Genomic DNA, 66,649 nt, shown 5'->3' with positions numbered 1-66,649 from the left:
CACAGAGCACAGTAAACCTATTATATTGCCATTATGAAACAATTTTATTTTTTAAGATAAAATTTGAGCATCAGGTCGCCGGGGGCCCCCGCTCATTTGAGACCAGGATCTCAGTAAAGCAATATTGATGGGACCGACTTCTCAATGCAAGACCCTTCAATGTAAGTAACTCTTGGATTTGCCACGAGAATGGAGTTGAGACTCCAAATTTAACCAGAAGGCTACCGGAGGCCATGGCATCTAGAATCCTGAATCCTACAGCGGTAGAAGCTTCCCGAAGCATTTATTTTTCCTTATTTTTTTAGATAAAGTGCTGGTTAATTTGTTTTTTTTTCACTTTATATTTAATGTTAATTATTTTTGTTTATTTTTTTGGGGCTGTAGAACAAGTATTTGAAATTGCATTATTTCTTATGGGAAAATTTGCTTTGATTTATGAGTGTTTTGGAATACGAGCCCACCAGCTCATGGGTGCAGCTCGCGCAGGTCTGATCCAGGATCTCAATAGTGTGACATGTTGTGTTTTATACTAAGATGTTGGGTGTAACCCAGTATTAGGTGTACAGTAAACTTCAGATTACGAGTAACGTGGTTTTTGTGTCTTCCGCAAGACGATAAAAATTTTTTAATAAATTTAAACATTGAGAACGAGCATTGTCTTGGTTTACGAGCACCAAGTATCATGTATTAAGCATGCGCTTCTTGATTTGACACAGAGCATCACGTGATCACAACTTAGCCAACGTTTTTTCTCTCTTTTTTGCACTGTAGGTAATCATCCACCCTGCTGGTTCTTAGTGCTCGTCTCTTACTGGTATAATCAACATCCGTATTGAGATACTGCCTCCGACCCAACATCTCGGTATAAAACCACCTGAGCTCACTTTAGCATCTGCCACAGACCACAATAAACCTATTATATTTCCATTGTAAATCATTATTGTTTTTTGAGCTGGGGGAGCCATGTCTGTCTCCCTGGGCCATTACAACACTTGTGGCTACTCGAACGAACTAAATTTCGCATTTTGGTAAAAATCCGAGCGCCCCTCCCCCGATGGCAAGCTATCATTTGAGACCATCATCCCAGTACAGCAATGTTGATGGGACCGACTTCTAAATGCAAGACCCTTCAATGTAAGTAACTCTTGGATTTGCCACGAGAATGGAGTTGAGACTCCAAATTTAACCAGAAGGCTCCCGGAGGCCATGGCATCTAGAATCCTGAATCCTACACCGGTAGCACCTTCCCGAAGCCGGTTTTTTTCTGGGGCCACGTAGGGGCCCCAAACCACCTGAGCTCACTTCGACATCTGCCACAGACCACGGTAAACCTATTATATTGCCATTGTTAATAATTTTTGTTTTTGAAGCTAAGGGAGCCACGTCTGTCTCCCTGGGCCATTACAACATTTGTGGCTAAGCATGGACTACTCTAACGAACTAAATTTTGCATTTTTGTAAAAATCGGAGCGCCCCTCCCCCGATGGCAAGCTATCATTTGAGACCATCATCTCAGTACAGCTATGTTGATGAGACCGACTTCTCCTTTTGAGACCCTTCAGTGTAAATAACTCTTGGATTTGCCACGAGAATGGAGTTGAGACTCCAAATTTAACCAGAAGGCTCCCAGAGGCCATGGCATCTAGAATCCTGAATCCTACACCAATAGCACCTTCCGTAAGCCAGTTCTTTTCTGGGGCCACGTAGGGGCCCGAAAACACCTGAGGTCACTTCGGCATCTGCCACAGAGCACAGTAAACCTATTATATTGCCATTATGAAACAATTTTATTTTTTAAGATAAAATTTGAGCATCAGGTCGCCGGGGGCCCCCGCTCATTTGAGACCAGGATCTCAGTACAGCAATATTGATGGGACCGACTTCTCAATGCAAGACCCTTCAATGTAAGTAACTCTTGGATTTGCCACGAGAATGGAGTTGAGACTCCAAATTTAACCAGAAGGCTACCGGAGGCCATGGCATCTAGAATCCTGAATCCTACAGCGGTAGAAGCTTCCCGAAGCATTTATTTTTCCTTATTTTTTTAGATAAAGTGCTGGTTAATTTGTTTTTTTTTCACTTTATATTTAATGTTAATTATTTTTGTTTATTTTTTTGGGGCTGTAGAACAAGTAATTTGAAATTGCATTATTTCTTATGGGAAAATTTGCTTTGATTTATGAGTGTTTTGGAATACGAGCCCACCAGCTCATGGGTGCAGCTCGCGCAGGTCTGATCCAGGATCTCAATAGTGTGACATGTTGTGTTTTATACTAAGATGTTGGGTGTGACCCAGTATTAGGTGTACAGTAAACTTCAGATTACGAGTAACGTGGTTTTTGTGTCTTCCGCAAGACGAGCAAAATTTTTTAATAAATTTAAACATTGATAACGAGCATTGTCTTGGTTTACGAGCACCAAGTATCATGGATTACGCATGCGCTTCTTGATTTGACACAGAGCATCACGTGATCACAACTTAGCCAACGTTTTTTCTCTCTTTTTTGGCGCTGTAGGTAATCATCCACCCTGCTGGTTCTTAGTGCTCGTCTCTTACTGGTATAATCAACATCCGTATTGAGATACTGCCTCCGACCCAACATCTCGGTATAAAACCACCTGAGCCTACTTTAGCATCTGCCACAGACCACAATAAACCTATTATATTTCCATTGTAAATCATTATTGTTTTTTGAGCTGGGGGAGCCATGTCTGTCTCTCTGGGCCATTACAACACTTGTGGCTACTCGAACGAACTAAATTTCGCATTTTGGTAAAAATCCGAGCGCCCCTCCCCCGATGGCAAGCTATCATTTGAGACCATCATCTCAGTACAGCAATGTTGATGGGACCGACTTCTCAATGCAAGACCCTTCAATGTAAGTAACTCTTGGATTTGCCACGAGAATGGAGTTGAGACTCCAAATTTAACCAGAAGGCTCCCGGAGGCCATGGCATCTAGAATCCTGAATCCTACACCGGTAGCACCTTCCCGAAGCCGGTTCTTTTCTGGGGCCGCGTAGGGGCCCGAAACCACCTGAGCTTACTTCGACATCTGCCACAGACCACGGTAAACAAATTAGATTGCCATTGTTAATAATTTTTGTTTTTGAAGCTAAGGGAGCCACGTCTGTCTCCCTGGGCCATTACAACATTTGTGGCTAAGCATGGACTACTCTAACGAACTAAATTTTGCATTTTGGTAAAAATCCGAGCGCCCCTCCCCCGATGGCAAGCTATCATTTGAGACCATCATCTCAGTACAGCTATGTTGATGAGACCGACTTCTCCTTTTGAGACCCTTCAGTGTAAATAACTCTTGGATTTGCCACGAGAATGGAGTTGAGACTCCAAATTTAACCAGAAGGCTCCCAGAGGCCATGGCATCTAGAATCCTGAATCCTACACCAATAGCACCTTCCGTAAGCCAGTTCTTTTCTGGGGCCACGTAGGGGCCCGAAAACACCTGAGGTCACTTCGGCATCTGCCACAGAGCACAGTAAACCTATTATATTGCCATTATGAAACTATTTTATTTTTTAAGATAAAATTTGAGCATCAGGTCGCCGGGGGCCCCCGCTCATTTGAGACCAGGATCTCAGTACAGCAATATTGATGGGACCGACTTCTCAATGCAAGACCCTTCAATGTAAGTAACTCTTGGATTTGCCACGAGAATGTAGTTGAGACTCCAAATTTAACCAGAAGGCTACCGGAGGCCATGGCATCTAGAATCCTGAATCCTACAGCGGTAGAAGCTTCCCGAAGCATTTATTTTTCCTTATTTTTTTAGATAAAGTGCTGGTTAATTTTTTTTTTTTCACTTTATATTTAATGTTAATTATTTTTGTTTATTTTTTGGGGGCTGTAGAACAAGTAATTTGAAATTGCATTATTTCTTACGGGAAAATTTGCTTTGATTTATGAGTGTTTTGGAATACGAGCCCACCAGCTCATGGGTGCAGCTCGCGCAGGTCTGATCCAGGATCTCAATAGTGTGACATGTTGTGTTTTATACTAAGATGTTGGGTGTGACCCCGTATTAAATGTACAGTGAACTTTAAATTACGAGTAACGTGGTTTTTGTGTCTTCCGCAAGACGAGCTATAATTTTAAATCAATTTAGACTTGGATACCGAGCATTGTCTTTGTTTACGAGCACCAAGTCTCATGTATCACGCATGCGCTTCTTGATTTGACACAGAGCATCACATTATCACAACTTAGGCAAACGTTTTTTCTCTCTCTTGCGCTGTAGGTAATCATCCACCCTGCTGGTTCTTAGTGCTCGTCTCTTACAGGTATAATCAACATCCGTATTGAGATACTGCGTCCGACCCAACATCTCGGTATATAACCACCTGAGCTCACTTTGGCATCTGCCACAGACCACAATAAACCTATTATATTGCCATTGTAAATCATTATTGTTTTTTGAGCTGGGGGAGCCATGTCTGTCTCCCTGGGCCATTACAACAATTGGGGCTACTCGGACGAACAAAGTTTCGCATTTTGTTAAAAATCCAAACGCCCCTCCCACAATGGCAAGCTATCATTTGAGACCATCATCTCAGTACAGCAATGTTGATGGGACCGACTTCTAAATGCAAGACCCTTCAATGTAAGTAACTCTTGGATTTGCCACGAGAATGGAGTTGAGACTCCAAATTTAACCAGAAGGCTCCCGGAGGCCATGGCATCTAGAATCCTGAATCCTACAGCGGTAGAAGCTTCCCGAAGCATTTATTTTTCCTTATTTTTTTAGGTAAAGTGCTGGTTAATTTGTTTTATTTTTACTTTATATTTAATGTTAATTTTTTTTGTGTATTTTTTTGGGCAGTAGAACAAGTAATTTGAAATTCCATTATTTCTTATGGGAAAATTTGCTTTGATTTATGAGTGTTTTGGAATACGAGCCCACCAGCTCATGAGTGCAGCTCGCGCAGGTCTGATCCAGGATCTCAATAGTGTGACATGTTGTGTTTTATACTAAGGTGTTGGGTGTGACCCAGTATTAAGTGTACAGTAAACTTCAGATTACGAGTAACGTGGTTTTTGTGTCTTCCGCAAGACGAGCAAAAATTTTAAATAAATAAAATTCACTGCTTTTAGGCCATGAATCTGGTTTAGAGCTCGAATGTGCATTGGACGTTCAGGCCTATTTCGGAGGAACAGAATGTCTGACTAACCTGTGTTATGCCAAGATGTAAAGGTGGCATTCTAAGCATTTATTTTATATTCTAAATAAATCATATATCTTTTAAGGAATTTGATTGGGATGCTTATGAACATGTGCATTTTTATGCTGCTTTTAGGCCAATAAATCTGGTTCAGACCTCAAATGTGCATTAGACATTCAGGCCTGTATCGGAGGAACAGAATGTCTGACTAACTTGTGTTATACCAAGCTGTAAAGAGGCATTCTAAGCTTTTATTTGTGATCAGATTGATCTGTATATCTTTTAAATTTATTAAAGTTGTTTAAAGAGTTGCCTCTTGCGTCTTGTCTCTGCCTCGTGTCTGCACGCCTGTTTTTCTCTGATGCAACAGAAGAACCTGGTCTTTCACAGAGGCATTGTGGGTGTTGGACATTAAACCTATTTTAAACAGGACATTGGCTTACTTAGAATATAAAATCCCTAAAATATAATTGAAATTTAATAAAATTTTCCACACTTTTTTTCTGAGAAATATGCGGTTTATTCAGACATTAGAAAAAAACAAACAAAAAAACAACTTGATATAAACTCACAGAAATTACTGTAGTGAACAGCAAACACTGTTTGAAATACATTTAACTGTTAAGGTAGATCCTTATTTTGTGTCCATCCTGTTAACCAAAAACTGAGGAGTAACTACTTAAACGTAGCTTCTACATCATTATTCAAGGGCATCTCCAAGAGCAGCGACTAAATATCTTGAGTGGCCACATCACTGCCAATCTTAATCACATTCCGGCCTTGCCCGGATCAGACTTCTGTACGGGAAGTGAGAACATACACCAGACAGTATTTTATAGACACTATAACTTCCGGTATTTAACTCCGCACACAAACTAGAAATCAAACTTTTTTTTCAAGGAAACAGACGCACATCACCTAAGATTTAAATTCAAGAACATCCAGGTATCACACCCTTGAGGCTGAAAAATAGTTTGTTTTTGAAAAACGTTTTTACCTAGAGTTAAATGAAGCAGACTAAAGTTGGGTGTTGGCTTGTCTCATGAGTGAACACTGTCAAGCAAAAACAAGGCCCAGGACAACATGGGCCACAACTGCTACGTAGCCGAGGATTAGGATACTTGTCTTGCTTACACAACAGGAAAGGATTTAAATATGATATGAACCTGTTTTGTTACAATGACATAAAAATAGTGGACATTTGTTTTAGTGACTTTAATGTTTTGCACATATCCAACATAGCTATCCAACACTACCTTTACAAGCGCTTAAGAAATATGCTTTTCATGCCAAAGATTTATTAAAATGCACCCAAAAAAAAAGTCCAATGATACTTTTTAAAATAAAAAATGATTTTTTGGATGACCAACAAAATTGGTTTCCTTACATAAAACATGATAGAAAAAAACCCATCTGAATATATCTGTAATAACTTGTTCTAATGAATACATCTGTTAAAAAAAAAAAAAGTGTTGTAATTTAAGCTTAGTGTTTGTACAGTATAGTGAAACTTAAAATGTAGTGTGACCACTTATGTGACTGTTGTGAATCAGCAAATTCATATTTCTTGAATTGAAAAACAAGCACCAAGAAAGGATTTGTTACTTTGCAGAAAACACTTGTTTAAAAATAACCAATCACATTCCATATAAACTTAATTTTGCTTGTGTAAAGCTGTATTAAAACAATTGTTAAAAGCCCTATACAAATCAAATATGACTCCAAGTTTCAGCAGATGCTGAAGGATGATTTATGAAACAGTGCAGGGTTAACCTTTGACCCTGCTGTACAGGCCTGTATTCACTGGCTTTTATAGTTAAGGGACTTAAGTCTAGAACTTGGTTCTTTTAACTATCATATACTGAGAAGTTGGTCTCAATGAACTGCTGAAACTTGGAGTCATATTTAGGGCCTTTGCTGTTGTGCAAGACAGACAAAACCAAGGATCTTAGTCCTCAGCTACACAGCAAACGTCATTGCGATTTAAAGCAAGTCTGTCAGCTTGACCTCAATACCTTATTGGGTTACCTCACATTAACAGCACCTTGTATTAGACCCATTATGATGCCAATACATCAACAAACTGTTCAAAGGAGATTATTGCATATTTTGGACACCTGCGGCATAGCTTTACAATGTGAAATAATCAGGAATGACCATGGAGGTAGGAAATGATCTCATCAGTAAAAACAAAAACTCAGTTGTGTCAATATAAACTTTTATTCCAACTAAAGACCTTATAAAACAAAGCCATTGAGCCTGCCAAATCACCATTTATGCCAGCTCCACCTTCTCCTCCATGCTGTTCTGTTAAAAACCTCCTCCTACACGTCTGCTCCTTCATCCCGGTTCCTTTTCTTCAAAACCGCCTCTTGAATGTCTGCTTCTTCTGCCCATCCTTCAACTTTACTCCTCCTCCCACTTCACCCAGGGCTCCTTCAGTTTGAGAAGATATTATAGAAATCATGTGTAACCAAAGTACTTACAATTGACAAACCTGAGGTCTTTGGCTGTTAAAAAAAGATTTACTTAACATTTACTGTAATTTGCAATTACCAGATGTTTGTGAGGTGGCTTCAAAGAGACTTGGCTGACAGAATATCATCCTCTTCACCTTACTGGTTCCATGAATTTTGCGAGTGACCTTCCAGGACACTTCCTGTTCCTACGAAGGTATCCTGCATCGAGAGGTTAAAAAAAAAAAAAAAAAAGCCAAAGAGCTAGGGTGCTCTTACACCAGTAGGGCCTCGAACTGTGATCCTTTGATCCTGTGGTGAAAGATGAAAGAATTGTTTAAGCATTCTAGAGTTTACACATTGATTCAAAGTATCTGGATTTGTGACATTCACATTGTTCATCACCAACAATGGCAAAATCCAAATTCTAAACAATATACATGTTTGTTTTAATTACCCCCTTCCCCCCCATACACACCTTGGGAGTTTAGAGTCACCAGAATCACTGGAACAATTGATGTATGCAGTTGGAGATGTGGAGCTGGTCTAGTCTTATCCTGTTAAAATAAAGATACAATATTCTGAAGACATTTTTATAGTTGGACCACCACATGACTACAGACCCAGTTTGTACATGCAAGTCCCTATAATATAAAAATCTGCATCCTTTATATTTACCTGCTTGGATATTTATAAATAGATACACCACTTTCATAAGATATTTGTTCCAATTACATAAATGAGCAGATTTTGAAGGAGGCACACATTTGGTTTGGCTTGAAAAGCAGGTTTGAAGCTCTCTAATGCCAGTTCCTTTGTAACATATCTATCCTCTCTACATGGAGTGATGGTAGGTTTCTAAAAATATACAGATGTAATGTCAATCACTTGAGCACAATTTAACATTTGCCTACAGAGTAAGCATAAATAAATACATACAGCATTCCTGAGCCCATGTTGACTACATAAGACCAAAGGAGCACAGAATCTTTAATGGTGATATTAGATTAAGAGCTACCTTCCCAATACACAAACACCTAGAGACCAACTTCAAACATACCTCAAGTTTGTGGATTTTTTGCAGGTGCTTGTCTAGTCTAATGTATTTAGCCTTGCAGAATTGGACTGGACAGGTGGTGGATGTAGGAGCATCAGGCCAGAGGCATCAGAAGCAGGCTACTGCTGTCTCAAAGTAAAGCTGTAGAAATAAACAGATTATTTTAAAACAAAATGGGCATTTAAGCAAATGTAAAACTGCATCCAATGCAGGTTCAAATTAAGCCTAGAAAAGAGAAAACAGGATACTTACTGTCAGTGAGAAAGTTTGGGTAAAAGAGCAGATTCAGTAACCTTTTCTGTGGACCTTGGGTGCTGGGCTACATCAGCATACACTTGACCACAAATGGGACACCTACAGGTATATCCACCTAGTCGATCGATGCACCTTCGAGAAAGCCGTAGCCTGCCACTCTGCTCCTGATGCCTATGGCCCGATACTCCCACATCCACCACCTGTAAACATTATATTCACAAAAGAGAAACATTTTTAGAAATGCTGCATCACAACCATATTTTGGGGAATAGAGACTCATTAATGAGCTGTTAAAGGGTGCCAGTCTGCTAAAGATTTACAAAGATAACTGCATGAAAAACAGTGATGGTTTTAACCAAGTCCTACATATAAGCTTAAACAAAAAATCACAATAACACACTACCTGCACCCTACAGATATTAAGGCATGCCATTACTCTTTGTTTCTTACCTGCACACTGACAACTTCTCCCTCCACTCAAGAAATTCTTCCCTCAAAAGACCTGCTATTTAAGTGCTTAAACTAATCAACAAGTCTGATCTGATTGGCTGCAGCTCCATTAATTGTTTTCTGCACCTGATTGTGTTCAGTTCATCAAAGGAACACAATCTTATCCTTGGAAATTCACTGGATTGGGAGCTACTGAGATGTTTTAATGATTTTAATGTTTTAAAGTCTAAAGCTATTTCTTTAAAATTAATTCAATAAATTCATTATATAAAGTTAAAATGATCCCTGGTTTTGTCTTTTCTACACAACAGCAAAGGCCCTAAATATGACTCCAAGTTTCAGCAGTTCGTTGAGACCAACTTCTCAATATATGATGGTTCAAAGACCCAACTTCTAGACTTAAGTCCCTTAACTATAAAAGCCAGTGAAAAAAAGTTAACAATGAATGATTAAGGTTTTTATTAAAATGCATCCAAAAAAAGTCCAACAATAATGTTGTGAATCAGCAAATGAATTCATATTTCTTAAATTGAAATACAACAAGCACCAAGAAAGGATCTGTTACTTTGCAGAAAACATTTGTTTAAAAATAACCAATTACATTCCATACAAACTTAAATAATTCTTTTGATTGTGTAAAGCTGCTTTGGGACAATGACAATTGTTAAAAGCTCTATGCAAATAAAATTGAATTGAATTAAATATGACTCCAAGTTTCAACAGTTCATTGAGACCAACTTCTCAGTATATGATGGTTAAAAGACCCAACTTCTAGACTTAAGTCCCTTAACTATAAAAGCCAGTGAATAAAAAGTTAACAATGCATGATGAAGGTCACTGTACACGTATGACTAAAGGTGTTCAGTAGGGATTATGCACTACACTGTGAGAACATGGTACACTCTTATTGAAGGCCTATACAGTAGAGTCAGAGGTTAACCCTGCACCGTTTCATGAATCCTCCATTAGCATCTGCACGTAAGGGGGGTCTTTTAACATGCTTAATATCATTGTAAAGCAGAACTTTTCAGATTTTTTCCTACGTTTTAAGGCTCTTTTCAGCTGTAATTTCCTTTACATTAAGTTGACTAGTGTTTAGATCTTTGCCGTTGTATGATAAAAGGTGTGCACATGCCACAGAATCAGAGGATTGCCATTAACGTCTCCTTTGCTGCAAGAGCGCGCTAGTTTACCCCAGTTACAAGTATATTAGCAACAAGAATACATCTAGCACTTAATTGTATTTTCAGATGCAGCAGGTCTACATAAGCCCAGGTACAGCAAGTATCCTGGAAAATTAATCTTCAAAAATTGTGATGGAACCAATAAGGTTAAGAGGCATACAAGTGAGTTACAACAGTCAGCGGTATGCAACTATTTACATATAAACTTCTGTAAGGCTTAACATTAACAGACTAGACAAGCACACCAGCAATGATCTCCCATCTTGATGAGGTTCAAGACAGCAGTTGAAGAGGGCATTGGGAGGGAGATGGATGAAACTTTAAGGTGATCACTGAAAAACATGCATCCTCCTTCAAACTCTTGCAGGTCTGGTCAAATAAAAAACACAAGACTGAAAATACATGCAACCTTCACTGTATTTAAAAAACGTGTATATATATATATATATATATATATATATATATATAAGTACTAAGTACCTCTCATCCCTCCCCGCTGAGCGAGCTCGGCCGATCAGCTCTGTCTGGATCTCTGGCTGCGAGAGGTTACAGCATCACCAGGGAACCGAACTAGGGAGCACTTTACCACTGCACTACTCAGAGTCCAGCTAAAAGCATTTTAAATGCAGCAACTTTAATATATGCAATCATAGTAACTGCACTCATTTTAGATGTTTGACGATCAATGGCTAATGGGAGATTTTTTTTAAGGTGCTCTGAATGTTATTTATGATGTATATATTCTCTTTAGTATTATAATATTATATATATATATATATATATATATATAACACTCCTACATCCACCACCTGACCATGGAAACATTAATCACAGAACAAACATTTTTAGAAATGCTGCATCACATGACCATATTTTATTTTTGTCCAGTACATTTAATCTTAATTCCAAGATTACAGTATGTAAAGCATGTTTCTGATATACATGGGAAATAATCTATTACCAGCTATTAAAGTAGAAAGACCGTGTGTAACGAAGAGTGTCGGGGGAAAAATCAAACGCGTCACTCCGGAGTTAATGTGTTAACGACGCATGCGCGCGTGCACAGCGATGGCGGAAATAAAAACTAGTACTGGGACGAAGCGCGCCGTGTGTGTAGAAATCCCGGAAGTGTTTACGGCATCCGACGTCATGGATGACGTTTGAAGCCTCGCTGCGATTGGCGGAAGTGGGTCGTGTCTTGCCGTAATGTGAGTGGATTTATTTTTATTATTTTTTTTAAGGTGCTCTGAATGTTATTTATGATGTATATATTCTCTTTAGTATTATAGGTCTCATGCTTTGTTGTTTTTTGTGTTCACTGTCTTGTTTCGTAAAAATATATATATATAAAACCGGAAGTACTTTCGCCTCCGAGTGGCGCAGTGGCAAAGCGCTCGCCCTATCATCCGGGGATCGCCGGTTCGAACCCCGGGTGATGCTGTTGTCCTCACACAGCCGGAGGCACAGAGAGAGCTAAATTGGCCGAGCTCTCTCAGGGGGGGTGATGACATTAATCATTCAGGGCGTCTGTGAGCCACGGCGTTCGGAGGAACCACGTGACAGCCCTTAGCCTGAGTGGTAGTATGTGAGAGCCCCCCCAGTAATTCGAAAGCAAATTGGACACGCTTAAATTAAAAAAAAATTGTAAATATGTATATATGTAAATATGTATATATATTTATTTTCATTTGTGTTCTAATCGTATATTTATACATTCTATATTTATGTATAAATATACGATTCATTTAGAATATATATAGAATATATGATTTAGAATATAGAATATATGATTCGTATATTTATATATATTATATTTATATATAAATATACGAATCATTTGTCTTTTAAAGATTGGCACGCTAATGAATCTGTTTCATTTGCATTGGATGTTCAGGCCTATTACGAAGGAACAGAATATCTAAATCCTTGTGTTTCACCAAGATGTTAATGTGAGGTTATTGAGGTCGAGCCGGTTGACGACTCATTTCGAATCGCAATGACGTTTGCTCTGTAGCCAAGGACTAAGATCCTTGGTTTTGTCTTTCTTACACAACAGCAAAGGCCCTAAATATGACTCCAAGTTTCAGCAGTTCGTTGAGACCAACTTCTCAGTATATGATGGTTAAAAGACCCAACTTCTAGACTTAAGTCCCTTAACTATAAAAGCCAGTGAATAAAAAGTTAACAGTGCATGATGAAGGTTACAGTACACATATGACTAAAGGTGTTCAGTAGGTTTTATGCACTACACTGTGAGAACATGGTACACCCTTATTACAGGCCTGTACAGCAGGGTCAAAGGTTAACCTTCCACTCTCTCATAAATCATACTTTAGCATTTTAACATACTGTATATTATTGTTAAACAGACCTTTCAGAAAGAGCAGAATCTAATCATAATCCTACTACAATGAGCTTTTGTACAACGGTACATTTTACACACAGAGTCAAAGGTCAAAGGTCAATCCTGCACTGGTAATCAAGCCTATTTTGTAGGAACAGAATGTCTGATTAACTTGTGTTATACCAAGCTGTTAAGGTGGCATTCTAAGCTTATATTTCTGATTAGAATGATTTATATATATTTTAAAGAATTTGATTGGGACGCTTATGAACACGTGCATTTCTATACTGCTTTTAGGCCGATGAATCTGTTTCAGAGGTCAAATGTGCATTAGACGTTGAGGCCTGTATCGGAGGAACAGAATGTCTGACTAACTTGTGTTATACCAAGATGTTAAGGGGGCATTCTAAGCTTTTATTTTTGATTAGAATGATCTGTATATCTTTTAAAGTATTTGATTGGGACGCTTATAAATACGTGCGTTTAATGCTGCTTTTTAGGCCCTATAAATCTGGTTCAGAGCTCAAATGTGCACTGGACGTTCAGGCCTATATCGGAGGAACAGAATGTCTGACTAACTTGTGTTATGCCTTGATCTAAAGGTGGCATTCTAAGCGTTCATGTTAGTTCTATATGATTTATGTATCTTATAAAGTATTTGATCAGGATGCTTATGAATACGTGCGTTTCTATGCTGCTTTTAGGCCGATAAATCTGGTTTAGAGCTCAAATGTGCATTAGACGTTTAGGCCTATATCGGAGGAACAGAATGTCTGACTAACTTGTGTTATACAAAGATGTTAAGGGGGCATTCTAAGCTTTTATTTTTGATTAGAATGATCTGTATATCTTTTAAAGTATTTGATTAGGACGCTTATAAATTTGTGCGTTTAATGCTGCTTTTTAGGCCGATAAATCTGGTTCAGAGCTCAAATGTGCATTAGACGTTCAGGCCTATATCGGAGGAACAGAATGTCTGACTAACTTGTGTTATACCAAGATGTTAAGGGGGCATTCTAAGCTTTTATTTTTGATTAGAATGATCTGTATATCTTTTAAAGTATTTGATTGGGACGCTTATAAATACGTGTGTTTAATGCTGCTTTTTAGGCCGATAAATCCGGTTCAGAGCTCAAATGTGCATTAGACGTTCAGGCCTGTATCGGAGGAACAGAATATCTAAATCCCTTGTGTTTTACCAAGATGTTAATGTGAGGTTATTGAGGTCGAACCGGCTGACGACTCATTTCGAATCGCAATGAGGTTTGCTCTGTAGCCAAGGACTAAGATCCTTGGTTTTGTCTTTCTTACACAACAGCAAAGGCCCTAAATATGACTCCAAGTTTCAGCAGTTTGTTGAGACCAACTTCTCAGTATATGATGGTTAAAAGACCCAACTTCTAGATTTAAGTCCCTTAACTATAAAAGCCAGTGAATAAAAAGTTAACAGTGCATGATAAAGGTTACAGTACACATATGACTAAAGGTGTTCAGTAGGTTTTATGCACTACACTGTGAGAACATGGTACACCCTTATTACAGGCCTGTACAGCAGGGTCAAAGGTTAACCTTGCACTGTCTCATGAATCATACTTCAGCATTTTAACATACTGTGTATCATTGTTAAACAGACCTTTCACAAAGAGCAGAATCAAATAATTCTACTACAATGAGCTCTTGTACAATGGTACATTTTACACACAGACTCAAAGGTCAAAGGTCAATCCTGCACTGGTAATCAGGCCTACTTCAGAAGAAGAGAATGTCTGACTAACTTGTGTTATACCAAGATGTAAAGGTGGCATTCTAAGCTTTTATGTGTGTTCTAAATGATTCATGTATCTTTTAAAGAATTTGATTAGGACGCTTATGAATACGTGCGTTTTTATCCTGCTTTTAGGCCGATAAATCTGGTTCAAAGCTCAAATGTGCATTAGACATTCAGGCCTGTATCGGAGGAACAGAATGTCTGACTAACTTGTTTTATGCCATGATGTAAAGATGGCATTCTAAGCTTTCAGTTCAGCTTTAAATGATTAATGTATCTTTTAAAGAATTTGATTAGGATGCTTATGAATACGTGCGTTTTTATGCTGCTTTTAGGCCGATAAATCTGTTTCAGAGCTCAAAAGTGCACTGGACGTTCACGGCTATTCCGGAGAAACAAAATGTCTGACTAACTTGTGTTATACCAAGATGTAAAGGTGGCATTCTAAGCTTTTATTTCTGATTAGAATGATCTGTATATCTTTTAAAGTATTTGATTGGGACACTTATAAATACGTGCGTTTAATGCTGCTTTTTAGGCCGATAAATCTGGTTCAGAGCTCAAATGTGCATTAGACGTTCAGGCCTGTATCGGAGGAACAGAATGTCTGACTAACTTGTGTTATACCAAGATGTAAAGATGGCATTCTAAGCTTTCAGTTCAGCTTTAAATGATTAATGTATCTTTTAAAGAATTTGATTAGGATGCTTATGAATACGTGCGTTTAATGCTGCTTTTTAGGCCGATAAATCTGGTTCAGAGCTCAAATGTGCATTAGACGTTCAGGCCTATATCGGAGGAACAGAATGTCTGACTAACTTGTGTTATACAAAGATGTTAAGGGGGCATTCTAAGCTTTTATTTTTGATTAGAATGATCTGTATATCTTTTAAAGTATTTGATTGGGACGCTTATAAATACGTGCGTTTAATGCTGCTTTTTAGGCCGATAAATCTGGTTCAGAGCTCAAATGTGCATTAGACGTTCAGGCCTATATCGGAGGAACAGAATGTCTGACTAACTTGTGTTATACCAAGATGTTAAGGGGGCATTCTAAGCTTTTATTTTTGATTAGAATGATCTGTATATCTTTTAAAGTATTTGATTGGGACGCTTATAAATACGTGTGTTTAATGCTGCTTTTTAGGCCGATAAATCCGGTTCAGAGCTCAAATGTGCATTAGACGTTCAGGCCTGTATCGGAGGAACAGAATATCTAAATCCCTTGTGTTTTACCAAGATGTTAATGTGAGGTTATTGAGGTCGAACCGGCTGACGACTCATTTCGAATCGCAATGAGGTTTGCTCTGTAGCCAAGGACTAAGATCCTTGGTTTTGTCTTTCCTACACAACAGCAAAGGCCCTAAATATGACTCCAAGTTTCAGCAGTTTGTTGAGACCAACTTCTCAGTATATGATGGTTAAAAGACCCAACTTCTAGATTTAAGTCCCTTAACTATAAAAGCCAGTGAATAAAAAGTTAACAGTGCATGATAAAGGTTACAGTACACATATGACTAAAGGTGTTCAGTAGGTTTTATGCACTACACTGTGAGAACATGGTACACCCTTATTACAGGCCTGTACAGCAGGGTCAAAGGTTAACCTTGCACTGTCTCATGAATCATACTTCAGCAATTTAACATACTGTGTATCATTGTTAAACAGACCTTTCACAAAGAGCAGAATCAAATAATTCTACTACAATGAGCTCTTGTACAATGGTACATTTTACACACAGACTCAAAGGTCAAAGGTCAATCCTGCACTGGTAATCAGGCCTACTTCAGAAGAAGAGAATGTCTGACTAACTTGTGTTATACCAAGATGTAAAGGTGGCATTCTAAGCTTTTATGTGTGTTCTAAATGATTCATGTATCTTTTAAAGAATTTGATCAGGATGCTTATGAATACGTGCGTTTTTATGCTCCTTTTAGGCCAATAAATCTGGTTCAAAGCTCAAATGTGCATTAGACATTCAGGCCTGTATCGGAGGAACAGAATGTCTGACTAACTTGTTTTATGCCATGATGTAAAGATGGCATTCTAAGCTTTCAGTTCAGCTTTAAATGATTAATGTATCTTTTAAAGAATTTGATTAGGATGCTTATGAATACGTGCGTTTTTATGCTGCTTTTAGGCCGATAAATCTGTTTCAGAGCTCAAAAGTGCACTGGACGTTCACGGCTATTCCGGAGAAACAAAATGTCTGACTAACTTGTGTTATACCAAGATGTAAAGGTGGCATTCTAAGCTTTTATTTCTGATTAGAATGATCTGTATATCTTTTAAAGTATTTGATTGGGACACTTATAAATACGTGCGTTTAATGCTGCTTTTTAGGCCGATAAATCTGGTTCAGAGCTCAAATGTGCATTAGACGTTCAGGCCTGTATCGGAGGAACAGAATGTCTGACTAACTTGTGTTATACCAAGATGTAAAGATGGCATTCTAAGCTTTCAGTTCAGCTTTAAATGATTAATGTATCTTTTAAAGAATTTGATTAGGATGCTTATGAATACGTGCGTTTAATGCTGCTTTTTAGGCCGATAAATCTGGTTCAGAGCTCAAATGTGCATTAGACGTTCAGGCCTATATCGGAGGAACAGAATGTCTGACTAACTTGTGTTATACAAAGATGTTAAGGGGGCATTCTAAGCTTTTATTTTTGATTAGAATGATCTGTATATCTTTTAAAGTATTTGATTGGGACGCTTATAAATACGTGCGTTTAATGCTGCTTTTTAGGCCGATAAATCTGGTTCAGAGCTCAAATGTGCATTAGACGTTCAGGCCTATATCGGAGGAACAGAATGTCTGACTAACTTGTGTTATACCAAGATGTTAAGGAGGCATTCTAAGCTTTTATTTTTGATTAGAATGATCTGTATATCTTTTAAAGTATTTGATTGGGACGCTTATAAATACGTGCGTTTAATGCTGCTTTTTAGGCCGATAAATCTGGTTCAGAGCTCAAATGTGCATTAGACGTTCAGGCCTGTATCGGAGGAACAGAATATCTAAATCCCTTGTGTTTTACCAAGATGTTAATGTGAGGTTATTGAGGTCGAACCGGCTGACGACTCATTTCGAATCGCAATGAGGTTTGCTCTGTAGCCAAGGACTAAGATCCTTGGTTTTGTCTTTCTTACACAACAGCAAAGGCCCTAAATATGACTCCAAGTTTCAGCAGTTTGTTGAGACCAACTTCTCAGTATATGATGGTTAAAAGACCCAACTTCTAGGTTTAAGTCCCTTAACTATAAAAGCCAGTGAATAAAAAGTTAACAGTGCATGATGAAGGTTACAGTACACATATGACTAAAGGTGTTCAGTAGGTTTTATGCACTACACTGTGAGAACATGGTACACCCTTATTACAGGCCTGTACAGCAGGGTCAAAGGTTAACCTTGCACTGTCTCATGAATCATACTTCAGCATTTTAACATACTGTGTATCATTGTTAAACAGACCTTTCAGAAAGAGCAGAATCAAATAATTCTACTACAATGAGCTCTTGTACAATGGTACATTTTACACACAGACTCAAAGGTCAAAGGTCAATCCTGCACTGGTAATCAGGCCTACTTCAGAAGAAGAGAATGTCTGACTAACTTGTGTTATACCAAGATGTAAAGGTGGCATTCTAAGCTTTTATGTGTGTTCTAAATGATTCATGTATCTTTTAAAGAATTTGATCAGGATGCTTATGAATACGTGCGTTTTTATGCTCCTTTTAGGCCAATAAATCTGGTTCAAAGCTCAAATGTGCATTAGACATTCAGGCCTGTATCGGAGGAACAGAATGTCTGACTAACTTGTTTTATGCCATGATGTAAAGATGGCATTCTAAGCTTTCAGTTCAGCTTTAAATGATTAATGTATCTTTTAAAGAATTTGATTAGGATGCTTATGAATACGTGCGTTTTTATGCTGCTTTTAGGCCGATAAATCTGTTTCAGAGCTCAAAAGTGCACTGGACGTTCACGGCTATTCCGGAGAAACAAAATGTCTGACTAACTTGTGTTATACCAAGATGTAAAGGTGGCATTCTAAGCTTTTATTTCTGATTAGAATGATCTGTATATCTTTTAAAGTATTTGATTGGGACACTTATAAATACGTGCGTTTAATGCTGCTTTTTAGGCCGATAAATCTGGTTCAGAGCTCAAATGTGCATTAGACGTTCAGGCCTGTATCGGAGGAACAGAATGTCTGACTAACTTGTGTTATACCAAGATGTAAAGATGGCATTCTAAGCTTTCAGTTCAGCTTTAAATGATTAATGTATCTTTTAAAGAATTTGATTAGGATGCTTATGAATACGTGCGTTTTTATGCTGCTTTTAGGCCGATAAATCTGTTTCAGAGCTCAAAAGTGCACTGGACGTTCACGGCTATTCTGGAGGAACAAAATGTCTGACTAACTTGTGTTATACCAAGATGTTAAGGGGGCATTCTAAGCTTTTATTTTTGATTAGAATGATCTGTATATCTTTTAAAGTATTTGATTGGGACGCTTATAAATACGTGCGTTTAATGCTGCTTTTTAGGCCGATAAATCTGGTTCAGAGCTCAAATGTGCATTAGACGTTCAGGCCTATATCGGAGGAACAGAATGTCTGACTAACTTGTGTTATACAAAGATCTTAAGGAGGCATTCTAAGCTTTTATTTTTGATTAGAATGATCTGTATATCTTTTAAAGTATTTGATTGGGACGCTTATAAATACGTGCGTTTAATGCTGCTTTTTAGGCCGATAAATCTGGTTCAGAGCTCAAATGTGCATTAGACGTTCAGGCCTATATCGGAGGAACAGAATGTCTGACTAACTTGTGTTATACAAAGATCTTAAGGGGGCATTCTAAGCTTTTATTTTTGATTAGAATGATCTGTATATCTTTTAAAGTATTTGATTGGGACGCTTATAAATACGTGCGTTTAATGCTGCTTTTTAGGCCGATAAATCTGGTTCAGAGCTCAAATGTGCATTAGACGTTCAGGCCTATATCGGAGGAACAGAATGTCTGACTAACTTGTGTTATACCAAGATGTTAAGGGGGCATTCTAAGCTTTTATTTTTGATTAGAATGATCTGTATATCTTTTAAAGTATTTGATTGGGACGCTTATAAATACGTGTGTTTAATGCTGCTTTTTAGGCCGATAAATCTGGTTCAGAGCTCAAATGTGCATTAGACGTTCAGGCCTGTATCGGAGGAACAGAATATCTAAATCCCTTGTGTTTTACCAAGATGTTAATGTGAGGTTATTGAGGTCGAACCGGCTGACGACTCATTTCGAATCGCAATGAGGTTTGCTCTGTAGCCAAGGACTAAGATCCTTGGTTTTGTCTTTCTTACACAACAGCAAAGGCCCTAAATATGACTCCAAGTTTCAGCAGTTTGTTGAGACCAACTTCTCAGTATATGATGGTTAAAAGACCCAACTTCTAGATTTAAGTCCCTTAACTATAAAAGCCAGTGAATAAAAAGTTAACAGTGCATGATAAAGGTTACAGTACACATATGACTAAAGGTGTTCAGTAGGTTTTATGCACTACACTGTGAGAACATGGTACACCCTTATTACAGGCCTGTACAGCAGGGTCAAAGGTTAACCTTGCACTGTCTCATGAATCATACTTCAGCATTTTAACATACTGTGTATCATTGTTAAACAGACCTTTCAGAAAGAGCAGAATCAAATAATTCTACTACAATGAGCTCTTGTACAATGGTACATTTTACACACAGACTCAAAGGTCAAAGGTCAATCCTGCACTGGTAATCAGGCCTACTTCAGAAGAAGAGAATGTCTGACTAACTTGTGTTATACCAAGATGTAAAGGTGGCATTCTAAGCTTTTATGTGTGTTCTAAATGATTCATGTATCTTTTAAAGAATTTGATCAGGATGCTTATGAATACGTGCGTTTTTATCCTGCTTTTAGGCCAATAAATCTGGTTCAAAGCTCAAATGTGCATTAGACATTCAGGCCTGTATCGGAGGAACAGAATGTCTGACTAACTTGTTTTATGCCATGATGTAAAGATGGCATTCTAAGCTTTCAGTTCAGCTTTAAATGATTAATGTATCTTTTAAAGAATTTGATTAGGATGCTTATGAATACGTGCGTTTTTATGCTGCTTTTAGGCCGATAAATCTGTTTCAGAGCTCAAAAGTGCACTGGACGTTCACGGCTATTCCGGAGAAACAAAATGTCTGACTAACTTGTGTTATACCAAGATGTAAAGGTGGCATTCTAAGCTTTTATTTCTGATTAGAATGATCTGTATATCTTTTAAAGTATTTGATTGGGACACTTATAAATACGTGCGTTTAATGCTGCTTTTTAGGCCGATAAATCTGGTTCAGAGCTCAAATGTGCATTAGACGTTCAGGCCTGTATCGGAGGAACAGAATGTCTGACTAACTTGTGTTATACCAAGATGTAAAGATGGCATTCTAAGCTTTCAGTTCTGCTTTAAATGATTAATGTATCTTTTAAAGAATTTGATTAGGATGCTTATGAATACGTGCGTTTTTATGCTGCTTTTAGGCCGATAAATCTGGTTCAGAGCTCAAATGTGCATTAGACGTTCAGGCCTATATCGGAGGAACAGAATGTCTGACTAACTTGTGTTATACCAAGATGTTAAGGAGGCATTCTAAGCTTTTATTTTTGATTAGAATGATCTGTATATCTTTTAAAGTATTTGATTGGGACGCTTATAAATACGTGCGTTTAATGCTGCTTTTTAGGCCGATAAATCTGGTTCAGAGCTCAAATGTGCATTAGACGTTCAGGCCTATATCGGAGGAACAGAATGTCTGACTAACTTGTGTTATACAAAGATCTTAAGGGGGCATTCTAAGCTTTTATTTTTGATTAGAATGATCTGTATATCTTTTAAAGTATTTGATTGGGACGCTTATAAATACGTGCGTTTAATGCTGCTTTTTAGGCCGATAAATCTGGTTCAGAGCTCAAATGTGCATTAGACGTTCAGGCCTATATCGGAGGAACAGAATGTCTGACTAACTTGTGTTATACCAAGATGTTAAGGGGGCATTCTAAGCTTTTATTTTTGATTAGAATGATCTGTATATCTTTTAAAGTATTTGATTGGGACGCTTATAAATACGTGTGTTTAATGCTGCTTTTTAGGCCGATAAATCCGGTTCAGAGCTCAAATGTGCATTAGACGTTCAGGCCTGTATCGGAGGAACAGAATATCTAAATCCCTTGTGTTTTACCAAGATGTTAATGTGAGGTTATTGAGGTCGAACCGGCTGACGACTCATTTCGAATCGCAATGAGGTTTGCTCTGTAGCCAAGGACTAAGATCCTTGGTTTTGTCTTTCTTACACAACAGCAAAGGCCCTAAATATGACTCCAAGTTTCAGCAGTTTGTTGAGACCAACTTCTCAGTATATGATGGTTAAAAGACCCAACTTCTAGATTTAAGTCCCTTAACTATAAAAGCCAGTGAATAAAAAGTTAACAGTGCATGATAAAGGTTACAGTACACATATGACTAAAGGTGTTCAGTAGGTTTTATGCACTACACTGTGAGAACATGGTACACCCTTATTACAGGCCTGTACAGCAGGGTCAAAGGTTAACCTTGCACTGTCTCATGAATCATACTTCAGCATTTTAACATACTGTGTATCATTGTTAAACAGACCTTTCAGAAAGAGCAGAATCAAATAATTCTACTACAATGAGCTCTTGTACAATGGTACATTTTACACACAGACTCAAAGGTCAAAGGTCAATCCTGCACTGGTAATCAGGCCTACTTCAGAAGAAGAGAATGTCTGACTAACTTGTGTTATACCAAGATGTAAAGGTGGCATTCTAAGCTTTTATGTGTGTTCTAAATGATTCATGTATCTTTTAAAGAATTTGATCAGGATGCTTATGAATACGTGCGTTTTTATGCTCCTTTTAGGCCAATAAATCTGGTTCAAAGCTCAAATGTGCATTAGACATTCAGGCCTGTATCGGAGGAACAGAATGTCTGACTAACTTGTGTTATACAAAGATCTTAAGGGGGCATTCTAAGCTTTTATTTTTGATTAGAATGATCTGTATATCTTTTAAAGTATTTGATTGGGACGCTTATAAATACGTGCGTTTAATGCTGCTTTTTAGGCCGATAAATCTGGTTCAGAGCTCAAATGTGCATTAGACGTTCAGGCCTATATCGGAGGAACAGAATGTCTGACTAACTTGTGTTATACCAAGATGTTAAGGAGGCATTCTAAGCTTTTATTTTTGATTAGAATGATCTGTATATCTTTTAAAGTATTTGATTGGGACGCTTATAAATACGTGCGTTTCTATGCTGCTTTTAGGCCGATAAATCTGGTTCAGAGCTCAAATGTGCATTAGACGTTCAGGCCTGTATCGGAGGAACAGAATATCTAAATCCCTTGTGTTTTACCAAGATGTTAATGTGAGGTTATTGAGGTCGAACCGGCTGACGACTCATTTTGAATCGCAATGAGGTTTGCTCTGTAGCCAAGGACTAAGATCCTTGGTTTTGTCTTTCTTGCACAACAGCAAAGGCCCTAAATATGACTCCAAGTTTCAGCAGTTTGTTGAGACCAACTTCTCAGTATATGATGGTTAAAAGACCCAACTTCTAGATTTAAGTCCCTTAACTATAAAAGCCAGTGAATAAAAAGTTAACAGTGCATGATAAAGGTTACAGTACACATATGACTAAAGGTGTTCAGTAGGTTTTATGCACTACACTGTGAGAACATGGTACACCCTTATTACAGGCCTGTACAGCAGGGTCAAAGGTTAACCTTGCACTGTCTCATGAATCATACTTCAGCATTTTAACATACTGTGTATCATTGTTAAACAGACCTTTCAGAAAGAGCAGAATCAAATAATTCTACTACAATGAGCTCTTGTACAATGGTACATTTTACACACAGACTCAAAGGTCAAAGGTCAATCCTGCACTGGTAATCAGGCCTACTTCAGAAGAAGAGAATGTCTGACTAACTTGTGTTATACCAAGATGTAAAGGTGGCATTCTAAGCTTTTATGTGTGTTCTAAATGATTCATGTATCTTTTAAAGAATTTGATCAGGATGCTTATGAATACGTGCGTTTTTATGCTCCTTTTAGGCCAATAAATCTGGTTCAAAGCTCAAATGTGCATTAGACATTCAGGCCTGTATCGGAGGAACAGAATGTCTGACTAACTTGTGTTATACAAAGATCTTAAGGGGGCATTCTAAGCTTTTATTTTTGATTAGAATGATCTGTATATCTTTTAAAGTATTTGATTGGGACGCTTATAAATACGTGCGTTTAATGCTGCTTTTTAGGCCGATAAATCTGGTTCAGAGCTCAAATGTGCATTAGACGTTCAGGCCTATATCGGAGGAACAGAATGTCTGACTAACTTGTGTTATACCAAGATGTTAAGGAGGCATTCTAAGCTTTTATTTTTGATTAGAATGATCTGTATATCTTTTAAAGTATTTGATTGGGACGCTTATAAATACGTGCGTTTCTATGCTGCTTTTAGGCCGATAAATCTGGTTCAGAGCTCAAATGTGCATTAGACGTTCAGGCCTGTATCGGAGGAACAGAATATCTAAATCCCTTGTGTTTTACCAAGATGTTAATGTGAGGTTATTGAGGTCGAACCGGCTGACGACTCATTTTGAATCGCAATGAGGTTTGCTCTGTAGCCAAGGACTAAGATCCTTGGTTTTGTCTTTCTTGCACAACAGCAAAGGCCCTAAATATGACTCCAAGTTTCAGCAGTTTGTTGAGACCAACTTCTCAGTATATGATGGTTAAAAGACCCAACTTCTAGATTTAAGTCCCTTAACTATAAAAGCCAGTGAATAAAAAGTTAACAGTGCATGATAAAGGTTACAGTACACATATGACTAAAGGTGTTCAGTAGGTTTTATGCACTACACTGTGAGAACATGGTACACCCTTATTACAGGCCTGTACAGCAGGGTCAAAGGTTAACCTTGCACTGTCTCATGAATCATACTTCAGCATTTTAACATACTGTGTATCATTGTTAAACAGACCTTTCAGAAAGAGCAGAATCAAATAATTCTACTACAATGAGCTCTTGTACAATGGTACATTTTACACACAGACTCAAAGGTCAAAGGTCAATCCTGCACTGGTAATCAGGCCTATTTCAGAAGAAGAGAATGTCTGACTAACTTGTGTTATACCAAGATGTAAAGGTGGCATTCTAAGCTTTTATGTGTGTTCTAAATGATTCATGTATCTTTTAAAGAATTTGATTAGGACGCTTATGAATACGTGCGTTTTTATGCTCCTTTTAGGCCAATAAATCTGGTTCAAAGCTCAAATGTGCATTAGACATTCAGGCCTGTATCGGAGGAACAGAATGTCTGACTAACTTGTTTCATGCCATGATGTAAAGATGGCATTCTAAGCTTTCAGTTCAGCTTTAAATGATTAATGTATCTTTTAAAGAATTTGATTAGGATGCTTATGAATACGTGCGTTTTTATGCTGCTTTTAGGCCGATAAATCTGTTTCAGAGCTCAAAAGTGCACTGGACGTTCACGGCTATTCCGGAGGAACAAAATGTCTGACTAACTTGTGTTATACCAAGATGTAAAGGTGGCATTCCAAGCTTTTATTTCTGATCAGAATGATCTGTATATCTTTTAAAGTATTTGATTGGGACACTTATAAATACGTGCGTTTAATGCTGCTTTTTAGGCCGATAAATCTGGTTCAGAGCTCAAATGTGCATTAGACGTTCAGGCCTGTATCGGAGGAACAGAATGTCTGACTAACTTGTGTTATACCAAGATGTAAAGGTGGCATTCTAAGCTTTTATTTCTGATTAGAATGATCTGTATATCTTTTAAAGTATTTGATTGGGACGCTTATAAATACGTGCGTTTAATGCTGCTTTTTAGGCCGATAAATCTGGTTCAGAGCTTAAATGTGCATTGGACGTTCAGGCCTGTATCGGAGGAACAGAATGTCTGACTAACTTGTGTTATGCCTTGATCTAAAGGTGGCATTCTAAGCGTTCATGTTAGTTCTATATGATTTATGTATCTTATAAAGTATTTGATCAGGATGCTTATGAATACGTGCGTTTCTATGCTGCTTTTAGGCCGATAAATCTGGTTCAGAGCTCAAATGTGCATTAGACGTTCAGGCCTATATCGGAGGAACAGAATGTCTGACTAACTTGTGTTATACCAAGATGTTAAGGGGGCATTCTAAGCTTTTATTTTTGATTAGAATGATCTGTATATCTTTTAAAGTATTTGATTGGGACGCTTATAAATACGTGCGTTTCTATGCTGCTTTTAGGCCGATAAATCTGGTTCAGAGCTCAAATGTGCATTAGACGTTCAGGCCTGTATCGGAGGAACAGAATATCTAAATCCCTTGTGTTTTACCAAGATGTTAATGTGAGGTTATTGAGGTCGAACCGGCTGACGACTCATTTCGAATCGCAATGAGGTTTGCTCTGTAGCCAAGGACTAAGATCCTTGGTTTTGTCTTTCTTACACAACAGCAAAGGCCCTAAATATGACTCCAAGTTTCAGCAGTTTGTTGAGACCAACTTCTCAGTATATGATGGTTAAAAGACCCAACTTCTAGATTTAAGTCCCTTAACTATAAAAGCCAGTGAATAAAAAGTTAACAGTGCATGATAAAGGTCACTGTACACGTATGACTAAAGGTGTTCAGTAGGTTTTATGCACTACACTGTGAGAACATGGTACACCCTTATTACAGGCCTGTACAGCAGGGTCAAAGGTTAACCTTGCACTGTCTCATGAATCATACTTCAGCATTTTAACATACTGTGTATCATTGTTAAACAGACCTTTCAGAAAGAGCAGAATCAAATAATTCTACTACAATGAGCTCTTGTACAATGGTACATTTTACACACAGACTCAAAGGTCAAAGGTCAATCCTGCACTGGTAATCAGGCCTATTTCAGAAGAAGAGAATGTCTGACTAACTTGTGTTATACCAAGATGTAAAGGTGGCATTCTAAGCTTTTATGTGTGTTCTAAATGATTCATGTATCTTTTAAAGTATTTGATGAGGAGGCTTATGAATACGTGCGTTTTTATGCTCCTTTTAGGCCAATAAATCTGGTTCAAAGCTCAAATGTGCATTAGACATTCAGGCCTGTATCGGAGGAACAGAATGTCTGACTAACTTGTTTTATGCCATGATGTAAAGATGGCATTCTAAGCTTTCAGTTCAGCTTTAAATGATTAATGTATCTTTTAAAGAATTTGATTAGGACGCTTATGAATACGTGCGTTTTTATCCTGCTTTTGGGCCGATAAATCTGGTTCAGAGCTCAAATGTGCATTAGACGTTCAGGCCTGTATCGGAGGAACAAAATATTCAAATCCTTGTGTTTCACCAAGATGTTAATGTGAGGTTATTGAGGTCGAGCCGGTTGATGACTCATTTCGAATCGCAATGACGTTTGCTGTGTAGCCGAGGACTAAGATCCTTGGTTTTGTCTTTCTATATATATATAACACTCCTCCATCCACCACCTGACCATGGAAACATTAATCACAGAACAAACATTTTTAGAAATGCTGCATCACATGACCATATTTTATTTTTGTCCAGTACATTTAATCCTAATTCCAAGATTACAGTATGTAAAGCATGTTTCTGATATACATGGGAAATAATCTATTACCAACTATTAAAGTAGAAAGACCGTGTGTAACGAAGAGTGTCGGGGAAAAATCAAACGCGTCACTCCGGAGTTAATGTGTTAACGACGCATGCGCGCGTGCACAGCGATGGCGGAAATAGAAACTTTTTTTTTTTTTTTTTACAAACCAATGACGTTTATTTTGCAGTCACAATGCTTACACTATATGTAGCAGACATCCAAACAATTCAACCAGCTATCTTATCACGCAGAAAGGACTCCACACATACACACACACACACACGCCAAACAGACACATTCATATCAGGTGAACCCCCCCCCAAAAAAAAAAGGAAAACGTAATTGAGTGTTGAACATAGTTAAAGAGATGAGCTAGTTCTTCACAAACAGTTAGCAGCAGCATGTTGAGAAGTAGCACAATATCGTCGCTAAAAATATTCCATTCTGGTTCTGTAAATCTATCATATTTCTGATGCACAATTTCTTTGTTGCTTTTAAAATGAAATGGAATTCTTTACAGGGGAAAAAAAAATAAAGTAAAGAGGGGTAAAGGGGTAAGGGGCAAGCTAGAGGAAAACTGGCAAGTGTGATCAGCTCTTGCTTTAACAATGCTTAGTACCAAGTTGTGTTTTATTTTTAAAGTACACAGTTGCAACCTGTAAAGGGGCACCAGTCTGTGGGGGAAAAAAAGGGTTTAGTGAGAAAACAAGTGAAGGCTGATCTAATGTATCCACACACGAGTCATCTTGAACGTTACATTTCTCAAAAGACCCTAGACACAGAGTCGGTTGGCCATACGTCCCATTTCTGTTCTTAACTCGCCTGTGTTGACTTCCCCTTGTTTGAAAATAGAAACTAGTGACAGACCGAAGCGCGCCGTGTGTGGAGAAATCCTGGAAGTGTTTACGGCGTCCGACGTCATGGATGAGAGGTGTGTTCTATATTTATGTATAAATATACGATTCATTTAGAATATATATAGAATATATGATTTAGAATATAGAATATATGATTCGTATATTTATATATATTATATTTATATATAAATATACGAATCATTTGTCTTTTAAAGATTGGCACGCTAATTAATCTGTTTCATTTGCATTGGACGTTCAGGCCTATTACGAAGGAACAGAATATCTAAATCCTTGTGTTTCACCAAGATGTTAATGTGAGGTTATTGAGGTCGAACCGGCTGACGACTCATTTCGAATCGCAATGACGTTTGCTCTGTAGCCAAGGACTAAGATCCTTGGTTTTGTCTTTCTTACACAACAGCAAAGGCCCTAAATATGACTGCTAGTTTCAACAGTCCGTTGAGACCAACTTCTCAGTATATGATGGTTAAAAGACCCAACTTCTAGGTTTAAGTCCCTTAACTATAAAAGCCAGTGAATAAAAAGTTAACAGTGTATGATGAAAGTTACAGTACATGTATGACTAAAGGTGTTCAGTAGGGATTATGCACTACACTGTAAGAACATGGCACACCCTTATTACAGGCCTGTACAGCAGGGTCAAAGGTTAACCTTTGTCTCTGTGTGTAAAATCATAAATCATCCTTCAGCATTTTAACATAGTGTATATCATTGTAAGGCAGACCTTTCAGAAAGAGCAGAATCTAATCATAATCCTACTACAATGAGCTTTTGTACAACGGTACATTTTACACACAGGGTCAAAGGTCAATCCTGCACTGGTAATCAGGCCTATTTCAGAGGAACAGAATGTCTGACTAACTTAGGTTATGCCATGATCTAAAGATGGCATTCTAAGCTTTTAGTTTAGCTTTAAATGATTAATGTATGTTTTAAAAAATTTGTTGAGGAGGCTTATGAAAACAGGCGTTTTTATGCTGCTTTTAAGCCGATGAATCTGATTCAGAGGTCAAATGTGCATTAGACGTTCAGGCCTGTATCGGAGGAACAGAATGTCTGACTAACTTGTGTTATGCCTTGATCCAAAGGTGGCCTTCTAAGCGTTTATGTTAGTTCTATATGATTTATGTTTCTTATAAAGTATTTGATCGGGATGCTTATGAATACGTGCGTTTTATGCTGCTTTAGGGCAATAAATCTGGTTCAAAGCTCAAATGTGCATTAGACGTTCAGGCCTGTATTGGTGAAACAGAATATCTAAATCCTTGTGTTTCACCAAGATGTTAATGTGAGGTTATTGAGGTCGAACCGGTTGACGACTCATTTCGAATCGCAATGACGTTTGCTCTGTAGCCAAGGACTAAGATCCTTGGTTTTGTCTTTCTTACACAACAGCAAAGGCCTTAAATATGACTCCAAGTTTCAGCAGTTTGTTGAGACCAACTTCTCAGTATATGATGGTTAAAAGACCCAACTTCTAGACTTAAGTCCCTTAACTATAAAAGCCAGTAAATAAAAAGTTAACAGTGCATGATGAAGGTCACTGTACATGTATGACTAAAGGTGTTCTGTAGTCAAGTGCTTAAGAAATATGCTTTTCACACCAAACATTTTTATTAAAATGCATTGAAAAAAAGTCCAATAATGATATTTTTTTAAATAAAAATGATTTTTTGGATGACCAACAAAATTGGTTTTCTTACATAAAACATGATAGAAAAAACAACTCGTCTGAATATATCTGTGTAATAACTTGTTCTAATGAATACGCCTGTATTAAAGAAGAAAAAATACAAACAACAAAAAAAAACTAGTGTAGCCATTTAAGCTTAGTGTCTGTACAGTATAGTAAAACATTTAACAAGAAAATGTAGTGTGACCATTTATGTGACTGTTGTGAATCAGCAAATGAATTCATATTTCTTAAATTGAAATACAACAAGCACCAAGAAAGGATCTGTTACTTTGCAGAAAACATTTGTTTAAAAATAATCAATCACATTCCATACAAACTTAAATAATTCTTTCGATTGTGTAAAGCTGCTTTGTGACAATGACAATTGTTAAAAGCTCTATACAAATAAAATTGAATTGAATTAAATATGACTCCAAGTTTCAGCAGTTCGTTGAGACCAACTTCTCAGTATATGATGGTTCAAAGACCCAACTTCTAGACTTAAGTCCCTTAACTATAAAAGCCAGTGAAAAAATGTGAATAAGAAGTTAACAAGGCATGACCAGGTTGCAATGCACATTAGCTGATGTATGTTTGGGAGCAAATATAACCACTGACAGACAAAAATCTAAGAAAGAGCACAAACACTTTTAAAAACAATAGCGTATATTAAAGTTGCTGCATTAAAAAAGCTTTTAGCTGGATCTCAGTTCCAGTGATGGATGTTAAACTAGCCATAGATCGTCAAACATCTAAAAAAAGAGCACAACTGCTATGATGGCATATGTTAAAGTTGCTGCATTAAAAAAGCTTTTAGCTGGATCTCAGTTCCAGTGATGGATGTTAAACTAGCCATAGATCGTCAGACATCTAAAAAAAGAGCACAACTGCTATGATGGCATATGTTAAAGTTGCTGCATTAAAAAAGCTTTTAGCTGGATCTCAGGAGTGGGCAGACCCTGACTCCCCATTGCCCCACAGAAACCCTTGTCCTTTCAGGGGTGAGTGTTTAAAGTGGGCCGCCAAACTTGCCAGATAGGACTCGGGTTTTATTAGGTCTTTCCTAAAGATTTTATTATTCTTACTGATGTGAATAAAAAAATGTATTTAAAAAATTGTGTGGGGTTCAAGTGATGGATGTAAAACTAGCCATAGATCGTCAGACATCTAAAAAAAGAGCACAACTGCTATGATGGCATATGTTAAAGTTGCTGCATTTAAAAAGCTTTTAGCTGGATCTCAGCAACAGAGGCAAGATGTGCGATACCTCTATTAGTACATCTACCTGCTCAAAAAACATCTGGACTATAAACCGGTGGCTCTACTCTTCCACAAGATGATGTTTGAAACTGCCCATGTTCGGTGGTGGGAACTGAACCCCTCATTTTGTTGTCTACCAACTAAAGGTCAAAATACATATGCTAATCCAGCACACACGGCGGGAAGACAACCACTTCCAGTATGTGGAGATATCAAAGTGGAATTCTATCAAAAACAGAGCAAGATGAGAAGGACTAAGATGTTTTACTTCTGGGTAAACACATTCCTTATCCCTGGATCAGTGGGGAACAGATTATTTTCCACAAACTTTAAGGTGAAGCTATATTTCACAAAAACATTGGAGGAACCATCCAACTCAGAGGACAGCCCTTCCGCATGCGTAACCAGTGACATGACAATGAACCGGATCATTATATCATTTTTCTGACTAATATTGATACCCAGGAAGGGATAGAGGCCATAAAAATATCTTAAAAAAGAATCCAAACGCATCCAGGCCTGAACAAAAGCTTTTGACTTTTAGAGGCATGATCACAATACAAGCACATGTAGGAAAGGCGTGGTAGACAGACCCTCCAGCCAATCTGAACTTTTAATTGAACGACGGAGGGAGAATCTGTCAGCGATCAGGTAAGAAAACCAGGATAACTGCATGTATTAATATCTGTATGGTGCAGGTAGTGATTACTGTAAATGTTTAAGATGTATGTAAAACTCGATGTCTGAGGAAAAACATATTGGGTCTTGCAATATGGGTCTGGGCAAGTTGGCTTTGACCATATTGGGTTTTGCATACATTCATAACAAATATTTATAATTATCCTGCTTAAATGGTTAAAGGGTCTTTTACGGACATGTTGGGTTTTTTCATACAAAGATGTTGGGTAATTTAAATGTTTTAAAGTTTAAATCACTCATGAAGGTTTTTAAAACCTATTTCTTTTAAATTAATTCAATAAATTCATTATATAAAAGTAAAATGATCCTTGGTTTTGTCTTTCTTACACAACAGCAAAGGCCCTAAATATGACTCCAAGTTTCAGCGGTTCGTTGAGACCAACTTCTCAGTATATGATGGTTAAAAGACCCAACTTCTAGACTTAAGTCCCTTAACTATAAAAGCCAGTGAATAAAAAGGTAACAATGCATGATAAAGGTTACAGTACATGTATGACCAAAGATGTTCCGTAGGGATTATGCACTACACTGTGAGAACATGGTACACTCTTATTGAAGGCCTATACAGTAGAGTCAGAGGTTAACCCTGCACCGTTTCATGAATCCTTCATTAGCATCTGCACGTAAGGGGGGTCTTTTAACATGCTTAATATCATTGTAAAGCAGAACAGATTTTTTCCTACGTTTTAAGGCTCTTTTCAGCTGTAATTTCCTTTACATTAAGTTGACTAGTGTTTAGATCTTTGCCGTTGTATGATAAAAGGTGTGCACATGCCACAGAATCAGAGGATTGCCATTAACGTCTCCTCTGCTGCAAGAGCACGGTAGTTTACTCCAGTTACAAGTATATTAGCAACAAGAATACATCTAGCACTTAATTGTATTTTCAGATGCAGCAGGTCTACATAAGCCCAGGTACAGCAAGTATCCTGGAAAATTAATCAGTAAAAATTGTGATGGAACCAATAAGGTTAAGAGGCATACATGTGAGTTACAACAGTCAGCGGTATGCAACTATTTACATATAAACTTCTGTAAGGCTTAACATTAACAGACTAGACAAGCACACCAGGAATGATCTCCCATCTTGATGAGGTTCAAGACAGCAGTTGAAGAGGGGATTAGGAGGGAGATGGATGAAACTTCAAGCTGCTCACTGAAAAACATGCATCCTCCTTCAAACTCCTGCAGGTCTGGTCAAATTAAAAACACAAAAAAAAAGACTGAAAATACATGCAACCTTCACTGTATGAAAAAAAGTATATATATATATATATATATATATATATATATATATATATATAGTACTAAGTACCTCTCATCCCTCCCCGCTGAGCGAGCTCGGCCGATCAGCTCTGTCTGGATCTCTGGCTGCGAGAGGTTACAGCATCACCAGGGAACCGAACTAGGGAGCACTTTACCACTGCACTACTCAGAGTCCAGCTAAAAGCATTTTAAATGCAGCAACTTTAATATATGCAATCATAGTAACTGCACTTTTTTTAGATGTTTGACGATCAATGGCTAGTTTTTTCTCCCAAACCTTCATGAGTTGGTTTTTCATCAGCCTCTGACCCAACACTCCTACATCCACCACCTGATCATGGAAACATTAATCACAGAAATGCTGCATCACATGACCATATTTTATTTTTGTCCAGTACATTTAATCCTAATTCCAAGATTACAGTATGTAAAGCATGTTTCTGATATACATGGGAAATAATCTATTACCAGCTATTAAAGTAGAAAGACCATGTGTAACAAAGAGTGTCGGGAAAAAATCAAACGCGTCACTCCGGAGTTAATGTGTTAATGACGCATGCGCGCGTGCACAGCGATGGCGGAAATAGAAACTATTTTTTCCTGCTTTCACAGACCATTAATTTATTCTACAACTGAACAGTCATAAATCCAAGTCTCACACTTACACTTTCCTGTAGAACTGTAGGCTGTAAAAACTGTGGGGAGTCGGTTGCATTTACACTGTTTTGCTCAGTGCATGGACTTCTGTGTAAATACACAAGTAGTGAAAGTGCATAATAATGATAATAAAAACAACAACAACGGAGCGGAAATAGAAACTAGTGACAGACCGAAGCGCGCCGTGTGTGTAGAAATCCCGGAAGTGTTTACGGCATCCGACGTCATGGATGACGTTTGAAGCCTCGCTGCGAATGGCGGAAGTGGGTCGTGTCTTGCCGCAATGTGGGTGGATTTATTATTTTTTCATTTTTTATTTTTTTAAGGTGCTCTGAATGTTATTTATGATGTATATATTCTCTTTAGTATTATAATTATATATATTTATATATATATATATATATATATATATATATATATATATATATATATATATATATATAACACTCCTACATCCACCACTTGATCATGGAAACATTAATCACAGAACAAACATTTTTAGAAATGCTGCATCACATGACCATATTTTATTTTTGTCCAGTACATTTAATTCTAATTCCAAGATTACAGTATGTAAAGCATGTTTCTGATATACATGGGAAATAATCTATTACCAACTCCGGAGTTAATGTGTTAACAACGCATGCGCGCGTGCACAGCGCTGGCGGAAATAGAAACTAATGCTGGGACGAAGCGCGCCGTGTGTGTAGAAATCCCGGAAGTGTTTACGGCGTCCGACGTCATGGATGACGTTTGAAGCCTCGCTGCGAATGGCGGAAGTGGGTCGTGTCTTGCCGCAATGTGGGTGGATTTATTTTTTTTAAGGTGCTCTGAATGTTATTTATGATGTATATATACTCTTTAGTATTATTGGTCTTTGCTGTGTTGTTTTTGTGTTCACTGTCTTGTTTTGTAGATTACATTATATATATATATATATATATATATATATATATATATAAGCCGGAGAAATCCCTGGGTAGTATGTAGTGGGTAGTATTGTTTTTGAATAAACATTCATTCATTTTCATTTGCGTTGGGACGCCTATTAATACATGATTTTGTATTATCTGCTTCACCTAGGCCTGGTTTGGAAACGGCACCATGCAGGACAGACGAGCTCTACAGAGGATGGTGCGATCAGCCGAGCGCATCATCCGCACCGAGCTCCCTGACCTGCACTCGATCTACACCAAGCAGTGCTGGACCAAGGCCAGGAAGATTGTGAAGGACCAACAATGGACTGTTCTCTCTGTTGCGATTCCGCTCCCTGAAGGCCAACACAGAGAGACTGAGAAGGAGCTTCTTCCCGCAGGCGATACGGTCTCTCAACCAGATCAATACTCAGGACTAAACAATCTCTGCATCCTTGCACATTGCACAATTCACAGTTATGGACATTTTACGGGATCTACAGTAACCTCTCTGCATTTTTGCACGATACATCGTAATGGACACTCATGCACAGTTGCACAAACCCTGGACATTCATGGCACATTTCACATTCATGCACATTTGCACTTTTGCACAGATGATGGACATTTATGGACCACGGACACACATCTACGTACACATGCACATTTGCACACTTCCTGGTCATTTCCAGTTACTGTATTTCCATCTAAATTCTTCTTTATATTTTTATCCCGTTGTATAGATGTTTTTTTTTTTTTAATCTTATATATTTTTTGAAGTGTTTTATATTTTGTTTTATTTATTTATTGTTAATTTTATGTCACGGGAGGTTGTTTAAGCATTTCAGTGCATAGCTGGCTGACGACTCATTTCGAATCGCAATGACGTTTGCTCTGTAGCCGGGGACTAAGATTCTTGGTTTTGTCTCTCCTACACAACAGCAAAGGCCCTAAATATGACTCCAAGTTTCAGCAGTTCATTGAGACCAACTTCTCAGTATATGATGTTTAAAAGACCCAACTTCTAGACTTAAGTCCCTTAACTATAAAAGCCAGTAAATAAAAAGTTAACAATGCATGACCAGGTTGCCATGCACACATTAGGCTTAAGATGTTCGGTAGGGATTATGCACTACACTGTGAGAACATGGTACACCCTTATTACAGGCCTGTACAGCAGGGTCAAAGGTTAACCTTGCACTGTCTCATGAATTATCCTTCAGCATCTGCACCTAGGGGGGTCTTTTAACATGCTGTATATCATTGTAAAGCAGAACTTTTCAGATTTTTTTTCTACTTTTTAAGGCTTATGAATTAATGTGTTTTTCAGCTGCTCTTAGGCCCATGGACCTAGTTCAGAGGTCAAATGTGCACTGTAATTTTTTAATGGCTTTTGATATTTTTAGCTTTTGTGTTTTGTTTTTAATTTTATTATCTTGTGTTTTGTTTTGTGTGGGTTTTTTTTTGTTTGTTTGTTGTAAAGACTCCATTTTGAGCTTTCATTTGAACTCTAAATGATTCATGTATCATTTAAGGGATTTGAGGGGCAGCCTGATGAATTGATGATGTTCAGCTGTTCTTGAGGCCATGGAGCTGAGGTTGAACATGCACTAGGGAATTAGGCATATTTTGGAGGAAAAGAACATCAAAATCCCCTCTGCTATAAAAAAAGATGTAAAGGTAATCTTCTAAGTGTTAATCTGAGCTCTAGTGGTTCATCCATGGTTAATATATCTTTTAAAGAATTAAATTGGCAGCCTGATGAATTAATGTTTTTCAGTTGCTCCTAGGCCCATGGATCTGAGGTTAAATGTGCATTGCATAGTCAGGCCTATGTTAAAGGAAAAGAATGTCTGAATAAATTATGCTATACCAAGATGTAAAGGTTAAATTCTAAGCTTTCATGTCTGTTCTAAATGTTTTATATATCTTTTAAGGAATTTGATTGGGATGCTTATGAACACCGTGTTTTTTATCCTGCTTTTAGGCCGATAAATCTGGTTCAGAGCTCAAATGCGCATTAGACGTTCAGGCCTGTATCGGAGGAACAGAATGTCTGACTAACTTGTGTTATGCCAAGATGTAAAGTTGGCATTTTAAGCTTTTAGTTTAGCTCTAAATGATTAATGTATCTTTTAAAGAATTTGATTAGGATGCTTATGAATACGTGCGTTTTTATCCTGCTTTTAGGCCGATAAATCTAGTTCAGAGCTCAAATGTGCATTAGACGTTCAGGCCTGTATCGGAGGAACAGAATGTCTGACTAACTTGTGTTATACCAAGATGTTAATGTGAGGTTATTGAGGTCGAGCCGGTTGACGACTCATTTCGAATCGCAATAACGTTTGCTGTGTAGCCAAGGACTAAGATCCATGGTTTTGTCTTTCTTAAACAACAGCAAAGGCCCTAAATATGACTCCAAGTTTCAGCAGTTCGTTGAGACCAACTTCTCAGTATATGATGGTTAAAAGACCCAACTTCTAGACTTAAGTCCCTTAACCATAAAAGCCAGTGAATAAAAAGTTAACAATGCATGATGAAGGTTACTGTACATGTATGACTAAAGGTGTTCAGTAGGGATTATGCACTACACTGTGAGAACATGGTACACCCTTATTACAGGCCTGTACAGCAGGGTCAAAGGTTAACCTTCCACTCTCTCATTAATCATCCTTCACCATTTTAACATACTGTATATCATTGTAAAACAGACCTTTCAGAAAGAGCAGAATCTAATCATAATTCCACTACAATGAGCTCTTGTACAACGGTACATTTTACACACAGACTCAAAGGTCAAAGGTCAATCCTGCACTGGTAATCAGGCCAATTTCAGAGGAACAGAATGTCTGACTAACTTGTGTTATACCAAGATGTAAAGGTGGCATTCTAAGCTTTTATTTGTGATCAGAATGATCTGTATATTTTTTAAAGAATTTGATTAGGACGCTTATAAATACGTGCGTTTTTATGCTGCTTTTAGGCCGATAAATCTGGTTCAAAGCTCAAATGCGCATTAGACGTTCAGGCCTGTAGCGGAGGAACAGAATGTCTGTGTAACGGTTAGCCCCTAGAGGGCGCCAAAGCGCCTGGGTTTGTTTGTTTTATTTTGGAGTTATGTTTAAGCTGGACTGCATGTCCCAGACAGCACCTCGGTCAGGTGACGTGGGAGTTCACCTGAACCGAGGTAAGGTAATTAAGTTGATTATAAAGAGCCTGACTGGAGCACAGTCAGGCGTCTAGCTTTTGTTGTCGTTATTTAGTGTATGATTTAAGTCGGTGTTTTCTTTATGTGTTGCTTTAATAATAAAAGCCGATATTGAACCGCCAGCTCGCCTCCTGCAATTATGCCACGCACACACACACGCCGACTGAAGATCCATGACAGTCTGACTAACTTGTGTTATACCAAGATGTAAAGGGGGCATTCTAAGCTTTCAGTTCAGCTTTAAATGATTAATGTATCTTTTAAAGAATTTGATTAGGATGCTTATGAATACGTGCGTTTTTATCCTGCTTTTAGGCCGATAAATCTAGTTCAGAGCTCAAATGTGCATTAGACGTTCAGGCCTGTATCGGAGGAACAGAATGTCTGACTAACTTGTGTTATACCAAGATGTAAAGGGGGCATTCTAAGCTTTTATTTGTGATCAGAATAATCTGTATATCTTTTAAAGTATTTGATTGGAATGCTTATGAACACGTGCGTTTTTATGCTGCTTTTAGGCCGATAAATCTAGTTCAGAGCTCAAATGTGCATTAGACGTTCAGGCCTGTATTGGTGGAACAGAATATCTAAATCCTTGTGTTTCACCAAGATGTTAATGTGAGGTTATTGAGGTCGAGCCGGTTGACGACTCATTTCGAATCGCAATGACGTTTGCTGTGTAGCCAAGGACTAAGATCCTTGGTTTTGTCTTTCCTACACAACAGCAAAGGCCCTAAATATGACTCCAAGTTTCAGCAGTTCGTTGAGACCAACTTCTCAGTATATGATGGTTAAAAGACCCAACTTCTAGACTTAAGTCCCTTAACTATAAAAGCCAGTGAATAAAAAGTTAACAATGCATGATGAAGGTCACTGTACATGTATGACTAAAGGTGTTCAGTAGGTTTTATGCACTACACTGTGAGAACATGGTACACCCTTATTACAGGCCTGTACAGCAGGGTCAAAGGTTAACCTTCCACTCTCTCATAAATCATACTTCAGCATTTTAACATACTGTATATCATTGTTAAACAGACCTTTTAGAAAGAGCAGAATCTAATCATAATCCTACTACAATGAGCTCTTGTACAACGGTACATTTTACACACAGACTCAAAGTTCAAAGGTCAATCCTGCACTGGTAATCAGGCCTATTTTGTAGGAACAGAATGTCTGACTAACTTGTGTTATACCAAGATGTAAAGGTGGCATTCTAAGCTTTTATTTGTGATCAGAATGATCTGTATATCTTTTAAAGAATTTGATTAGGACGCTTATAAATACGTGCGTTTTTATCCTGCTTTTAGGCCGATAAATCTGGTTCAGAGCTCAAATGTGCATTAGACGTTCAGGCCTGTATCGGAGGAACAGAATGTCTGTGTAACGGTTAGCCCCTAGAGGGCGCCAAAGCGCCTGGGTTTGTTTGTTATATTTTGGAGTTATGTTTAAGCTGGACTGCATGTCCCAGACAGCACCTCGGTCAGGTGACGTGGGAGTTCACCTGAACCGAGGTAAGGTAATTAAGTTGATTATAAAGAGCCTGACTGGAGCACAGTCAGGCGTCTAGCTTTTGTTGTCGTTATTTAGTGTATGATTTAAGTCGGTGTTTTCTTTGTGTTGCTTTAATAATAAAAGCCGATATTGAACCGCCAGCTCGCCTCCTGCAATTATGCCACGCACACACACACGCCGACTGAAGATCCATGACAGTCTGACTAACTTGTGTTATGCCAAGATGTAAAGGTGGCATTTTAAGCTTTTAGTTTAGCTCTAAATGATTAATGTATCTTTTAAAGAATTTGATTAGGACGCTTATGAATACGTGCGTTTTTATCCTGCTTTTAGGCCGATAAATCTGGTTCAGAGCTCAAATGTGCACGGGACGTTCAGGCCTATTTCGGAGGAACATAATATCTAAATCCTTGTGTTTTACCAAGATGTTAATGTGAGGTTATTGAGGTCGAACCGGCTGACGACTCATTTTGAATCGCAATGACGTTTGCTCTGTAGCCAAGGACTAAGATCCCTGGTTTTGTCTTTCTTAAACAACAGCAAAGGCCCTAAATATGATTCCAAGTTTCAGCAGTTTGTTGAGACCAACTTCTCAGTATATGATGGTTAAAAGACCCAACTTCTAGACTTAAGTCCCTTAACTATAAAAGCCAGTGAATAAAAAGTTAACAGTGCATGATGAAGGTCACTGTACACATATGACTAAAGGTGTTCAGTAGGTTTTATGCACTACACTGTGAGAACATGGTACACCCTTATTACAGGCCTGTACAGCAGGGTCAAAGGTTAACCTTCCACTCTCTCATTAATCATCCTTCACCATTTTAACATACTGTATATCATTGTAAAACAGACCTTTCAGAAAGAGCAGAATTTAATCATAATTCCACTACAATGAGCTTTTGTGCAACGGTACATTTTACACACAGACTCAAAGGTCAAAGGTCAATCCTGCACTGGTAATCAGGCCTATTTCAGAGGAACAGAATGTCTGACTAACTTGTGTTATACCAAGATGTAAAGGTGGCATTCTAAGCTTTCATGTGTGTTCTAAATGATTCATATATCTTTTAAAGTATTTGATTGGGACGCTTATAAATACGTGTGTTTAATGCTGCCTTTAGGCCGATAAATCTGGTTCAGAGCTCAAATGTGCACTGGACGTTCAGGCCTGTATCTGAGGAACAGAATGTCTGACCAACTTGTGTTATGCCTTGATCCAAAGGTGGCATTCTAAGCGTTCATGTTAGTTCTATATGATTTATGTTTCTTATAAAGTATTTGATCGGGATGCTTATGAATACGTGCGTTTTATGCTGCTTTAGGGCAATAAATCTGGTTCAGAGCTCAAATGTGCATTAGACGTTCAGGCCTGTATCGGAGGAACAGAATGTCTGACTAACTTGTGTTATACCAAGATGTAAAGAGGGCAATCTCAGCTTTTATTTCTGATCAGAATGATCTGTATATCTTTTAAAGTATTTGATGAGGAGGCTTATGAATACGTGCGTTTTTATGCTCCTTTTAGGCCAATAAATCTGGTTCAAAGCTCAAATGTGCATTAGGCGTTCAGGCCTGTATCGGAGGAACAGAATGTCTGACTAACTTGTGTTATACAAAGATGTTAAGAGGGCATTCTAAGCTTTTATTTTTGATTAGAATGATCTGTATATCTTTTAAAGTATTTGATTGGGACGCTTATAAAGACGTGCGTTTAATGCTGCTTTTTAGGCCGATAAATCTGGTTCAGAGCTTAAATGTACATTGGACGTTCAGGCCTGTATCGGAGGAACAGAAAATCTGACTAACTTGTTTTATGCCATGATGTAAAGATGGCATTCTAAGCTTTCAGTTTAGCTTTAAATGATTAATGTATCTTTTAAAGAATTTGATGAGGAGGCTTATGAATACGTGCGTTTTAATGCTGCTTTTAGGCCAATAAATCTGTTTCAGAGCTCAAAAGTGCACTGGACATTCACGGCTATTCCGGAGGAACAAAATGTCTGACTAACTTGTGTTATGCCAAGATGTAAAGGTGGCATTTTAAGCTTTTAGTTTAGCTCTAAATGATTAATGTATCTTTTAAAGAATTTGATCAGGATGCCTATGAATACGTGCGTTTTCATCCTGCTTTTAGGCCGATAAATCTAGTTCAGAGCTCAAATGTGCATTAGACGTTCAGGCCTGTATCGGAGGAACAGAATGTCTGACTAACTTGTGTTATACCAAGATGTAAAGGGGGCATTCTAAGCTTTTATTTGTGATCAGAATGATCTGTATATCTTTTAAAGTATTTGATTGGAATGCTTATGAACACGTGCGTTTTTATGCTGATTTTAGGCCGATAAATCTGTTTTAGAGGTCAAATGTGCATTAGACGTTCAGGCCTGTATCGGAGGAACAGAATATCTAAATCCTTGTGTTTCACCAAGATGTTAATGTGAGGTTATTGAGGTCGAGCCGGTTGACGACTCATTTCGAATCGCAATGACGTTTGCTGTGTAGCCAAGGACTAAGATCCTTGGTTTTGTCTTTCTTAAACAACAGCAAAGGCCCTAAATATGACTCCAAGTTTCAGCAGTTCGTTGAGCCCAACTTCTCAGTATATGATGGTTAAAAGACCCAACTTCTAGACTTAAGTCCCTTAACTATAAAAGCCAGTGAATAAAAAGTTAACAATGCATGATGAAGGTCACTGTACACGTATGACTAAAGGTGTTCAGTAGGGATTATGCACTACACTGTGAGAACATGGTACACCCTTATTACAGGCCTGTACAGCAGGGTCAAAGGTTAACCTTCCACTCTCTTATAAATCATACTTCAGCATTTTAACATACTGTATATCATTGTTAAACAGACCTTTCAGAAAGAGCTAAATCTAATCATAATCCTACTACAATGAGCTCTTGTACAACGGTACATTTTACACACAGACTCAAAGGTCAATCCTGCACTGGTAATCAGGCCTATTTTGTAGGAACAGAATGTCTGACTAACTTGTGTTATACCAAGATGTAAAGGTGGCATTCTAAGCTTTCATGTGTGTTCTAAATGATTCATATATCTTTTAAAGTATTTGATTGGGACGCTTATAAATACGTGTGTTTAATGCTGCCTTTAGGCCGATAAATCTGGTTCAGAGCTCAAATGTGCACTGGACGTTCAGGCCTGTATCGGAGGAACAGAATGTCTGACTAACTTGTGTTATGCCAAGATGTAAAGTGGGCATTCTAAGCTTTTATTTCTGATCAGAATGATCTGTATATCTTTTAAAGTATTTGATTGGGACGCTTATAAATACGTGCGTTTAATGCTGCTTTTTAGGCCGATAAATCTGGTTCAGAGCTTAAATGTACATTGGACGTTCAGGCCTGTATCTGAGGAACAGAATGTCTGACTAACTTGTGTTATGCCTTGATCCAAAGGTGGCATTCTAAGCGTTCATGTTAGTTCTATATGATTTATGTTTCTTATAAAGTATTTGATCGGGATGCTTATGAATACGTGCGTTTTATGCTGCTTTAGGGCAATAAATCTGGTTCAGAGCTCAAATGTGCATTAGACGTTCAGGCCTGTATCGGAGGAACAGAATGTCTGACTAACTTGTGTTATACCAAGATGTAAAGAGGGCAATCTAAGCTTTTATTTCTGATCAGAATGATCTGTATATCTTTTAAAGTATTTGTTTGGGACGCTTATAAAGACGTGCGTTTAATGCTGCTTTTTAGGCCGATAAATCTGGTTCAGAGCTTAAATGTGCACTGGACGTTCAGGCCTGTATCGGAGGAACAGAATGTCTGACTAACTTGGGTTATGCCTTGATCTAAAGATGGCATTCTAAGCTTTCAGTTCAGCTTTAAATTATTAATGTATCTTTTAAAGAATTTAATTAGGATGCTTATGAATACGTGCGTTTTTATGCTCCTTTTAGGCCGATAAACCTGGTTCAAAGCTCAAATGTGCATTAGACGTTCAGGCCTGTATCGGAGGAACAGAATGTCTGACTAACTTGTGTTATGCCAAGATGTAAAGGTGGCATTTTAAGCTTTTAGTTTAGCTCTAAATGATTAATGTATCTTTTAAAGAATTTGATCAGGATGCTTATGAATACGTGCGTTTTCATCCTGCTTTTAGGCCGATAAATCTAGTTCAGAGCTTAAATGTGCATTAGACGTTCAGGCCTGTATCGGAGGAACAGAATGTCTGACTAACTTGTGTTATACCAAGATGTAAAGGGGGCATTCTAAGCTTTTATTTGTGATCAGAATGATCTGTATGTCTTTTAAAGTATTTGATTGGAATGCTTATGAACACGTGCGTTTTTATGCTGATTTTAGGCCGATAAATCTGTTTTAGAGGTCAAATGTGCATTAGACGTTCAGGCCTGTATTGGTGAAACAGAATATCTAAATCCTTGTGTTTCACCAAGATGTTAATGTGAGGTTATTGAGGTCGAGCCGGTTGACGACTCATTTCAAATCGCAATGACGTTTGCTGTGTAGCCAAGGACTAAGATCCTTGGTTTTGTCTTTCTTAAACAACAGCAAAGGCCCTAAATATGACTCCAAGTTTCAGCAGTTCGTTGAGACCAACTTCTCAGTATATGATGGTTAAAAGACCCAACTTCTAGACTTAAGTCCCTTAACTATAAAAGCCAGTGAATAAAAAGTTAACAATGCATGATGAAGGTTACTGTACATGTATGACTAAAGGTGTTCAGTAGGTTTTATGCACTACACTGTGAGAACATGGTACACTCTTATTGAAGGCCTGTACAGCAGGGTCAAAGGTTAACCTTCCACTCTCTCATTAATCATCCTTCACCATTTTAACATACTGTATATCATTGTAAAACAGACCTTTCAGAAAGAGCAGAATTTAATCATAATTCCACTACAATGAGCTTTTGTGCAACGGTACATTTTACACACAGACTCAAAGGTCAATCCTGCACTGGTAATCAGGCCTATTTTGTAGGAACTTTTAACATACTCTATGAACATTGTAAAGCATACTTCTCGAATAGAGCAGAATCCTTCATGTCATAATCCCAGTATAATGAGATCTTGTACAACAGTACATTTTACATAAAGCTATTCAAAGCCTGTAAATCTGGGTCAAAGGTCAAACATGCACTGGACGTTTGGGCCTATTTTGATGGAACAGAATGTATGACTAACTTGTGTTATACCACGATCTAAAGGTGGCACTCTGAGCTTTCATTTGAGAAAAAGTTTATTCCTTTGTTTTATGAGGCCTCTACGGTCTTTTGTTGAATAAAAATTCATATTGACACAACTGAGTTTTTGTTATTACTGATGTGTTGTAGAAAAGTATGCACTACACTCAAGTTTGGGATCACATCCTACCTCCTTGGTCATTCCTGATTCTTTCTACATTGTAAAGCCATGCCGCAGGTGTCCCAAATATGCAAAATTGTCCTTTGAACAGTTTCTGTTTAGATGTAACTGCTACCCATTAACTGTATTCGCATCATAATGGCTCTAATCCCAGGTGCTGTTAATGTGAGGTAACCCAAGATTCGGCTTCTGCCACGGATCACGGAGGTTCTCTCGTATCACATTTTGCATTTTGGGGTCCCTGGGGGGCGAATCTGCCTACTCACGCTATCGTGGTTGCTCCCGTGTCTACACTGTCCACTCGGATTGACCGGATTTCACTTTGTGAAAAAATTTGAGAGTCGGAGCACCTGAGGCCCCCACTCATTGGAGACCAGGATCTTAGTACAGCAATGTTGATAGGACCGACGTCTCAGTACGAGACCCTTCAACGTAAAATCTGGGATTTTCCCAAAGAATGGAGTTGTGACTCCAAATTTAACCAGGAGGCTCAGGGAGGCCATCGGATCCGGGATCCCGAATCCCGAGGCCGTAGCACCTTCCTGGAGCCCGTTCTCTTCAGGGGCCACGTAGGGGCCCGAAACCACCTGGACTCACCTCGGCATATGCCGCAGACCGCAGAAAACATATTATATTGCCATTATAAAGCTTTCTTTATTTTTTACGATTAAATTTTTGCATCGGGGCCCAGGGGGCCCCCGCTCAGTCGAGACCAGGATCTCAGTACAGCGATGTTAATAGGACCAACTTCTCCTTTCCAGACCCTTCAGTGTAAAAAAACCTTGGATTTGCCAAGAAAATGGTGTTGAGGCTCCAAATTTAACCTGGAGGCTCACGGAGGCCATGGCATGAAGCCTCCGGAATCTTAGACTCGTAGGCCCTTCCTGAAGCCGGTCCTCTTCAGGGGCCACGTGGGGGCCCCGAACCGAGCACGCTCGATTCGGCGTCTGCCACGGATCACGGAGGTGCTCTCGTATCGACGTCTTACAAATTTTTCATTTTGGGGTCCCTGGGGGCCGAATCTGCCTACTCACGCTAGCGTGGTTGCTCCCGTGTCTACACTGTCCACTCGGACTGACCGCATTTCACTTTGTGAAAAAATTTGAGTCGGAGCACCTGAGGCCCCAACTCATTGGAGACCAGGATCTCAGTACAGCAATGTTGATGGGACCGACGTCTCAGTACGAGACCCTTCAACGTAAAATCTGGGATTTTCCCAAAGAATGGAGTTGTGACTCCAAATTTAACCAGGAGGCTCAGGGAGGCCATCGGATCCGGAATCCCGAATCCCGAGGCCGTAGCACCTTCCTGGAGCCCGTTCTCTTCAGGGGCCACGTAGGGGCCCGAAACCACCTGGACTCACCTCGGCATATGCCACAGACCGCAGAAAACATATTATATTGCCCTTATAAAGCTTTCTTTATTTTTTACGATTAAATTTTTGCATCGGGGCCCCGGAGGCCCCCGCTCAGTCGAGACCAGGATCTCAGTACAGCGATGTTAATCGGACCAACTTTGCCTTTCCAGACCCTTCAGTGTAAAAAAACCTTGGATTTGCCAAGAAAATGGTGTTGAGGCTTCAAATTTAACCTGGAGGCTCCCGTGTCTACACTGTCCACTCGGACTGACCGGATTTCACTTTGTGAAAAAATTTGAGTGTCGGAGCACCTGGGGCCCCCAGTCATTCGAGACCAGGATCTCAGTACAGCAATGTTAATAGGACCGACTTCTCAGTAAGAGACCCTTCAATGTAAAATCTTTACATTTGGAGTTGTGACTCCAAATTTAACCAGGAGGCTCAGGGAGGCCATCGGATCCGGGATCCCGAATCCCGAGGCCGTAGCACCTTCCTGGAGCCCGTTCTCTTCAGGGGCCCCGTAGGGGCCCGAAACCACCTGGACTCATCTCGGCATCCGCCACCGACCCCAAAAAACATATTATATTGCCATTATAAAGCTTTTTTGGTCACGGGCCCCCAGGGGCCCCTGGGGTCTTCAGGGGCCACTCAGGAGACCTCAGACATGCTAGAAATCACATAAAAACAAAAAAAAATTTGGGGGCCCCCGGGGGCCTCCGGGGCCCCCGGGTAGTACCCGAGGGCCCTTGGGACCTCATAGATATACTAGATTTCGCTTTGGAGGCAATTTGGAGTTTGGGGCCCCTGGGGCCCCTGGGGGCCCCTGGGAGCCAGCGGGCACCCATGGGCTATCCATCTGGGCTATGTTCGAACCCGGGGCCAATGTTGAAAAGTAAGGGTCTAATATTGTGATCCTGGGTCTTCTAGGGCCCAACTTGTGCGACCCCACCCCACCAGGGACTCAATCTAGCGCCCCTCAATGGCCAAAAGTGTAATGGCACAAAGGGATTTAAGGACCTAGAACCTGGCCCTCTAAGTTGGCCCCGAGGCCCGACAAGTTGGCCCCGGGCATGTTGGCCCCCATTGGAAATGAATGGGCGGCGGGCCCAACATAGCGAAAGCGCTCTTTGGGGACCACTAACTCAAAAACCCAATTGACTTGGGGCCAACTTCTCCGTGTAAGTCCCTAACCCTAACCCTAACCCTAACCCTAACCCTAACCCTACATTGGTATCATAAATAGGACTTTATTAAAGTTCATTTCTTTAAATCATTATCAAATAAACAAAAAATATTTTAAAGTGATTGTATGATGGTTCAGGTTGTATTAGCATAATTGCAATACATTTAAACCTTAGTTCTATAGTCTTTAATTATACCAGTATTTTAAATAGGACTTTAAAAAGGTTTATTTATTAAAATTAAAATTTTAAATCAATAAATAAATAAACATGAATTATTTTTTCAATTGGCTATGGGACACGAGCCGAGGACTGATCCACCTACGGCTGGCCGCCATGGATGAGGGTGTATAGTAATGAAAGGCCGAAACACCCTGTGACTCTATGGTTTACTACTGATGACGTGTCTCACAATTTAGAATATCGTTGGGTTAAAGGGAACTTTAATCTTAGCTCATACCCTTAACCTTAAGTAGGATTTAATGCGTTACCTCTCCCTGAACCTAAACATAACCGTCAGTGTCTTCAGCTGCTTATTAAGAACTCTAAGCCTAAACCTTTAACCCTAAATATAACCATCAGTTTTGAACCCTAGGCCTTAACCTTAACTCTTAGCATAACCGTCAGTTTTAACCCTAAACTCTTAGAACCCTATTAGCTTTAAATCTAATGCTTTAAGTCTCAACATTAACCTTAAATGTATTTGACCTCTGACCTTTAACTTTAGGTTTTAGGTCTGCAGGGAACCGAGTCTTCCCAACCTCTCCCCAAACCTATCCTAACCCCAAAGTTCCTTGCCTTGGACCCTGTCCCGGGACCGTTACCCTTATTGTCTTCAACCCTACCTATTTTCCATAACCCTTACCTTACTCGGTGCCCATGTTTGACCTGAAAGTCACAGGCATTTACACTAACATAGGTTATTACACGGTCGTTAGCCTTCGTCGTACAATGGCCTAACTTTAACTAGAAATGACCCCGAATCTCAACCCCCAGGCCCTGATTTAAATCTTAACCCTTAAGCGGGTATCTCGGCTCATGGAGGGTCTTTACAACAATTTAGCTAAAAGCAAAGTCTTTAGCTCTTAAAATTTAAACAGGCGACACCGGTCGACCGTCATAGTGGAGGAGGCTGAAAATGAGGCCTGAGTGGCTGGCCCGTGCACAACGCTGGTTCCGGGTTCTTCCCGGGGCAGCGGATTATTTTACCCTAACCCTAACCCTAACCCTAACCCTAACCCTAACCCTAACCCTAAGATAGGCGTCTGCTGGTCCAATCTTGCTTCTTTCAGAGCGTTACAGCTCAGGCAAGAATGATAGAATATGCGTCGTAGGTTATTAGGCCTTAAAACCATTTACAATACTTGATTCAATGTATTCACTAAATAGGTCAAACATCGCTCACTAGGATATGAGGGAGATTGCAACTGTGATCCACCCTTATACAAAATGTTTTGGCTGAAACTTTGGCCCAAACCACTAATTAGAGACGTTTATTACATAATTTAACTTAAAATAGTAAATTATTACATTAGAAGCGATAAAATTCTAAATATTAGGTACACTGCGCCATAGTATATCAGACTTTGCTCTAAAAATAACTACAAAGTCTGATTCATTTATTATAAAATAGGTTAAAAATTGATAATTAGATTTATGAGGATGATTGCAACTGTGATCCATCCTTATACAAAATGTTTGGACTGCAACTGTGGCCCAAATATTAATTTAGAGACATTTATTAGATATTTTAAACTATAAGATTTTAGTTTTTTAACTTGTTGGCGTTCCATATATTAGAGATTCTTTATCCCGTTGGCGTTCCACAATCGACTGCGCCCCAAAGCATTCTGGGCAACCTAAATCTGGAGTGTATTTTAAGAAATAACTCCTAAACTACAAAAGATAGAGTCGTGCCGTTTTTTGCGACGTGATGTTTGTGACACACTGAATGTAAACAATAAACAACTGAATAATACAATAAAAATTTAAAATCTACCATCAGTGTGAAAAATAAGCCTACTAAGGACCTGGGTTGGCCTCCCACTAAGACTTAACTTGGCTGGGGATTTTACTGTCGTTTGGATAAGATTTTCCTCAGGAGAACTACCCATTAGAAGTCTTCTGACCCGATCTGGGGTCACCTGCTGGGAGCCTGAGGTTGCAACACTCTGTCCAATTGGTTCCGGAAACCTTGCGGTGCTAACACAAGGGCCATTGGCAGAGAGGTGAGTCTTGGTTATCTACCAGTCTTCACTGTATTTAGCATAGAATGAAGGTTATGACTGTATTAGAAAAAATGCTAGTTAATTTAAACCTTAGCTCTGTAGTCTTTAATTACATCAGTATTATAAATAGGACTTTAAAAAGGGTTTATTTGCTTAAATTAATATTTTAAACAAATAAGTAATATTTTAGAGTGATTGTAGGATGGTTCAGGTGGTATTAATATAATTTCAATAAATTCAAACCTTAGTTCTTTAGACTTTAATAACACCAGTATTATAAATAGGACTTTTAAAAAAGGTTTATTTAATTAATTTAAATGTTAAATCAATAAATAAGTAATACTTTAGAGTGTGTGTATCTTAGATTTACTAGGTTTTTTTCAATAAATTTAAACCTTAGCTCTATAAACTTTAATTACAACCACTATTATAAATAGGATTTTAAAAGGGTCATTTGTTTAAATCAACATTTTAAACTAATAAATGAATAAACATAAATTACTTATTTAATTGGCTATGGGACACGAGCCGGGGACTGATCCACCCACGGCGGGCCGCCATGGAGGAGGGTGTATAGTAATTGAAGGCCGAAACATCCTGTGATTCTATGGTTTACTACTGATGACGTGTCTCACAATTTAGGATATCGTTGGGTTAAAGGGAATTTTAATCTTAGCTCACACCCTTAACCTTAAATAGGATTTATTCCGTCTCTTATCCCTGAACTCAAAATATAACCGTTAGTTTTAACCTCTTAACCTAAAATTTTAAACCTAAACATAACCATTAGTTTTAACCTCTTAACCTAAAATTTTAAACCTAAACATAACCATTAGTTTTAACCTCTAAACCTAAATTTTTAAACCTAAACATAACCATTAGTTTTAAATTTAAGTTCTAGAACCCTAGATCAGCACAACCCTATGTTCTTATAACCCTAGGTGTATCTGACCTCAAACCGTTCTACGGGCACTATCCCTTAAGACTTATTTTACCCTATCTGGGGTAGGAGTGCTCGGTAATTAATTTCTCCCCAGCCTAGCCCAAAACACGATCGTTAGCCTACTTCAATCTATCAGGCGCCATATCCGTCGATCGTTTGTATGGAGAGCGCTGGAGATGAGGCCTGAGTTGCAGGCCCGTGCACCACGTGGGTCTCTGGGTTTACGCCAGAGCTACGTCTTTTTACCCTAACCCTAACCCTAACCCTAACCCTTTCGCATTTATCCTTATACCTGCTGTAACCCTAACCCTAACCTAAGTCAAAACTTAACCTTAAATGGTGCACGCCTATATCTCAGGACCTGGTGGTGCTAGAGACACCAAACCAAGTGCATTAGACTCGGCGTCCCCCAATTAGTCTATATACCCAATTTCAGCCTCCTAGGACCTACACAAACAAAGTGCACCCGGGGGTGCACTTTCGCATTTATCCTTATACCTAACCCTAACCCTAACCCTAACCCTAACCCTAACCCTAACTCTATGCCTAAACCTTTAACCCTAAATATAACCATCAGTTTTGAACCCTAGGCCTAAACCTTAACTCTTAGCATAACCGTCAGTTTTAACCCTAAACTCTTAGAACCCTATTAGCTTTAAATCTAATGCTATAAGTCTCAACATTAACCTTAAATGTATATGACCTCTGACCTTTAACTTTAGGTTTTAGGTCTGCAGGGAACCGAGTCTTCCCAACCTCTCCCCAAACCTATCCTAACCCCAAAGTTCCTTGCCTTGGACCCTGTCCCGGGACCGTTACCCTTATTGTCTTTAACCCTACCTATTTTCCATAACCCTTACCTTACTCGGTGCCCATGTTTGACCTGAAAGTCACAGGCATTTACACTAACATAGGTTATTACACGGTCGTTAGCCTTCGTCGTACAATGGCCTAACTTTAACTAGAAATGACCCCGAATCTCAACCCCCAGGCCCTGATTTAAATCTTAACCCTTAAGCGGGTATCTCGGCTCATGGAGGGTCTTTACAACAATTTAGCTAAAAGCAAAGTCTTTAGCTCTTAAAATTTAAACAGGCGACACCGGTCGACCGTCATAGTGGAGGAGGCTGAAAATGAGGCCTGAGTGGCTGGCCCGTGCACAACGCTGGTTCCGGGTTCTTCCCGGGGCAGCGGATTATTTTACCCTAACCTAACCCTAACCCGGGGTGCACTTTCGCATTTATCCTTATACCTGCTGTAGCCCTAACCCTAATCTTAACACAAAACTCAACCCTAGAGGTGCACGCCTATATCTCAGGACCTGGTGGTGCTAGAGACACCAAACCAAGTGCATTAGACTCGGCGTCCCCCAATTAGTATACACACCAAATTTCAGCTCTCTAGGACCTACACAAACAAAGTGCACCCCGGGGTGCACTTTCGCATTTATCCTTATACCTGCTGTAGCCCTAACCCTAATCTTAACACAAAACTCAACCCTAGAGGTGCACGCCTATATCTCAGGACCTGGTGGTGCTAGAGACACCAAACCAAGTGCATTAGACTCGGCGTCCCCCAATTAGTATACACACCAAATTTCAGCTCTCTAGGACCTACACAAACAAAGTGCACCCCGGGGTGCACTTTCGCATTTATCCTTATACCTGCTGTAGCCCTGCTGTAGCCCTAACCCTAATCTTAACACAAAACTCAACCATAGGGGTGCACGCCTATATCTCAGGACCTGGTGGTGCTAGAGACACCAAACCAAGTGCATTAGACTCGGCGTCCCCCAATTAGTCTATATACCCAATTTCAGCCTCCTAGGACCTACACAAACAAAGTGCACCCCGGGGTGCACTTTCGCATTTATCCTTATACCTGCTGTAGCCCTAACCCTAATCTTAACACAAAACTCAACCATAGAGGTGCACGCCTATATCTCAGGACCTGGTGGTGCTAGAGACACCAAACCAAGTGCATTAGACTCGGCGTCCCCCAATTAGTATACACACCAAATTTCAGCTCTCTAGGACCTACACAAACAAAGTGCACCCCGGGGTGCACTTTCGCATTTATCCTTATACCTGCTGTAGCCCTAACCCTAATCTTAACACAAAACTCAACCATAGAGGTGCACGCCTATATCTCAGGACCTGGTGGTGCTAGAGACACCAAACCAAGTGCATTAGACTCGGCGTCCCCCAATTAGTATACACACCAAATTTCAGCTCTCTAGGACCTACACAAACAAAGTGCACCCCGGGGTGCACTTTCGCATTTATCCTTATACCTAACCCTAACCCTAACCCTAACCCTAACCCTAACCCTAACCCTTAACCTCTCCTTTACCCCACCTTCTAACCCCTTCTTCCTCCCTAAACCCTAAAAACTTAACCCCAACTTCCCTACACCCCTAACCTTAACCTCTGACCCCTAGCCCTTCTTATCTTAACCCTAGCCTGCCTAAACCCCTTAACCTCTGACCCCTACCCTCCCTAAACCCTATAACTTAACCCCTAAAACTTACCCATAACCCTTAACCGCTAACCTCTAACCCCAACCCTAACCGGCCCGTGCCTCATGCCTGCATTTGGCTCAATTACTCAAATCTGTTCCAAAGAACCTACTATAACTGTACCTACTATATACATTTATTCCAAAATGGACTATTACAATAACTCCAACAAAAGGACACAATGGAACTTTAAAAATTATTATTTACATATTTATATTTATATACACTATATACAAATGCATATCTACTTGACATAAGTATATTCATTATTTATTTTTAATCTTCACATATCTATTTGGATACTTTAACATTCATTTTGATGTCTTTTCCTATATATTTCATATTTTTCTGTATAAAAAAACTTTTAAAAGTTGTCTAAATTTTTGATAAAAAATAAATAAATATATATATATAAAAATAAACACATATATATATAAATTCATACTCTTAAAAATTCATATTATCTTAAAATAAATACCAAAATTACATGGACAAACTTGAGAAAAAGAGAAAAGGAGTCTTAATTTTCTGATTGGCCTGGAGCTGTTTATTTTTAAATTCAATCTTCATTGAGCTCCCAGTGGCCAGTTTAAATTTTGTCCCGCCCCCAAAAAGTATATTAGGGACAGCTGAAGGAGCAGGCAGGTTAATTGCCTTACACTCACACACATGCACACAGAGAGACACACATTGCTCCTTACATTCTGCCATATCCTAGGCCTTTTTTTCTTTTGAGACAAAAATATTATCTTTTTATTTCATTACTTTAAAACCTTTTTGGTGTATTTTTTCAAATACAACCTTTTTTCTTTTAAAAAAACAGAACAAGCCTGCCTGAAGAAGGTTCCAAGAGAACCGAAACGTTGCAACGGCTTGTTCATTTTTTCATTTTTCAATTTTTTTCATTTCTACAACAAACCTATCCAAATTCTTTTTTTGTTATCATTTAAATTAGACCTAATTAAATTTATAACCATGGTTCTACTAGAGAGAGATGGTTGGACAGTGGTGACACGCAGACACAGGCGTGCCCCTCAGAGCACAGTCAGGCCTGTGCCCCGTCCAGACCACAGCAGGACACGTCATGCACAGAAAGAGAGAACCTTCTCTTATGCAGACGCAGTTAAATATGGTCGCCACACGAGGGCACCACCTACTTACCATACCAAACCTTATCAATGGTCTAGCAGACCACAATTTTTTGAACCCCAGGCCCGTCCAGGGCCTGACTAACGGGAGCAATATCTATGGGAGGGATACAGACAACTACATGATAAAAATTATTATATTAAACTAAATAAACCCATCTACCCAGACACTGTGCCCATGGTCAAGTTGATAATCCAATCATTATATACCAAAAAATATATCAACTCCAAACAAAAGTCTTATTTATTGGGGAATACAGAACCTAGGAGCAGGAGGTTCTACATGCTTCCCAAAATCCATAAAGATCCGACCAAATGGAGCAAACCACATGAAATTCCCCCAGGAAGGCCTATAGTGTCGGATTGCGGCAGCGAAACGTACTATACGGCCGAATTCCTGGACCATTATCTGAATCCCCTTTCAATTAGCCACCCTAGCTACATAAAAGACACTTATGATTTTGTCAATAAAATCAAAGGACTTAAAATTCCCCAAAGAGCCATCTTATTCACCATGGATATAGATAGTCTTTATACTAATATCGACATCCAAGAGGGAATACGGGCCATCAAAAACATATTTCAGAAAAATCCTGACACCTCCAGGCCTGACAAAGAGCTAATTGAATTATTAGAAATAAATTTAAAAAGAAATGATTTTGAATTCAATGGGGATTTTTTCCTGCAGACCAAAGGCACGGCCATGGGCAAGAAGTTTGCCCCGGCCTACGCCAACATTTTTATGGCAGAATGGGAAACTTCAGCTTTGTCCCAATGCCACAAACAGCCGCTCCACTATTTTAGATATCTAGATGATATCTGGGGTGTCTGGACTCACACAGAGGAGGAATTTGGAGAATTTGTTCATATACTCAATAACCACAATCCATCCATAAAATTAAAATCCACCATCAGTAAGGTATCTGTGGACTTTTTGGACACCACGACTTATAAAGGCCCAGATTTCAGCCTCACACAGAAACTGGACATAAAAGTTTTTTTCAAAGAAACAGACACACATGCCTTACTGCACAAAACGAGTTTCCACCCCAAACACACTTACTCCGGCCTAGTGAAATCACAACTCCTGAGATTTCACCGCATATGTACCCGAGAACAGGACTTTATAGAGGCAACACGAACCCTCTTTGCAGCACTCAGGCCCAGGGGATATAATAGGTCTTTCCTGCGTAAGAGTTTTAAATCATACCTTACCAGAAGAGACCAAGTGGAGGGTACCAGCTTGCCCCTGGTCCTCACCTACTCCTCGGCCTCTGTGAAACTCACCAGGGAGGTGAAGTCCAACTTCCTGCACATATTGGGACAAAAACAAACATTTAGGGATTATAAAGTCATTGCAGCTTTCAGGAAAAACAAAAATTTACAGGATCATTTAATTAGAGCCAAACTCAATCCTTTACACAGCAAAAAACCTAAACATCAGGGACAATATTTTGAGCAAAAAGATTACATACAAAACAAATTTACAAAGGAAGTATTCATTACTCACCAATCGGGTACAGTTCACAGCAAAAACTGTGTATACCTCATTACATGCAAAGTGTGCAGAGCCCAATATGTGGGAGAGACGGGTAACACAATCCTTATTAGAATGACACAGCACAAACACAACATCCTAAAAGATAAAGAAAATGATACTTACCTGGTCAGACACTTCCGGGAACACGGCTGGGAATCCTTCCGGGTGATGGTCCTACAAGCCAACACGCAATGGTCCATCCTGCAAAGAAAAAGAGCAGAAAAAATATGGATACAGAAATTAGGCACCACACACCCGCTAGGCCTTAATGAAAAATAAACCGAGTAGAGCCGGCGGCATTGATGGCCAGTGCACACAAGGTAGCGCGTTAACCAACCCCTTTCCCTTACCTTAACCTCTCCTTTACCCCACCTTCTAACCCCTTCTTCCTCCCTAAACCCTAAAAACTTAACCCCAACTTCCCTACACCCCTAACCTTAACCTCTGACCCCTAGCCCTTCTTATCTTAACCCTAGCCTGCCTAAACCCCTTAACCTCTGACCCCTACCCTCCCTAAACCCTATAACTTAACCCCTAAAACTTACCCATAACCCTTAACCGCTAACCTCTAACCCCAACCCTAACCGGCCCGTGCCTCATGCCTGCATTTGGCTCAATTACTCAAATCTGTTCCAAAGAACCTACTATAACTGTACCTACTATATACATTTATTCCAAAATGGACTATTACAATAACTCCAACAAAAGGACACAATGGAACTTTAAAAATTATTATTTACATATTTATATTTATATACACTATATACAAATGCATATCTACTTGACATAAGTATATTCATTATTTATTTTTAATCTTCACATATCTATTTGGATACTTTAACATTCATTTTGATGTCTTTTCCTATATATTTCATATTTTTCTGTATAAAAAAACTTTTAAAAGTTGTCTAAATTTTTGATAAAAAATAAATAAATATATATATATAAAAATAAACACATATATATATAAATTCATACTCTTAAAAATTCATATTATCTTAAAATAAATACCAAAATTACATGGACAAACTTGAGAAAAAGAGAAAAGGAGTCTTAATTTTCTGATTGGCCTGGAGCTGTTTATTTTTAAATTCAATCTTCATTGAGCTCCCAGTGGCCAGTTTAAATTTTGTCCCGCCCCCAAAAAGTATATTAGGGACAGCTGAAGGAGCAGGCAGGTTAATTGCCTTACACTCACACACATGCACACAGAGAGACACACATTGCTCCTTACATTCTGCCATATCCTAGGCCTTTTTTTCTTTTGAGACAAAAATATTATCTTTTTATTTCATTACTTTAAAACCTTTTTGGTGTATTTTTTCAAATACAACCTTTTTTCTTTTAAAAAAACAGAACAAGCCTGCCTGAAGAAGGTTCCAAGAGAACCGAAACGTTGCAACGGCTTGTTCATTTTTTCATTTTTCAATTTTTTTCATTTCTACAACAAACCTATCCAAATTCTTTTTTTGTTATCATTTAAATTAGACCTAATTAAATTTATAACCATGGTTCTACTAGAGAGAGATGGTTGGACAGTGGTGACACGCAGACACAGGCGTGCCCCTCAGAGCACAGTCAGGCCTGTGCCCCGTCCAGACCACAGCAGGACACGTCATGCACAGAAAGAGAGAACCTTCTCTTATGCAGACGCAGTTAAATATGGTCGCCACACGAGGGCACCACCTACTTACCATACCAAACCTTATCAATGGTCTAGCAGACCACAATTTTTTGAACCCCAGGCCCGTCCAGGGCCTGACTCATTCAGGACCAGACCAAAGACCTTTGCAAGAGCACCACGGCACACAGTGCAGAGCCAAACACGTAGAGTGCACCCAAATCTGCAAAGGAGAAACAACAACAACACACAGCAAAAACAGGACACACAGCCCAAACACGTGGATGACCCCAATTTCATCCCCATAACTTCAACCCTGCACAAAATCATTAAAATAATACACCATAAAACCAATGTCAACCAGGAACAGCCGCCTGCTATAAACAACATACAAAAACATTTAGCAGAAGTCATCAAACCGGCTTTATCAAATCCCACAACACAGGCCCTGATCGAGGGCAATGCTAAAAACTGGGGCTATACTACCATGCTAATTCTCAGGGACCACTATGAAGAGACATTGGCAGTAGAAATAGCCAAACTGCAGAATTTTTCTCCTGAAAACTGGGATGAGTGTTTCGACACTGCTATCTTGTGGGCAAAACGATATATTGGCAGGAGGCTGAAAGATAAAACAATATATGAGGCCCACACACTGATACAGGAGAAATGGCAGGCCCGTCCACCTGCTGACACTCCAGGTGAGGCGGAGGAGGAGGATGAGGCCCATGATGTCCCATTCACTCCTCCTTTCCCAGTAAATACAGCGGCTCAGAATATCATAGTACAGGCAGTTGTACATGCTGAGGCGGATATACCAGCACTCCCCGAAATCTCCTCCCAACCAAATACCCAAACTACAGCCACAATGACAGATCAATTCACAGATTGGTCCCCTACCATATCCCCAATCAGAAAGGAAGAGTCAGACAGTAACCTGATTAGTGCCCTGGATCTTCCTGCCTCACCAAGGGAACAACGCACACCTCGCCGGCGTCCCAACCCCTGTGTCAGACCAGAACCAGACCTCATTTTAATTGAAGAACAACAGGAGGGCACACAGAACAATTTTAATAGTTCACTAAGGGTTACCCTAAGCCCCAACAAAGTGACTAGTCTCAGGACAGCCACACAGGCCCGCCTGAGTGTCGCACAGGGCACATCTTCTATAGTACAGTGTAGCCCTGGCGAGAGTATGCCAAATAGACACATAAACACAAACAGGAAAATGATTGATTGGAGACTCACGGTCCAGAAGAAGTGGCTGGTTATCGGTGATTCCAATCTCTCAAGAATTCCACCTTTCAAGATCACTGACCTCCAGGTGGAGAGCTATCCAGGGGCCACGTTCAGGCATATGGAGGCCGTGATTAATAAAACCCCGGTCTCCACTGACGTGGAGCATGTAGTATTATCACTGGGCATCAACGGCCGGACACAAAGTGCCAAAGACACGGCCATAAAACAGATGCAGGCAGCGTTAAGAGCAGCTAAAGAGACGTTCCCTCTGGCACAGATTTGGGTTCCAGAAGTGAACTTCTCGGACACTCTCCCAACAAAGGAGCAGGAACAATTAAGCATCCTTAATTCTTACATCTCTGCCAACCTTAAACACATCCCGGCCCTGTCCAGTTCAGAGTTTAACACTGAAAGTGATAACATACACTGGACAGGCGACACTGCCAGAAACATGCTACAACATTGGCTTAAATATTTAAATTAATCCTCCCCACAAGCCTGCAAGTACAGGAGGGGAACCGCAATGTTGTAATCCTATCTAAAAAATTTCATATAACTCCAGCACAACTTAGTCTGCTCAGCAGGGGTCTGACATTTATCCCATCGGATGGCATCACCACCAAACACCATAAGATGCAAACCAGGTATGATCTACAACAGTACCATAGGAGACTTAAATTAGCAACCTATTTTCAAAAAGAGACAGATTCAGATCCCCCGCCATTCACACCCAAATCAGACTGGATGCCACCATTTGACAAATTACCCACAGAATTACACACACTAATTGAAAAAGACTTAAAATACTTCACAAGATACTTTAGACCGTCTCCAGAAGCACCTAACCTCACTCCGGAGGAAACTAAGGCGCTGAAGGAGTTAAGAGACAATAAACAGATTGTCATTAAACCAGCAGACAAAGGCAGTGCAATAATAATATTTGATCGGGAGCAATATCTATGGGAGGGATACAGACAACTACATGATAAAAATTATTATATTAAACTAAATAAACCCATCTACCCAGACACTGTGCCCATGGTCAAGTTGATAATCCAATCATTATATACCAAAAAATATATCAACTCCAAACAAAAGTCTTATTTATTGGGGAATACAGAACCTAGGAGCAGGAGGTTCTACATGCTTCCCAAAATCCATAAAGATCCGACCAAATGGAGCAAACCACATGAAATTCCCCCAGGAAGGCCTATAGTGTCGGATTGCGGCAGCGAAACGTACTATACGGCCGAATTCCTGGACCATTATCTGAATCCCCTTTCAATTAGCCACCCTAGCTACATAAAAGACACTTATGATTTTGTCAATAAAATCAAAGGACTTAAAATTCCCCAAAGAGCCATCTTATTCACCATGGATATAGATAGTCTTTATACTAATATCGACATCCAAGAGGGAATACGGGCCATCAAAAACATATTTCAGAAAAATCCTGACACCTCCAGGCCTGACAAAGAGCTAATTGAATTATTAGAAATAAATTTAAAAAGAAATGATTTTGAATTCAATGGGGATTTTTTCCTGCAGACCAAAGGCACGGCCATGGGCAAGAAGTTTGCCCCGGCCTACGCCAACATTTTTATGGCAGAATGGGAAACTTCAGCTTTGTCCCAATGCCACAAACAGCCGCTCCACTATTTTAGATATCTAGATGATATCTGGGGTGTCTGGACTCACACAGAGGAGGAATTTGGAGAATTTGTTCATATACTCAATAACCACAATCCATCCATAAAATTAAAATCCACCATCAGTAAGGTATCTGTGGACTTTTTGGACACCACGACTTATAAAGGCCCAGATTTCAGCCTCACACAGAAACTGGACATAAAAGTTTTTTTCAAAGAAACAGACACACATGCCTTACTGCACAAAACGAGTTTCCACCCCAAACACACTTACTCCGGCCTAGTGAAATCACAACTCCTGAGATTTCACCGCATATGTACCCGAGAACAGGACTTTATAGAGGCAACACGAACCCTCTTTGCAGCACTCAGGCCCAGGGGATATAATAGGTCTTTCCTGCGTAAGAGTTTTAAATCATACCTTACCAGAAGAGACCAAGTGGAGGGTACCAGCTTGCCCCTGGTCCTCACCTACTCCTCGGCCTCTGTGAAACTCACCAGGGAGGTGAAGTCCAACTTCCTGCACATATTGGGACAAAAACAAACATTTAGGGATTATAAAGTCATTGCAGCTTTCAGGAAAAACAAAAATTTACAGGATCATTTAATTAGAGCCAAACTCAATCCTTTACACAGCAAAAAACCTAAACATCAGGGACAATATTTTGAGCAAAAAGATTACATACAAAACAAATTTACAAAGGAAGTATTCATTACTCACCAATCGGGTACAGTTCACAGCAAAAACTGTGTATACCTCATTACATGCAAAGTGTGCAGAGCCCAATATGTGGGAGAGACGGGTAACACAATCCTTATTAGAATGACACAGCACAAACACAACATCCTAAAAGATAAAGAAAATGATACTTACCTGGTCAGACACTTCCGGGAACACGGCTGGGAATCCTTCCGGGTGATGGTCCTACAAGCCAACACGCAATGGTCCATCCTGCAAAGAAAAAGAGCAGAAAAAATATGGATACAGAAATTAGGCACCACACACCCGCTAGGCCTTAATGAAAAATAAACCGAGTAGAGCCGGCGGCATTGATGGCCAGTGCACACAAGGTAGCGCGTTAACCAACCCCTTTCCCTTACCTTAACCTCTCCTTTACCCCACCTTCTAACCCCTTCTTCCTCCCTAAACCCTAAAAACTTAACCCCAACTTCCCTACACCCCTAACCTTAACCTCTGACCCCTAGCCCTTCTTATCTTAACCCTAGCCTGCCTAAACCCCTTAACCTCTGACCCCTACCCTCCCTAAACCCTATAACTTAACCCCTAAAACTTACCCATAACCCTTAACCGCTAACCTCTAACCCCAACCCTAACCGGCCCGTGCCTCATGCCTGCATTTGGCTCAATTACTCAAATCTGTTCCAAAGAACCTACTATAACTGTACCTACTATATACATTTATTCCAAAATGGACTATTACAATAACTCCAACAAAAGGACACAATGGAACTTTAAAAATTATTATTTACATATTTATATTTATATACACTATATACAAATGCATATCTACTTGACATAAGTATATTCATTATTTATTTTTAATCTTCACATATCTATTTGGATACTTTAACATTCATTTTGATGTCTTTTCCTATATATTTCATATTTTTCTGTATAAAAAAACTTTTAAAAGTTGTCTAAATTTTTGATAAAAAATAAATAAATATATATATATAAAAATAAACACATATATATATAAATTCATACTCTTAAAAATTCATATTATCTTAAAATAAATACCAAAATTACATGGACAAACTTGAGAAAAAGAGAAAAGGAGTCTTAATTTTCTGATTGGCCTGGAGCTGTTTATTTTTAAATTCAATCTTCATTGAGCTCCCAGTGGCCAGTTTAAATTTTGTCCCGCCCCCAAAAAGTATATTAGGGACAGCTGAAGGAGCAGGCAGGTTAATTGCCTTACACTCACACACATGCACACAGAGAGACACACATTGCTCCTTACATTCTGCCATATCCTAGGCCTTTTTTTCTTTTGAGACAAAAATATTATCTTTTTATTTCATTACTTTAAAACCTTTTTGGTGTATTTTTTCAAATACAACCTTTTTTCTTTTAAAAAAACAGAACAAGCCTGCCTGAAGAAGGTTCCAAGAGAACCGAAACGTTGCAACGGCTTGTTCATTTTTTCATTTTTCAATTTTTTTCATTTTTACAACAAACCTATCCAAATTCTTTTTTTGTTATTATTTAAATTAGACCTAATTAAATTTATAACCATGGTTCTACTAGAGAGAGATGGTTGGACAGTGGTGACACGCAGACACAGGCGTGCCCCTCAGAGCACAGTCAGGCCTGTGCCCCGTCCAGACCACAGCAGGACACGTCATGCACAGAAAGAGAGAACCTTCTCTTATGCAGACGCAGTTAAATATGGTCGCCACACGAGGGCACCACCTACTTACCATACCAAACCTTATCAATGGTCTAGCAGACCACAATTTTTTGAACCCCAGGCCCGTCCAGGGCCTGACTCATTCAGGACCAGACCAAAGACCTTTGCAAGAGCACCACGGCACACAGTGCAGAGCCAAACACGTAGAGTGCACCCAAATCTGCAAAGGAGAAACAACAACAACACACAGCAAAAACAGGACACACAGCCCAAACACGTGGATGACCCCAATTTCATCCCCATAACTTCAACCCTGCACAAAATCATTAAAATAATACACCATAAAACCAATGTCAACCAGGAACAGCCGCCTGCTATAAACAACATACAAAAACATTTAGCAGAAGTCATCAAACCGGCTTTATCAAATCCCACAACACAGGCCCTGATCGAGGGCAATGCTAAAAACTGGGGCTATACTACCATGCTAATTCTCAGGGACCACTATGAAGAGACATTGGCAGTAGAAATAGCCAAACTGCAGAATTTTTCTCCTGAAAACTGGGATGAGTGTTTCGACACTGCTATCTTGTGGGCAAAACGATATATTGGCAGGAGGCTGAAAGATAAAACAATATATGAGGCCCACACACTGATACAGGAGAAATGGCAGGCCCGTCCACCTGCTGACACTCCAGGTGAGGCGGAGGAGGAGGATGAGGCCCATGATGTCCCATTCACTCCTCCTTTCCCAGTAAATACAGCGGCTCAGAATATCATAGTACAGGCAGTTGTACATGCTGAGGCGGATATACCAGCACTCCCCGAAATCTCCTCCCAACCAAATACCCAAACTACAGCCACAATGACAGATCAATTCACAGATTGGTCCCCTACCATATCCCCAATCAGAAAGGAAGAGTCAGACAGTAACCTGATTAGTGCCCTGGATCTTCCTGCCTCACCAAGGGAACAACGCACACCTCGCCGGCGTCCCAACCCCTGTGTCAGACCAGAACCAGACCTCATTTTAATTGAAGAACAACAGGAGGGCACACAGAACAATTTTAATAGTTCACTAAGGGTTACCCTAAGCCCCAACAAAGTGACTAGTCTCAGGACAGCCACACAGGCCCGCCTGAGTGTCGCACAGGGCACATCTTCTATAGTACAGTGTAGCCCTGGCGAGAGTATGCCAAATAGACACATAAACACAAACAGGAAAATGATTGATTGGAGACTCACGGTCCAGAAGAAGTGGCTGGTTATCGGTGATTCCAATCTCTCAAGAATTCCACCTTTCAAGATCACTGACCTCCAGGTGGAGAGCTATCCAGGGGCCACGTTCAGGCATATGGAGGCCGTGATTAATAAAACCCCGGTCTCCACTGACGTGGAGCATGTAGTATTATCACTGGGCATCAACGGCCGGACACAAAGTGCCAAAGACACGGCCATAAAACAGATGCAGGCAGCGTTAAGAGCAGCTAAAGAGACGTTCCCTCTGGCACAGATTTGGGTTCCAGAAGTGAACTTCTCGGACACTCTCCCAACAAAGGAGCAGGAACAATTAAGCATCCTTAATTCTTACATCTCTGCCAACCTTAAACACATCCCGGCCCTGTCCAGTTCAGAGTTTAACACTGAAAGTGATAACATACACTGGACAGGCGACACTGCCAGAAACATGCTACAACATTGGCTTAAATATTTAAATTAATCCTCCCCACAAGCCTGCAAGTACAGGAGGGGAACCGCAATGTTGTAATCCTATCTAAAAAATTTCATATAACTCCAGCACAACTTAGTCTGCTCAGCAGGGGTCTGACATTTATCCCATCGGATGGCATCACCACCAAACACCATAAGATGCAAACCAGGTATGATCTACAACAGTACCATAGGAGACTTAAATTAGCAACCTATTTTCAAAAAGAGACAGATTCAGATCCCCCGCCATTCACACCCAAATCAGACTGGATGCCACCATTTGACAAATTACCCACAGAATTACACACACTAATTGAAAAAGACTTAAAATACTTCACAAGATACTTTAGACCGTCTCCAGAAGCACCTAACCTCACTCCGGAGGAAACTAAGGCGCTGAAGGAGTTAAGAGACAATAAACAGATTGTCATTAAACCAGCAGACAAAGGCAGTGCAATAATAATATTTGATCGGGAGCAATATCTATGGGAGGGATACAGACAACTACATGATAAAAATTATTATATTAAACTAAATAAACCCATCTACCCAGACACTGTGCCCATGGTCAAGTTGATAATCCAATCATTATATACCAAAAAATATATCAACTCCAAACAAAAGTCTTATTTATTGGGGAATACAGAACCTAGGAGCAGGAGGTTCTACATGCTTCCCAAAATCCATAAAGATCCGACCAAATGGAGCAAACCACATGAAATTCCCCCAGGAAGGCCTATAGTGTCGGATTGCGGCAGCGAAACGTACTATACGGCCGAATTCCTGGACCATTATCTGAATCCCCTTTCAATTAGCCACCCTAGCTACATAAAAGACACTTATGATTTTGTCAATAAAATCAAAGGACTTAAAATTCCCCAAAGAGCCATCTTATTCACCATGGATATAGATAGTCTTTATACTAATATCGACATCCAAGAGGGAATACGGGCCATCAAAAACATATTTCAGAAAAATCCTGACACCTCCAGGCCTGACAAAGAGCTAATTGAATTATTAGAAATAAATTTAAAAAGAAATGATTTTGAATTCAATGGGGATTTTTTCCTGCAGACCAAAGGCACGGCCATGGGCAAGAAGTTTGCCCCGGCCTACGCCAACATTTTTATGGCAGAATGGGAAACTTCAGCTTTGTCCCAATGCCACAAACAGCCGCTCCACTATTTTAGATATCTAGATGATATCTGGGGTGTCTGGACTCACACAGAGGAGGAATTTGGAGAATTTGTTCATATACTCAATAACCACAATCCATCCATAAAATTAAAATCCACCATCAGTAAGGTATCTGTGGACTTTTTGGACACCACGACTTATAAAGGCCCAGATTTCAGCCTCACACAGAAACTGGACATAAAAGTTTTTTTCAAAGAAACAGACACACATGCCTTACTGCACAAAACGAGTTTCCACCCCAAACACACTTACTCCGGCCTAGTGAAATCACAACTCCTGAGATTTCACCGCATATGTACCCGAGAACAGGACTTTATAGAGGCAACACGAACCCTCTTTGCAGCACTCAGGCCCAGGGGATATAATAGGTCTTTCCTGCGTAAGAGTTTTAAATCATACCTTACCAGAAGAGACCAAGTGGAGGGTACCAGCTTGCCCCTGGTCCTCACCTACTCCTCGGCCTCTGTGAAACTCACCAGGGAGGTGAAGTCCAACTTCCTGCACATATTGGGACAAAAACAAACATTTAGGGATTATAAAGTCATTGCAGCTTTCAGGAAAAACAAAAATTTACAGGATCATTTAATTAGAGCCAAACTCAATCCTTTACACAGCAAAAAACCTAAACATCAGGGACAATATTTTGAGCAAAAAGATTACATACAAAACAAATTTACAAAGGAAGTATTCATTACTCACCAATCGGGTACAGTTCACAGCAAAAACTGTGTATACCTCATTACATGCAAAGTGTGCAGAGCCCAATATGTGGGAGAGACGGGTAACACAATCCTTATTAGAATGACACAGCACAAACACAACATCCTAAAAGATAAAGAAAATGATACTTACCTGGTCAGACACTTCCGGGAACACGGCTGGGAATCCTTCCGGGTGATGGTCCTACAAGCCAACACGCAATGGTCCATCCTGCAAAGAAAAAGAGCAGAAAAAATATGGATACAGAAATTAGGCACCACACACCCGCTAGGCCTTAATGAAAAATAAACCGAGTAGAGCCGGCGGCATTGATGGCCAGTGCACACAAGGTAGCGCGTTAACCAACCCCTTTCCCTTACCTTAACCTCTCCTTTA

General features: G+C 39.4%; 1 long non-coding RNA gene across 2 annotated transcripts; it reads right to left on the bottom strand.

Moving 5' to 3' along the window:
• Positions 1-7,381: 7,381 nt before the first annotated feature.
• Positions 7,382-34,040, bottom strand: LOC128531022 (uncharacterized). Of its 2 annotated transcripts, XR_008361175.1 has the most exons (6): positions 33,857-34,040; positions 8,946-9,148; positions 8,697-8,834; positions 8,115-8,193; positions 7,737-7,948; positions 7,382-7,616 (listed from the first exon to the last, which is right to left on the bottom strand). It is a non-coding gene; the product is annotated as an uncharacterized LOC128531022 (long non-coding RNA). The 2 variants fall into 2 exon arrangements; XR_008361174.1 differs by lacking the exons at positions 7,382-7,616; positions 7,737-7,948; positions 8,115-8,193; positions 8,697-8,834; positions 8,946-9,148 and adding exons at positions 29,929-33,118; positions 33,241-33,522.
• Positions 34,041-66,649: the final 32,609 nt, after the last annotated feature.

This window comes from Clarias gariepinus, chromosome 1, assembly GCF_024256425.1.
Source record: "Clarias gariepinus isolate MV-2021 ecotype Netherlands chromosome 1, CGAR_prim_01v2, whole genome shotgun sequence".
Taxonomy (NCBI): Eukaryota; Metazoa; Chordata; class Actinopteri; order Siluriformes; family Clariidae; genus Clarias; species Clarias gariepinus.
The sequence above is the reverse complement of the archived record's forward strand: the minus strand, read 5'-3'. Positions and strand labels throughout refer to the sequence as shown.